Here is a 72,089-nt window from a genome sequence, read left to right on the forward strand (position 1 = left end):
CATTGTCTTCCTTCCCTGACCTTCGGCCTGTTTAAAAGACTAAGTTTTTGACTTCTTCATGCACAGACTTCTGCCTGAACATGAAGTTTTTATTGTCTGCTAGATATATTGAGGTTTCTGAACCTCATTTATTTGCAAATGGTTATTCAGCAATGGGCTGGTTACAAGCCAATCAAACTATTTATCATCATCTATCTATAATATATATATAAATATATATAATCAGTTTATTAACTGACATGTTCATTAGAGTTCTCGTATATATATAGCAGGGTATAAATTAAAATAGTTTTGTAGACTTCCCCATTCTTTTTAAGGCCATTCAGGATAGATTTATATGAGAGAGTAGTGTATTTTAGTGAGCTGAAGTATTGGATTTTTCAAAGACACAAGCTTTGTGTTATTAACCAAGAGAGCAAATGAGGAAGAAGAGTTAGAAACAAAGACATTGAAAGGGGCATATTTATGGAAAGGGAAAAGACAATATATTGCTTAATTTCATAAATTTGAGGTTCTTCCCCTATCAGCACTGTGCAATGTTGGCGCTCAAAAATACATGTTAATAATAATTATACTGCTTGGCAGGGCCAAAGTTTGCCATTAAACAGCCCTCACTCTCTTGCCAAGACTGACACATAGGATATAACCCTAATCCTCGTCATTGGGGCCCCATTTGACTAACTTGGGCTTTCACTTATCCCTCCTGCTTTAGGACCCACATTTTCAATGGGTCCTACTAAATCCAATAGAAAAACCTGGCTACTTTCCTCACAAAAAGAGCCCGGAATTGTAGCATACTGATCCAATCTAATAAAGGATTTTACTTTCTATGGGCACTATGCCATAACGCTGACTACCCACTAACCCTCTATACTCTGTACTAACTAAAGTGGCAATAATCCTCCTATAGATTTATTCATGTACAATATACTGTACACATAAATAACATTTTAAAGAATGAAATGATACACAAAGCTTCAGTAGCCTCAACTGCTTGTCTACTGGGAACAATGATGTCCTGTGAATAGAATAAGTCAATCCATTTGCTTTGCCTATCAATGAAAAACTTCTTTAGGATATCTTCCAACTCACTCTAAGGCATAATGGCTTAGCGAAAGTCCACTTTTGACATGTCCATGTTGAGTTCACCTTTGACACATGCCTCACCACCTCAGGGCCAACATTTCACCCTCTATGCATAAACAGACATATATATACAGTATATTGTCCTTTGCACAGAACACTGCTGAGTAGTTTGATGATATTATGGAAGTCTAAACTTAATCAGGAATCATAAAAATGTTTTATTGCACTGAAAAATAGTACTATCTTACTTTCAGTGAATAATTGTAAATGTAATCATGTCTGGATGGTAGTTGCACATTATATTTTGAGTATATGCTTTGACTTCTTAATTATTTTGCTCCCTTGTACTTGTATAGTTTAATCAGTTAACTGGGTAGTCAACAATCAAAATCCAATTATTCTGAAGGCCCTAAATTTTTTCTGTATAAAAGTATTAAATTATGCTAGGGTAGTAATGTATAGTAGTTTGTTGCAAATCTTTTCCATACATAATCATGGTCTGTAATTAAATCAGTTTAACAACAAATGAACACTGATTACATATTGTCTGTGTATTTTGAACTACAAAAGCCCAAATACATTTATGATACATTAAGGCTTGTGTTTTCTGTTTATTTTAATCCTTAAAAATATAAACTTGTGGATTTCACCTTGTCACATCTAGCATCCAAGAACCTTAAGAAAATGACAATGGTTTTCTGGTTATAACCATTTTCAGTGCCTTTGGCAGATGATCTTAGATTCTGAAATCCCATTAGGTGCCTTCAGTACAAGATTCCCTTGCAATGAAACTGACATCAAGGGAACTTGAGGTCTAGAATCAGCAAAAAGAATTAGAAAATACAGAAACTAGGCAAGGAGATGGACATATTAAATTATAACGTACTTAATACCATATTGAAACCTTGAAGTTATGGAAACAGAAAGTTTGGGCAGAACAAAATCCTTATGATTTATTTACTATTGTATTATTAAGCTAAAACTAAGCATTGCACCATTGCACCCCGTTGCAGGGCCCATGCACAGAGCACTTGTACCTGCGACAATAGTTTGTTCAGGCTGCACTCCTGACTACATGTGGCCCCTGGCACATCTAACCAGCACATCTGACAGACACACAAACTAGTGGATAAATCCACATGCTGCCCCCACTCACTTTGGGTGCAACCAGGGTGGCAATAGCCAAGTGACAAAAGCAGGGCAAATACCTGAAACCAGGCTCTAGGGAGATATAATAAAAAGGATAACTTTATGACTCTAGGCAAAGCCAGTCTGTTAATAAACTTTATGGGATTTTTTATAACATCAAAAAAAGTATGCTATCATCAAGGGCCCAGGTCCAGTTAAAGGCAGCCTATTTCCTAATTTCAGAATTGCACGTGCTTCCATCTTTATTTATAAAGACAAATGCATGTTCTGGAGCACTTAGAGGTGCATTATTTGCATCTAGGGCCTTGCTGCACCATACATCAGATTACTGAGCATATTGCTTGCAGGTAGCCCTGTCCTTATAGCTTGCAACAGGTAGGTGATAAGAAAGGGTTTCTGTCTACACTGCTGGCCCTCCCTACCTTATATGTCTCAATTGTGGGCAAGTTAAGGAACGGGAAGGGGCGAGGGGAGGAATACTTACAGTATGTACCTCCTCAAGCTCACCCCTCATGAATACAGCATGGGCTAACACAGACAGTAGTGTCTTCAAATGTAAAGCTCAGGTCCTTTCTCAACCTTTTTAAGCACAAAGGCCTGTGCCTGTGGATGCTAACAGTGGGATCTGATTTTGAAGGATTCCAGAATGTTTTTAAAGCTGCCTTTAATTCACATCTGGTAAGCTCACAGCAGTAATTTGCTTGAAAATTTATTTCTATAAATGTTTGTGCTGAAGAACATACCATATTGTGTAACCCTTGAAGCTTTAACAAATATACTGATGCTGGAGTTTTGTGTTGAATGTTAAAGGTGGCGTGCACCAATTTTTTGCACTGTGCACCCTGCCCCCTAATTCATATGACCCCTATGGTTAATCTGTGCTTACCTACTGTATATCTTAAGGAAAATGTTACCACCAAGATGAATACTTAAGTAACATATATGTTATATCATATTAAGTGGCATATTAAAGAATCTTACCCAACTGGAATATAGATTTCAGTAAATATTGCCTTTTTACATCTCTTACCTTGAGCCCCAATTCGTGATGGTCTGTGTTCTCCCTCAGAGATCACCTTACCAGAAATAATGTAGCTCTAACTGCAACACAAAGAAGTGTGGAAGCAAAATGCAAAACATTGTCCGTAAATTCGCTCATGTGACCTAACATTTGTTTGGTTTGTTTGTGTGCACCTTAAATTGTAGAATCCCAGGGGATGGCTCTTAGTTCTTGAAATGTAAATTTTCTTTTTGGGATTACCCAATGGCACACACTACTAAAAAAGTATATTGTTATGAAAATGGTTTAAATATTTTTACAAAAGCATACTGATGCACTCTGGGTTCAATATCAAAAACATGTTTGTCCTGAGGAAGACTTCCCTCTGTGACGTCAAAAAGTTGACCACAAAATATATATGTTTTTGATATTGAACCCAGAGTGCATCAGTATGCTTTTGTAAAATGTTTGAAATGGAATATTATGGGAAATGGCGTGTACATTACCTATCTGACATGCACCTGGTGAGTGAAGCCAATTTGGTTATTTTTGTATGAAAATGGTTTATTTACATGAAGCAGGGTTTTACATATGAACTGGTTTTTGCAATATATATTTATAGAGACCTACAGGTCAGTTTTGACTGGCATGCTTTTAAAATCAAAATTCTCTTAGATAATTTACAATAACTTATATGCAATTAAGTCTTGCAGGAATGGACTATGATGGTAACCAAGTAAATAACAGTATCTGGCTTTAGGTTTGACTTCTGGATCTAACTAACATCCAAATGGACAGATCTTTCTGATTTATGATTGATTTCAGACTTACAGTTTACAGTTTACTAGACTAAATTCATTCCTCATTCTGATCCAACAGCAAGAGGCTATTAATATTGCAAAAATACAGCATAAGTAAGGATTTATATCAAATGCACAGGCTCCCGCTGTCTTCTAATAAGTTTATACGTGTAACTTGCAATGGCTTATTTTCCTTTTATTTGGTTGTTGTGCGCTAAGTTTCCATCTCATTACAACATTGTTTTGTTCTTTAAAGCTGATTTATCATTATATTCCTTATAAACAGACATTACACTCGGAACACACTGAGCAGGAATCTTGAGAGCCTATGAGAAAATCAGTACTAATGTCGGCCTCCTGCTGTTTAAAATATCACTACGCAGCTTCCCTTGTTACGTTTCTGGTTAGTGAAATTGCTTTGCTATTATAATGCTATAAGATACACTTTAAAAATGTAAATCTCAGTGCCCAGGTACAAAGTCATTATTTTGGCTCTCCCAGTGTTATGCACTAGTGATTTCATTTGCCTTAGCCAAGAGCTTGCTTCTGCAATATTAAAATAATAAAACAAGGTATAAAACAAATGTAGCATTCTCTGCTGGCAACAAAATACGCTTCTGACTTTGCCATAAGTTTATGCAACAATGAACTTGAAGGTTGTATTTAATTTCTACATAAAGTGTGCATATAGATGGATTTTCAACATTGTTATATGTTATTATTATTATTGATAACATAACCTAGTGTAAATACTGCCAACCAGATATAGTTCTCAATGATTTTATATAGCTGTTGTTTAAAATATTGGGGATGCTAAAACAACTCTTTTATGAGGAATCGTGCTCTGTTGCAAAGGGAAAAAATAGAATAATGCAACATTGCATGGGAACTATAATGAAAATGAAATATAATCAGTCACTTTCTATACCATTTATGCAATGCTTAAGTAAATCTTGGGGACAGTAACCCCCTCCCTTTTCAACATTAATTCAATCAATAGAGCTTGTGCTGAATATATTTTTTGCCCATTGTTTTAATTCAGAGCAAAATCTGAAATTTAAACTAAAGTCACATTCTACATCCTGTCCTGTTGAAGTAGGGTAAAAAATTAGCAGTAAGCAATCCTCTCCCTTCCCCAACTATAGCCTGTTAGATAAGAAGTAGCCCATCATACAGAGGCTTCATACCGGACTTCAGATTTTTTATTGACCTTGCTTGCCAGGACAGGAAGTAGCATGTTACTTTAATTTAATTTCCAGATTCTGCCTTGTTTAGTGCAAGAGACCACACAAACCAACCAGATTTCCTAATTTCCAAAATATGTTCAGTACCAGCACTATTGATTGCACTCAAAATTGAAGTCTTTACTGCCCCTTTTATTGTCCCTACTCAGCAAACTGTCCCTCTGCGTTTCAAGCTGTAATAACAAATGCAGACTTGGCTCCGTGTCTAGTAGCCCAGCCAATCAGATATTTGCAGATCAGTAAGCTACCTGCCAAATGATTTCTATGAATTATCAGGCAGAAGGGATTCTGGGAAGGAAATCCAGTATTGCTCATAAGCTTTAGCTTGTAGGGTATTCTGTGAAGATTAAAAATGTTAGGAACCATACTGTATTTCCGTATCAAAATTCCTTTTTGCTTTGTATAAAATTAGTCTCCACCCTACCCTCTTATGAATTACTAGAGAAGGAACAAACTTTGCCATAATATAAGCCCCGTTCCCTTACTATATTCTGTATATTGCCTATATTCTGTATATTGCAGTTTATATAACACTTGTCAGAAACATTAAGGAAATTTCTAAGTTATATGGGTAAGGCTGGGCAAGCCCAATATTGGTACAACAGTGTCTCGCCTGTGGGTATGGATGTATTTATTGGATAGGCTTTTCTAGGATTAGTCCAGTACCCATGAATACAGGAGTTTACGGGTTGTATTATAGACCTGAGAGTGTGTTTATCTGTCATTTTATGTTTTAATCATTTGAAAATATCTCTGACTTTCAGCTAATCATTAATCAAACATACAGTAACTTTAATTAATAATGTAAAACCTTTATATTTAAAAAAAAAAGTAGTCCCTTTACACTAATCTGATAAAGTATAGCTTGTTTACACATCAAGGCATTTACAGTAGCATCTAAATGCAAATCATTTTAATTATTCATATAGTTATGTGTACAAAATTAATCATTTAATTACTTGTTAACCTGAGGGAGCAATCTAAACCATTAGGCACACATGTAATTCAAAATGCTTTGCCATAAACAAAGGAAACATACTGTATGATTAGTAAATATTGAGGTAAGAATACAAACAAAGGAAATTGATAACAAGATTTTCATTCCACTAGAAATCTTCTGCCCTGTCTTCAAATTTTTACTGAAGTCTGGGGGCTGGGAATTCAACTCTAAACTTCTCATTAGACATTATTTCAGATAGCAACATGAGATTTATAAAATGTATAAAAACAGACTTTATAGATGGTCAGCATTGGAATCTGCTATTCTATATTAAAAAACATTTTAACTTGACTTATACTGTAAAAACATAATACCAAGCTTCTCCAACCCTTTATTACAATAACTTGTTCTACTGGACTACATGACTTCCTTTGGGTGAAAAAGGCCACAAATTGTTTAGTAACAAAGTTACTAGAATAAACAGTATATGAACAGTAACATCCATAAAGTGTAGGGTCAATGTAAAACACTACATCCAACATTTAACAATACCTTCCCCTAACTTCTGACCCCTGCTACACCCTACACATCATACCCCTACCACCGGCTCCCCCCCCCCCGGGGACCCCCTCCCACTGCAACTTTACTATACCATTCCTTAATTCACTATCCCATGCTTAAAGAAGGGTGGGCAGGAGCAGAAATGAGACTGTCCCTTTACTTCTTTTCTCATTTAATCCTTCATGTCTCCACCCTTCCTTAAAGGCTGCACAAACTACACCCCCATAATTCCTATTTTAAACTAATCCAGCTCCCTACTTCCTAATTCTGTATCTTTTTTTTTGGAAAAGATGGGAGTTATGTTCTATCTACTGTATACTGGGGCTTGATGTCTAGCAGAGTTTATAATGTCAACTGAAAATGATTAAGTAGTATATGGTTAAGCTCTTATGTGCCAGGCAATATACAGTAGAACAGGAATTTATGGAGGTGACGTTAAAGCACCAAAATACGAATGGCTTAGATTTCTGGTTTTGGATTGACCTGAGCTGAACCACGTGTTGTCTTGTAAGACACGACACAGAGACTAGCCTGACACAGAAAAGATTACATGATTAATATATGCAATTTAAAGAAAATGTTTATGTTGCAAAACAAGAACATTGCTCATATTTCTGTGTCCATGCAGGAGGAATACTTAACAAGAGCCACTTAATAGTTGACATTGCCGTTAATGATTTAAGACTTTTGTTTTGGCATCAGCATGTAACAAAGGGGCAAATTTACTTAGTTGCGCCAGCGTTGACTTCGCCGCACTTCGTCAGGGAGCCGCTAATTCACTAAAATCCGAAATTGCGCTTAGGGAGGCGAAAGGTAGCGAAGTTGCGCTACCGTTAATTCGCCAAGCAAAGTGAAGTTACGCTAGCGATGCCTAATTTGCATACGGCGCCAAGTTAAAGTACAATGGACTTATATGTAGCAGCAAATACATTACACTACACAAGCCTGGGAAAGCTTCATAAAATAAAAGTTGTTATTTTGCCCTATACATGTGCCCACTGTATAGTTTAGGTGCCATATGTTAGGAAATGTAGGGGGGAAGGGGGTTACCCCCAAAAAAAATTACGATCTTTTTCAGCCTATTACCCTTAAAAAAGTAAAAGAAGCCAGCGTTTTTTGTCACTTTCAACTTTTTTTGAAGCAAGCCCTATCTACTGCATTGCACTTCGCCTGGTCTGAGGTGGCAAAGGCAAGTCTGGTTCAAGAGGTAACGTCCAGTAAAATCCACAAGTTAGTGAATTAGCGTGGTTACGTCCCTTCACCATAGCGCCACTTCGCCTGGCGTAAGGGTGCGAAGTAGCACTAGAGTAGGTCCACTTCACTAGCGAATTTACGTCAGCACCCATTAGTAAATCGGCAAAGTAACGAAATGACGTCACGCTGGCGAATTTTCGCTAGCATTAGCCACTTCGCCCTTTAGTAAATTTGCGCCAAAGAGCTAAATGTTTGTTGCAAACAAACATTTCACACACCAGTCTTATGACATCAGTGGCCTAATTCCCCTATGAGTTACAACATGTAGAAATGGCTACAATATATATATATATATATATTTTTTTTTTTTTCATCGATAAATGTAGTCTACAAAATGTAGGAGAACATAAATAGGGATGTAGCGAACTGTCGTTTATGTGTTCGCGAACTCCGTTCGCGAACACCGGCAAAAAATGCGAACAGTTCGCGAACAGTACGCGAACTTCGAACATCCGAAAATCGTTCGATTCGAACGATCGAAGGATTTTAATCGTTCGATCGAAGGATTTTCGTTCGAATCGAACGATCGAAGCCATTCGATCGAATGATTTCATTCAATCCAATGGCTTCGATCGTTCGATTCGAACGAAAATCCTTCGATTTTAGCGGTCGAAGGAATCGAATGGTCGAATGGTCGAACGATTTTTGACGCGAACGCCTATTGGCGAACGTCGCGCGACGTTCGCGAACATTCGGCGGACGCGAACAGTCGAAGTTCGCGCGAACTAGTTCGCCGGCGAACAGTTCGCTACATCCCTAAACATAAACTATAAAATGCCTTGTTATGTTAGAAGTCACTAGCACGCTGTCCTTAGTCTAGCATTTAAAATACTAGTGCCAATGTTTGAGTAAAATGTAATTTAATTAAGTGGAGGCTTCACCTAAAGCTTTAATGCCTCTATGATTTCTATAGCCCATAGCAAGATGCATAAACCACAAAACATGCAATGGGTTTAAAGTAGCAACTTCTTACAGCTCACAGTGCAAGTATATTTTTGCTGTTTAGTTTCTAACAATTCTTTCAGTTTCACTCCGAAGCAAATTTCCTTGATGGATAGGAGAAAAGACACAGTGGGTTTCTCGTGTTATGGCTGCTCCCGCTGAGGATTCCTGTAGACTTCACAATCTTGGTGTTTCACCTATTCCTTAAATAAATTGTCTTGTCCCCCAAATGGAATCTTCTGTACCTTTTTTTCTCTGCATACCCAGCAATTTCTTTAAAAGGAAAGTTTCTGCACATGTTCTTGTTCTGTAACAATGCTAAGTTAAAACTTTATTACAGTCAAGATGTATTATTATACATTTTATACTTGTAAGTTTAAAAAGTATTAAGAAGTCCCTGACAAATATATTTTATAACTGAGATTTTAAAAGTATACAAAAAATAACAAATCGTAAATCTAAAAAAATATGTGTCCATTGTTTGCATATCTTTTAGAAAGGCCTTAAAGGTGAAGTAGGTACAGAAAATGTAAAGTGTTCTTCTGAGCACTTTTGCAATTTACATTTAATTTTAAGCCTCTTTAGTTTTAATATAATCCACAGTTTTACACTGCTTCTAAAAAATTTCTAAAAGCAGATCTACATATACTATGAAAACTAAATAGAATGCAATCAATGTAAATGATAGAAGTGCACAGAAGACTATTCCTTGCAATTTTCATTTTTTGAATTACTTTGTTGCTTTTCTTTCCCTCCCTTCATAACTATTTATATCTATTTATGAAGGTATGACAATTGGTTTATGAAGAAAGAGGTATATTATGATGCTATAATATCCCATTAAGTTCAGACTAAAAAGTTGATGTAAGGCAACATGTTCAACATAATATCATAACAACAAAGAAATAAATATTGCAGTAAGTTTAGTAATACAGGTAGTCTGGTTACAAACAGTAGTTCTACCAATGAGAACAGTCTGAATAATGTAACTGTTTATATAAAAGGAAAAATAAACTCCAGAACAATGTAGGTCTCTATTTAAAATATATTGCATCGTATATCCTATGTAAAAACCTGCTTAATGGAAATAAACTATTTGTATAAAAATGTTTCACTTTTTAATAGTATATGCGATTGGGAAATTCTAAATAGAAAATTGCCATTTTAAGTACTAAAAGCCGCCCCCTGAGATCATATGATTCACAGTACATGCAAACAAACCAAGGGCCATATACATGTTGGGTCACATGAGCCAGTTAATGGACAAAATTCTGTCTTTTACTTCCACATTTCTTCCTGTTAAGGTTAGAAATGCAGTATTTCTGGTCAGGAGATCTCTGTGGGAGCACACAGACCATCATAAAATGGTGGTACAAGGTACAATACAATAGTAATAGGTCTTTGACCATGGCCCTCAGCTCACGGGTCTGCTGGCCTTTTACCATGGCCCTCAGCTCATAGGTCTGATGGCCTTTTACCAAGGTCCTCGGCTCATGGGTCTGTTGACCTTTTACCATGGCCCTCGGCTCATGGGTCTGATCAGGGCCGGAACTAGGGGTAGGCAGAAGAGGCACTTGCCTAGGGCGCAAAGGCACAGGGGCGCCAGGCACGTACCTCTTCTGACGCCTTTCCCTAGCTCTGACCGCTATGTTCAGAAGCTGTGGCTGAAGTTCTACGTAGAGTATGGTTTTCTGCGCACGCTCGCATTTTCTGTGTAGGTGCACTCGCGTGGATTCTGCACATGCGCACTCGCGCTTCCTTGCCACTCGCACACTTCTGCGCATGCGCGAGCGGCGGGAGCGAAGTACTTGGCCGGGTTGCCTAGGGCGCCCGACCGAGTAGGCCCGGCACTGGGTCTGATGGCCTTTTACCATGGCCCTTGGCTCATGGGTCTGCCGGCCTTTTACCATGGCCCTCGGCCAAAACTAAAAGTTATTTAGTTCACCAAAGATATTAAGTTTACGAACGTCTGTGTGTGTATTATTAATGTTTCCTAGTCGGGCTACCCATAGGTGCATTCCCAGATCCAACTAGGAGGAGTCACTGCGCTAATAACTGCCAGGTACCCAGTCTCTACCACTCTTACCACTGTGGAGTGGCTCAAGTTTGTCCTATGCAATCAAGTAAGAACCACAGATGGAGGAAAATTCACTAAAGGGCAAAGTTTGAAAATTCGCCAGCGTCACGTCATTTCGGAATGGGCGCAGGCATAACTTCAATAGCGCTACTTCACAAATTCGCTAAGATGCACCTTTTACTGAACATTACCTGTTCCGCCAGACTTGCCTTCGCCAACTCAGACCAGGTGAAGTGCAATGGAATGTATAGGGCTTCTTCAATTTTTAATTGAAAATTGAAAAGTCCCAAAAAGCGCTGGCGTCTTTTACTTTGTCAGGGTGATAGGCTGCAAAAGTCAATAAAATTGTTTTTGGGTACCCAGGCTCGCCCATACATTTCCAAACATATGGCACATAAACTATACACTGGGCACATGTGTAGGGCAATATAACAACTCTATTTTATTTTATTAAGGTTTCTTGGGCTTGTGTAGTGAAATGTATTTGCTGCAACATATACGTCCATTGAAATTTAACTTCCCGCTGTATGCAAATTAGCCAATTCTAGCGCAACTTTGCTTCGCTTGGCGCAGCAACGCTATCACAACTTCGCCATCGACGCCCTGGACGCAACTTTGGATTTTAGTGAATTAGTGTTGTCCTGGTGGATCTATGCCTGGTGAAGTGTTGCGATATGAGCGAAGCCGGTGATGGCGAATTTTCGGAGGTTATTGAATTTGCCCCATGGAGTGTAACATCGACAGAAGAAGTGTCCATAGGATTACAAAAGGTTTTATTGATAATTTATATTTAAAAATGTAAATATCTATATTGTTCTTCCTTGGGCACAGATTCCTGCTTTATATTACTTTTAAGCGTTCATTACATTTAGTATGTTAAGCTTGCCAACAAAGAATAGTACATGATTTACATTGTGTACTGGTAGATAGTACAGCAGCTCTGTCTGCTTATCTTCTGTTTAGTTGGATGAAATGACAAATCTCAATGGATTCTTTTTAATGTGCTGTTTGGTTTAGGGCACTGATATAGTAAGTAATCCAGGATCACCTTGAGGATAAACCAGACCCCTTGATTGAATTCTATTTATATACAGTAGCTGAAAGTAGTAAGTTGCCAGTACTGCAAAACACAATCCATGTTTGCAGTGATAGTTTATTGAACATTGTAACCTTGGGTATGCCATGCATGGAATACTCTGGATAATCTGCAGAATAGTAGAAGTGCCAGATAAAAATTTAAGAAATACTTCTACCAGAGAACCTGGATATATCATAGTCAAGCCGTAAGGTAATTTAAAGAAACAGGATACAAGGTCCAATATGGTCCCAATGCATTTATACAATGACGTGCATTCGTCGGTGCAAGAAGTCATGTGGTGTATAATAAAGTTGTTGGATGGATGTTTTTCAGAAACTGCCCCAAGGACCCTGAACAGTATCACATACAAAAATATTGCTCTTGAAAAGTTGATCCTAACAACAATATATTTAAATAACAAAATTGCTCAGAATTAGCATAATGAAAATCAACTCCTGCTTTATCTTCTTGAAATGGATATTAAAAATTACCTGATGTACACCATCACTTCAGTGACTTTTTTGCCTTTTGTCCTTTTCTGTGATACCAGCAAAATTAATGAATAGCCTTAAATTACCCCAGCACCACAAATGACTGTACACAAAACATCTGAGGGGGTCAAGCTATATCAATTCTAAGATCACACTAATTATGTTCAAGCTCACACAAGATCTGAACAGATTTTCAATAACCTAAGCTTGATTAAAGCCGGTACAAAGTTTATTTTGCCATTTTTCTTACTTGCAGTTTAATGTGATATGAATTTGAAAGGACGCACTGTACCTTAGCATTAATCTCAAGATATATTGAATAACTAATGCTTTTTGCATGTCAATTAGATACAAGGAAAATTTGCTGCTATAGTGAGTTAAGGCTTTATTTTTGTATCTTTTATAAGATGTAAATAAAAAACTTTATATACTGGAATTTACAAGCAGTTCAAGAAGTGACTGAAATATTGATTTTCACTTAAGGTACTGGCATTAAAATACATTATCACCTAGACAATATGTCCAATGTTTTTGTTCATGCCCTCGTTATACTCCTGCAAAAACGTGGTTTTTACATGTGGCTTTAGTATTAGCTTGGGCTGAAACTTGCAGGTAATATTTTATAAGGAGTTTGTGGGATTTAGGAGGATTTAGTTGAATTTAAGCCATATTTATAGGTTGGTATTACTATTAATAAACGTAGGTTTTACTTCTGTTTCTAAGGTGTTTGAAATTCTGATTATATATTTAAACTCATATCCAATTAGAATCAGTGACGAGCAAATCTGTGCCATTTCGCTTTGCTAAAAAGTTGGACTTTTTCCGTGGGGATTTTTTATGGTAACTTTTTCCATAAAGAATACATTGGAATATATGTTTTTTTTTAATTGCAGCAGCGTTTTTTCATTAAAATTAACATTGGTGTCTTGTCAGCATAAGTTTTAGTGGAGAAATCTTGCGCCGCTTTTGCAAAATTTGTTTCAATGTATACCTGCCAAAAAATTTCACTAATTGCTATTAAAACTCTAGTTTTGTCATGATACAGACCTGTAATAATTAATAAAACAGGCCAAGTTATCATGAAAAAACATTTCTTCACCTTTCATCAAAAATATAACAGGCCACTCTTCACTAAGGTCTGGAATCAGCCAAGTGGAAAGGGGTCAGAGCAGTGATGACCTTCTCCAAGCCCTGGCTGATAAGAGCCATTCCATGTGGAGGGGGGAAAATCAAAGGACGGAGAGCTTAAAGGGATATTGTCATGGGAAAACATGTTTTTTTCAAAATGAATCAGTTAATAGTGCTGCTCCAGCAGAATTCTGCACTGAAATCCATTTTTCCAAAGCGCAAACAGATTTCTTTATATTCAGTGTTGAAATCTGACATGGGGCTAGACATATTGTCAGTTTCTCAGCTGCCCCCAGTCATGTGACTTGTGCTCTGATAAACTTCAGTCACTCTTTACTGCTGTACTGCAAGTTGAAGTGATATCACCCCCTTCCTTTTCCCCCCAGCAGCCTAACAAAAGAACAATGGGAAGGTAACCAGATAATACCTCTCTGGTGGATCTAAGAACAACACTCAATAGTAAAAGCCAAGTCCCACTGAGACTGATTTAGTTACATTAAGGGGCAGATTTGTCAAAGGTCGAGTTGAATTTTCGAAAGAAAAAAAATTCGAGCAGTATTTTTTGTGTACTTTGACTAGGGAATACTCCAAATTCAATTCTAATTTAAAAAAAAATTAGAAAATTCGAATATCGAAATTTAGCATGTACTGTCTCTTTTAAAATTCGACTTCGACCATTCGGCATCTAAAACCTGCCAAATTGCTGTTTTAGCCTATGGGGGATCTCCTAGAACCTATGTGGAGTCAATTGGTGGACTTTGAAAAATCAAAGTTTTTTTTGGGAAAAACGTAGAATCGAATTTGATCAAATGCGCTATTAATTTGATTCGTATTATTTGAATTTGGCCGAATATGGACCTATTTGATCGAAAACTGACCTATTCGGCCAAAAAAAAACTTCAACTTAATTTCAGTTTGTCTTGAATTCGAATTTTTAAGTTTTTCAAATTTGAAATTTGACCCTTGATAAATATGTCCCTTAGTAGGTGAGATAACAGCCTGCTAGAAAGTAGCAACATCCAAGTGCAGGCACAAGTCACATGAGTAGGGGCAGCTGGGAAAGTAACAATATGTCTAGCCCCATGTCAGATTTCAAAATTGAATATAAAAAAATCTGTTTGCTCTTTTGAGAATTGGATTTCAGTGCAGAATTCTGCTGGTATAGCACTGTTTACTGATGCGTTCCCATGACAGTATCCCTTTAAAGTTCACAGCAAGGTCCCCTCACAGGTGAAGTGAAGGTCACACATAAAATATACTTTAACATATTTATCCTCACAGAACCCATACCTGTTGTCAGGCCCGGATTTGTGGCAAGGCCACATAGGAACGGGCCTAGGGCGCCATCAATTAAGGGGCAGCATGCCGCCCTGCCGCATAAGCAATTTTCTTGCCGGGGCACTAGCGCCAAATGGACGGAATGCGCAATCTTCTGAGAGGGCTGAGAGGGAGGGGGCGAAGGAGGATGCCGGCCTCCGGGCGCCCTTAGGGCAAATCCGGCCCTGCCTATTGTACCAACAGTATAAAAAACTGGTGAAGGGTTCAAGTTAATATCAGCTTTCAAAAGAGCCCAAACATTACTAGGTGTGGTACTCTGTATATCAGATGTGAATATCTGGGCAGGTGCAGGTCACAAAGTATTGAAGTTTAGTATCTATGGAATCAATGAAAAAATTAATAACCAATGAATATAATATCATCTCTCTCCTACGTTCCTATAAGGAGTTATGGTCATTATATTGTTGTCACAATTCCTACACATAAGAGGTAATAAAAAACTCAATATGTGTCCTGCTAGGCCAGTGTCCAGTTATTTGATGATCCTGAAATCACTGATAAATTGTCAGCTCTTCTGACTAAGAATGGGATTACTTAGGAGGATCAATTTCCATGGGGAGTTATCCCATTTGTTTCCCCTTGCCTCCAGGACCAGGCATTCTATATCTTTGAAGCTAAATATAGGTTTTCCATGTTTTCCCTTTTATTTTATAAACAGTTTGTATTATTGAATGTATGTCTCTTTTTGTCATTTGTGATTCATACATGGCTTACTTAAACCTACCTGAATGCACATGGGGGGGCCGATGCAGCTCTAGCAGTCATTAAGGAAACCCTGCGTGAGTTTACTAATCATGCAGGGTTTTGTGGCAAAAAAAAACAAATCAAACTTCATTATTTTACTTTTTGAAACAAAAAAGCTTCTAGGAAAGTAAGTAGAGTTTATTGATACAAGTAGTCAATCCTTTTAAAAAACACTGCCTTTCATGTATAAAAATGCCATCGGTGGGAACGCCCGACACGCCACTCCAATCCCGCGCCGGTTCCTTAGGGCGCGTTGGCGCAAAACGCTTAGGGTATTTAAAGCCTCAGTGCACAATTCACACTGCCCGTTATAGGAGTTTGTTCCTGGTGCTTCTGAGAGTTGAGCTACTAAGTATTCTTGATTCTTGACTCCTGTTGTGACCCCTGTCTGGCTTTTCGACTATTCTGACTTCTGGATCCTGAACCCTGCCTGAAATCCGACTACCTCTTCTGCTAACCCCTCTGATTGACTTCCTGGTTTGACCCTTGCCTGCCTGACTTCGTTTATACTCTGCCTGCCCCGACCCAGCCTGATCTGACGATTCAGTCTAACGCCTTGTACAGCGACCTTCTGCCCAAAGACTTTGCATTCAGCTGTGCCCCTTTGCCTGTCCAGAACCCTTCGCCTTGCACCTCTCATATAAGACCTGGCGGCATCTGAGTAGCTGCCCTCCCGAGGCCAAAGGCAGCTGCTACAGGCAGAAGCACGAGCCGAGACCAGGGTGCTTGGCATTGGTTCTGGATTTAGGGTGCCAATCATGACAAAAGATAGTTGTTTTTTGCCTTTCCTTCTCCTTTAAGTCTAATAATAGACCTTTTTTATCTTTACCATGCTTCTATTTCTCTTCCAGTATACACGTGACTTGTTGATTATATAGAAAAACACTGTGTATATCCCTTGAGAGATTTAACGTTTAAAAGGGAAGAAATATAAAACATTATGCTAGTTCTCCTAATTTAAAATTAAGATCTACCCAATACACCAAAGGCAACAAAGCCACAGTGCAATAAATACTGTCCATGACCTTTCGTTAATTTATTTATTTTCTGAAGTGCTTAATTTTCTACACAAGTGAAATGTAATCAATGTTTGATTTACTATACTGTATTTGTAATTTAAATCAGTACAATATGCCAGCCATTTAAAATATTAACATTTGCTTTATAACTAAAGCTATGAACTAAGAAGTTTTTCATACAATCTGCTACATACATCTTAAAAGTCATCTAAGTTAGTGTGCAATACTTCAAAATCTATGATGGTTCTGGATAAGATGCATTCAGTTACTTAAATGAATGTCATCCTTTTGAAATATGAATGTCAAAAGTTCCTACTTCCTGAGGAGAGAGAAAAAATGGATGCCTTAATTTAATGCATAGATAAGACAGTTCCGAAAGATATACGGGTATTGTAAATAAACATAGGCTATTATATATTATTTTGAGGGAATTGTATTGTTGTTGTTTGCGTGTCCTTGAAAAGTTCAGAAAAGAGTTACTTTGAAGTATTTAAATCAGGTAACAATAATGTTGTTTGCATGGCTAAGGCAATAGAAAAATACATGCATTTTTACATTTCTTCTTATTTACAAAGCAAAAGATGATCCAGTACATGAAAGCATAATGGGTTGAGAATACTGAATGTCTTCAGACCAAGGACTTATCTCAAGAAAAGAATTTGACTTTTTTCTTTATTTTCTCCAAAGTTTACTGACTCCATATTTGCATAACATATAGGAGGTAGGCAGGGTAAATGCTATTGGCTTCACGGCCTAATGCCTGGTAGGTTTGGGTCAGGACCAAAGGGGAAGCTGGCATGCAGACTGAAAGGAAAAGTCCAATGTGTAGTATACAAAGGGTTAAGCAGATCAGGGTCCAGGCAAGAAAGTTAGGCAGTGACATTCAGAATCAGGAGATTCAGAATCAGGCAGAACCAAGAACCAGTCAGAATAATTATAGTGCACTCACAGACGTAAGACCCATACTCGGACATTGCGTCAGTGTGCAACGGGATGAAGTCACAGGGCATTGTGTCACCACGCAGTATGCAGATGTGATATTGTGGCCAAGGGTGCCGCCATTTTTGTTGTGGAACGCTCCATAATGGATTGCTCCTGGCAATTAGTATTCCTTCACTGTCAGATAAGGGCACATTGGTTACTCTTTGTGAGAGACTAATGTGTCTGTAAACAAGGGAGTTTCTCTTTCACTCCTCCAAGAAAAGTTCTGCAAGTCATTACTGCTGGCTGTAGGTTGGTGTTAAATAGCACAATAAGTGTGTACGTCTAAGAGATGCTTTCTCTTAAGAGTACATTTTCTAAGAGTGTCTTGAATGTTTTTTTTTTCACAAAAATCATGAATGTGAATAATGGATTATAAAACATGATTTTTTAAATATTCTATATTAAGCTAAAAACTCAGCTGTAAAACTTCAGCATCTAAAACCTTGCAAGGTCACGTAGAAGTCAATGAGAGCTGTCCTAGGCAAAATGTAAACTTTTTATTCAATTGGAGTTTTTTTTTTGCATTTTTAGCTTGTAAACTCACTTGAAATGAGTAAAACACAAATTCAAGGTATTCAAGTTTTTTTTCCACAATTTTATTCATTTTTATATTCAGATGTTTTAATAAATATGGTGGCATTCATGTTTATTTGATGAACAACATACCTTTATAATTACACAAATCAGAATTTATAAATAGGCCTCTTGGGGTACTTTCTCTAACTACAAGTTTACTCAAACCTCTTCTTTGATCATATGGAGGGTTTATAGTGTAACAATCAGTTCTCCCTACCATCTAGATAGATATACTGTAGCTATAGAAATATTTAGAAAGTAGACTATTACTAAATATTATTTCACTTAAAAAAGCAGCTGTCACTGACAACTCATCCTACTTCTACTTGGGGGATCTTATGTAATTACATGTTAATCTTGGTTAAGTAATTAAGGGTTATATGTAATAAATGGTGTTAATGGAATAAACATTTGTAAAAATTAGAATAAATACATACAATTTTACGATGTAATTATGCTCATTAGACTTTATTACTTTACTTTATTAGATTTATTTATTGTAAAGATGATGGAAGGTGGTCTTTTATGCAAAAATAACTGTATAATTGTATAATTATTGTATAACTGTATAATTAATAAAACAGGTTTTATTAAAATGTCTTATATTCTTTGAAATAGCAAATGGTTTGTTGCATCTTTCAAGATGGATGTAATAAACAGCTGCTTTGTTTTTTGGATTTTTTTGTATTATAATGACAGTTCCATATTAAATTCACAGTCTATAAATATAGTTATTGACCTTTGCATCCACTCTCCAAATGTAATACTTTATCATACTGTTGAATGAACTGTGATATTGCATTCAGCAAATTACCTTTGAGGACTGTTATTTACAGGGTCTGCTTAAACAGGGATGCTGTTATTGTAAGGATACCTGGTGGTCTAGCAGTGCGCCCGCCACTTTCTCCTTCTTCATGTGCCGATGCACAAATTATGTACTTCTGGGTTTTGATGCAAGTGCCGCATTCTATATCATTGGCTCAGAGAAAATTTCAAACATTTAAAGGGGTCTCGTTGAAATATTCTTTGTCCAACATAGGTCTATTTTCATGGTTCCTGGGTGTGATTTCTAGTTGCCTGTCCCTAACCATTCCTAGTTTTTTGTTTATCCTGACCTTTGTCCATTTATTGACTGCTCTCTTGGATTACAATTTTGTACTGCGCTACTGTTGTGTTTGACCTGGCCTGTGACCTTGACTACTCTCCTAATTTGGTGCTGCTCTGTCCGATTGGCATTGACCAGACTCCTTGTTCCCCATTCCTTCTGCTAATGTTTGGTTCCCCTTGACTGCCCTGAACTCTCTCCCTGGTCCTCTCACTTTAAGACCTGCTGGCATCTGAGTAGCGGAGGTCTTCTCCCAAATCAAAAGGCGGTTGTTATAGGCGTAAGCGTAAGCTGACAAGGGGACCTTGGGGTTTGTTCTGGGTTTGGGACACCATTGGTAACAGTTATACTACTAGTTGTTAGGAGAGCCAAGGAGCAAGGGACTGTTATACTAAGTTTATCAGTGTATGCACCTGTTCATAACTCTGACCTTACTTACTCTTTAATTGGTTATTTGGTTACATGCAATTCTGTTGCCTATATTCATTCTGTTGGAGTATTTTAGGTTATTTCCTCATCTTAAATCGTTTTATATTGTTGGAGGAGTAATGTGGAAGTGCAGAATTGTTTACCATGTTTACCAGTCTATCATGTTACCCCATAGAGGGTTACCCCCTTGATTATCATCACATAAGTGCCATTGAACTGCAACCCATGTAGAAAGTGCAAGCATTACAGGTTAATAACTTACTAAATCTGAATTAGACAGTTTATGAACTATTTATAAAGCAAATGCCAAATTTGTAACCCTCTGCAATAAAAAAGAAAGAGGGCATATCTTACAGTATCTAGCAAGAGGGAAACAATAAAAGCATTATTATGGGATTGGATCAATGGATAAAATGAAAAACTAACGTATGTAAATCAGAAGCAAGGAAGGAGGGAAAGACATAAGAACTGAGAGCACTTACTCAAAACAGTAAGGTGTCCAAGCTGTTAGAGCTCTGGTTAAGAGCAAACAGACATACTATTGCTGCTACATGAGTTATTGCAAACAAAAAGGGGAAAATGGGGACCAGGGTTTGGGTAGGGGCAGAATTTGGTGTAATGAGTTTTTCCATTTCTCTGGTTTTACACATTTTACCATTTTGAGAATGTAGTTTGACACATCTCGTATTACGCTGAAATTGAGAGCCTTGTGGTGTGCAAACCAACTGGCTCAAAACATCTTATCAGGCAATGCACATACTTCTCTGCTGTTTTATAAAGTGAGCTGCTGGGCTAGACATAGAAATAGATCTGGAAAATGTGATAATATTGACATGTACTTACTAAAAATGCTAAATGATGCCAAAAAGATTTTTAGAACGGTAGACAGTGAATGAATCTCTGCTTCTGATAACCTTTTCTGAATAAACATGGAGCACGGTATAAGGGTACTGCAAATTAAATCTAAAGAAAAGAAACCATATCCACAGGTTTTGTAAGGAGTTTTTTTTTCTGCCATCCAACAACAGTTCTTTTAATTGTTAGTGATTAATCTGAAACCCATTACTTTAAACAGAAAAGCGAACACATTATGAGTGGTATACTTTTACAATTTTTTTAGTTCACCTTGAAATTCAATAAACAATATTTTACATTTTGCATAAATGGTCTTGTAAGCTGTGTGTAACCCTTTCTTTGCACCAGATCCCAAGGCTGCACTGAGGACTAACACAAAGGGGGAAATTTACTTATCTCCGAAAATCTGCCAGCGTTGGCTTTGGACTGCCACTGCTATGGGTCCTTAGAGCCCAACTGGAGCACTCGGCTTTGGATCCAAGATGGTGGCACCCATGGCCACATTGTGATGTCAATGCTTTGTGTCAATGCACATGTCATTCATTCGTGTTTTGGTGTGAAAATTCAATATAAAAGAACACCAGAGACCCGAGTTCAGTGCCGAATATGGGTCTTTCTTTGTACCGCTCCTGTGTAAGATGTGTACAACTTTGAGTTATCATCAATTATGAGATACTGTCCAATTATTATAGTAAAAAAACCAAAATCCTTAAAAAAAATTAAGAATTGCTTTTTTAAATAGGAGTCTATGAGAAATGAGAATGCTGCAGTTAGGAGCTTTCTGTATAATGCCACAACATTGTAGATCCGATACCTAAATGCAATACAACAGGAGACATGCACTTTGTAAAGACACGAGCCAAATAATTTCAAACTCCTAAATGGACATAACCTTCTGATGTATTTCTGAGGATATTGTGAACTGAATTATAACTAGCCACTCATTGTTTTCTCAGATATCGAAGCCTGTAATCTTGCTATGGTTGTGTGTCACAAGGGCTTAGTCTATTCATCACAGGGGCAATGACAGTGCCTTGGATTGTTTTTGAAGATTGTTATCAAGTAATTACAGTAAATGACTTTTGGGAGATGTTAAAAGGATCGTTCTGATCAAACGATAACAGCAATTTGTCATTTTGCATGATATCATAATGTATGATTCTGTATATTTTTTTGCAGGCTGCTAGATAGTATCTGGCATTATACAATAATGGCATTCATTTGCTTTTGTTTACTATATTAAGGGACATTTTTAAAAAAAAAAAAAAAACTATCACCAATCTCTGCATATACTGAACCATTGTTTTCCATCTGCAGAAGCTTATTTCGTTTTTGTTCCTTCTCTTCAAATCTCATGGTGAATAGTTAGAAGTCTGTTCAAGAAGTGAAGTGGCTGCTGTGATTGTCAGGTGCAGGCACAGGTGTGTAGCTGGCAGGTAGGTGCCTATGTGTTTGGTAACCCAGTGAACACATTACTTGCAAGATAAAGATGAAAAACCATATTCAGAAGATATTAAATTCTTTAATGCACAATAAATCAAATCACATTTGTTTAGGAACAAGTCTAGAACTAGAAATGACTCAACAATCCAGCAATAAGGGGTTAAGAAGAGGCTGACTTAAACAGGTCCATAATAAAAATAGGATTACAGATACTTGTTCTTAACAATGCTGGGGGTTCAGACTGTGAAGACAGCAGAGATAGCAAATGCTTATGAGGACTGGGAGCTCCAAAAACCTCCAGTGGTATAGCAGGTCCCTTATGGGGACCTTCCCCATAGGCTAACATTGACTTCGGTAGCTTTTAGGTGGCGAACTAGGGGGTCAAAGTTTTTTCTTAAGGAGACAGTACTTCGACTATCGAATGGTCGAATAGTCGACCGATTTTTAGTTCGAATCGTTCGATTCGAAGTCGAAGGTCGAAGTAGCCCATTCGATGGTCGAAGTAGCCAAAAAAACACTTCGAGCTAAGTAAATGGGCCCCTTAATATGCAGACTGAGGAGGAAGCAGTACTGGAGAACAGACTAGAGAGCGCAACAATGATAATTGCAAAACAGGCTCCTCTCTTTATTAGGGCACAATCATGACAGGCAAGACAGATACAAGGTAAATATTGAAATAAGGCAAAGTAGGCAAAACAGGCAAGACAGACAAGATTGATGGCAAGCAGAGGTAAAATAGATACTGCAGACATTAGAATCCAAAAACACAAAAGGTTGTCCTGGACAGTCTAAAGGGTCTAGGCAGACAATGATCAGAAATAAGTAAAGAATCCAGAAAAATGAATCCAGCCACACTTTCTAGGACAGGTAACAGGAACCTAAGACTAGATAAGACATTGGTAATGGTGGGTATGTTTAAATAGGAAGAGTATGTGCCAAGATGTCACATTGACATTATACCTGTGCACTCAGGGCTGTGGACTTTCCCCATCTAGGGGGCAATGACAGTCCATGGAGACAATAGAATAGACACAGCCTCCCAGATGCTTTTCTCAGTATGCATCACACCAAGGCAGACAAGCTCACAGTGGTAATGGACAGATCTGTCCTGTTTTGCTTTGCCATAAATTTGTGAAACAGCGTAAAATTGCAACACACATTAAAGCCAATGGTCTTTACTCTACTGTGTAGCTCCACTGGGCCAAGGACTGACGTGAATGATCTATACTCTCTGTAATGTACTGCATAATGCTTTTTAGTGCTATATAAATAACATATTATAAATAAAGACCACTTAGTGATGTTGGGGAACAACCAAACCTGGACATGTCAGGAATTACGGAGTCTTCTGACCTTGCACCCAGCGCACAACACTGGTGCTGTATTTGATGCATGCAAAGGTAGTGACAGAATGTTCAGTGAGAATGCTAGCCACAATTTATACCTGATTCAACATGGTGTTCTTTTGTAAGCACTGCACAAAATTGCATCTGGAGAAATTATATGCATAGTCACAATGATTTTGGAACTCATGACAAAATTGCTTCTGAAAACTTTACTTTTCACACTGTATGTCCATCACAGGTGCATGAGATGCATCAAAGCTGGTGCTATTGCATATAGACATTTTCTGTAAAGTACTCGTAACTGGTGCTAGCATCTTCATAGTGGTGATTGTGTCACATCCAGAGTATACATAAATAATGGCATTATTATACAAGTCCCTCGGATAAAGTCAGTAGCACATATGGTTGCCACCTGTCTGATTTACCTGGTTTTTAGACTGCCCCCTAATTGACACAAAATGTGGCCAATCCCAGGCATTTCCATTATTGCCACCCCCAAAACATCATTGACAAGCCCCCTGATGGCATTGCCACCACCCCTTGATGTCACTTCCTCTACCCCTGTGGGGATCCCTCCAAAGAAAAAGGTGGCAACTGTAGTAGTGCCTACTGATAAAACGTGCTTTTTATTTGTTAATGGATAAACATTAGCAATGTACATTATTCAGATGCATAAACCTTTAAAGCTGCACAGACATCTGAATTTGAAGACCTCAATTTTTATTTATCTATTAAAAGGTACATCGTTTCAGTACTTTCTGTAACCTACCTGGCTAGACTTTTGGCTGGGCTTTTAAATTTAATGGAAACCAATAAATTGCAAACAGCTAAGAAACATTTCTTTATTTCACTTAGAGTATATTAATTTTTAATTGTCAATAATTCGTTCTGACTGCAAAATGTTCTGCTAAGAAAATCAGAAACACTCCACAACAATAAACATTGAAAAAAAGTTTGTTTTAATATATATGGATTTACATAGAGATACTTACTGCCGTATGCCATAAACTGAAATTTAAAACAGCTTTTCACCATTTGATGTATGTATTTTATTTAGCTATATCTTGTTCAATACAAATACCAGAGTCACTATTTTCATATTTTAGCAAACACAATGCCAAGCGTAATCCTTTGGGTACACTAATATTACTCACAGAACAAAGCTTTCATCAGCAGTCATTTTAGTGCTTAAGGAAATGTATTATCAATGTGTCAGATTTTGACAGAAAAGTCAGAACCTTAAGGCTATAATCAGAACTGTCCAGATTTGTCAAAAAGCAGCCAAAGAGAGTATTACATCATTTTCAGATAATTATTTGTGCTCCCATTTTTATTTGTTTCAAGGAAATGTCTTCAATTCTGAACGAGGAAAAAGGAAAAGGTGCAATTTAATATTTTATTTATTTTAACTGTAAAATATTTGAAGTTAAAATAACTCTGGTAATGAAGGTATTCATTTCATCAAAACTGTTTGTATCAAGAGTGCCCCTCAGTTGTCAGTCAGCCATGATTACTGCTGCATTGTTTCTCTGCTCCTCTGTTCTTCTTTTACTGCACATTTACAATTACCTTCTGCATTTCTGATTTCCAAACCATAATAACTAGTGATGGGTGAATAAATACGCCAGGCGCGAATTTGCTGCGAATTTCTTGTACAAAGACATAACTTTTTGCATTGTGAATATTTTTTTTCCCTTGCCGAATTTAAAGACATTCCCCCAATAATCTTTTGCTTATTGTACAGAGCTTAACATAATAATTTTTATTAAACAGGTTGTTCTTTTAGTATGGTATAGAGAGTGATATTCTGAGACAATTTACAATTGGTTTTCATTTTGTATTATTTGAAGTTTTTGAGTTATTTAGCTTTTTATTCAGCAGCTCTTCAGTTTGCAATTTCAGCAATCTGGTTGCTAGTGTCCAAATTAAATGAAATACTGGAATATGAATAGGAGAGGCCTGAATAGAAAGATGAGTAATAAAAGAATCAATAACAATACATTTGTAGCCTTACAGAGCATTTGTTTTTTAGACGGGGTCAATGATTCCCATTTGACTTCTTCTGAGAGTCAGAAGAAGTCAAATTACTCGAAAACTATAAAAAATAAATAATCATCATCATCATCATCATCATTTATTTAAATAATGAAGACCAAATGAAAAGTTGCTTAGAATGGGTCATTCTATAACATATTAAAAATGTACTTATAGGTGTACTACCCTCTACTACTTGTGTGTAATTGTGTGATTGTGTGTAATTGTGTGAAAAATGAAGACAAAATATTTTTGTACTGAAAGAATATATAATGTGGAAGGTAGATATTCTGAATCCTCAATATGTTGAGGAGGTATTCTATACAAAAGAACAGCAGACACCCACAAACAGGTGTTAAAAAGAAATGCATACTTCATACTACAAAAACATAAGGTACAACAGATGTATTGGTTAATGTCAAAAGATTTGCTTTCATCAATAAAAAGAAAAGTTTTAGTAACTTGTAGATTAGCACCATATCGACACATCCCTTTATCAGCTAACCAGCTAAGATTATTAAGTTTATTACTCTCAATTAAACTGGTAGATACAACATTCCCTAATGTTTCCATACATCTAATCACAAATCTATTCCCAAAGCCTTCTTTAAATATTGGGTCTTTTTTAAACATGGCTAGATTTATTTTTGTAGTTTTTGTGGATAACGTGACCCATTAATGATTGCCCAAGTCTTCTTGCTCATAAAGGAAACTGTATGCAAGTGTACTATGCATGTGAGATTTCGTTTTCTTACGAATGTTGCTAAGCTTTTTTTTGTGTGAAACCCTGCATGATTAGTAAACTCACAAGGGGTTCATAAACCCTCTATTCGAATCAACTGTTTTTCTTTTAACTGACACAACAAAGTCGTCAGAATCTGGACAAATACGGTCCATGATTTGAGCTGAACTCATGGTATTTGCTGAACATTCTTTCCTGTACAGTGATGTGTAAACTTCCTTATTTTTGTTTTCAGAGTGATATCTAAAAAATGAAGAATAGATGGATGAAAAATGTCTAACTCTTGGTTGATTATTCTTCATGTTAATCAAATTAGGGGCTAGGGTGTTACTTTAATATATGGGCTATAGCAGGTCTGGACTGAAATTTAAATAGGTCCTGGAATTTCAGGTACACAGAGGCCCAAACAGCACCCCAGAAGAATCACTGTCTATGACAAATTACAACAGCCGCTCTGGCATTTGCCAGAACCCACCCAGTCCAGGCCTGGACAATAGACTTGCAACCCCTAGCTAGAATTGTGTATCCATATGCTGAAGTTGGGACTAAACCTCCAGTCTTATGTCCCTGAGCATTGTAATACTATAGATAATCCAGACAAAGTTGCTAAAAAGGCATTATTTATTCACAACCATGCCAGAAAGATATTGATAAGATCAAATTAAAAACAAAAGGTGCTGCATGTGGGGGGAGGGATCCCTCTCTTTAGAATGCTTAACCCCACCACCGGATTTGTACCAATCAGATGGGAGGAAAATGCATGTTACATAGAAGTTACATAAGCCAGCTGCTATTTTGTATATATAATACTGTGCAATAAAGGGCAGATCTGCCTAGATAATATATGTAATGTCCACATTAATCATGTACAATAATGTGCACAACAACATATATCGTGTTTGTTTCATTATTTGTTAGCAAAGGTACTAGTCCCCAGAATGCAGAAAGGCTGTGCAGTATATTAAGTCAAAAAGTGACGTGATGGTCAAGAGACTTGCAATGAGGCTGTTATATCAATACTTTTATGTATCTAAATTGTTTCATTAGTAAGGTTGATCGTGCCCATGGATGTGATAAAGTTCCAAAGGGTCCCAGTTAAAGTCTGACTGGCGACCCACTGTGGTGATGGAATAGTCGAGATCTGTGTGTATAAATTGGTATCTGGTTGCATTAGGAATCAGTGCCAAGATCTTTAATCCAGCGACAGCTGCGTTTGGCAGCGGAACGGCTGTTGAGGTGCGGTGTCTGCATTTGGGAGACGGGGCCCCTCTCCAAGGACTTGTGACAAGAGAATATTGAAGGTGATTTGGATGTGGTGCCCATTCAATACAACTTGGCTTGACGGTGATACTTCAAGAAATATGGTCTGTACATTTACTTTTTTATTATCGGCTTGATAATGATAATAATATCGGCTTTGCTAATAATTGGAATCCATGAAGAACTACATTCATATTATTGTTGCAGATTTTTTTGTGATTGCTGAAACGTATTTGTTAGTGGACACTCCATTTCTATATTCTTTGCTTTATTTAATTTTTGGGCAATTTTCCCTTGCCAGAATTGTGTCCATCTCAGAACCAGTTTGAGGAATGGAAAAAAAATCTTTATAATTCTCCAGGGCGTGCATGAAAGAACATGTATGAGCACCTGAAAAACAGACATTGAGCCCAAAGTCCCTCCATGAGAGACATTAGAGTGGGGAACAAATCTGGATATCATCACAGACACTGCAATTCCTAAAAAGAATTGTCTTTGGTGTATTCAGAGCTCTATTAACAGCATCACTCGTGTTATAAAAAAATGTCTAACGGGACAGGAGGCAATCACAAGATTGGGTTACAAAATCAAAATCAGTCAGAACAAGTATGTCTTAGTTTCAAAAACTGGCCTTCTGGGATATTACAAACTGCGTGGGTGGATGTGAAGAATAAGGCTACAGAACAACATTACGCAGAGCATTCTTTTCTATAAAGTGAAGTAGAAACTTTTGGTGTGCTGAACCGCAACATTAATCATGATAACAGACAAACTTTGAAATCTTTTGTAGATTTCAAACAAAATTAATACCAAATAAGGATGCAATTTCTCAAATTCTGCTAAGTGTCACACTAGATAAATACTAAATCATCATTATAGCCACCATTGTAGAAAAATGAATGTATGGATTGTCATTGTTCAAATATGGTACTTTGTAAATATTGGCATATGAACAACCATTTTTGAGCGACGCAAATTTTTTTAAAAAGAAAAAAAATATGAATATGAATGAGAAGAAATTATATCTAATTAAGTATTTCAAAAATCACAATATAATAAAGTTACCAGGCCACTAAAAAATTCAATGCCACTTTTAATAAATTCATGTTGCCGGGCTGCAAATGTGAATTAAATTGCAATCAGTGCAGCCCTTTTGCTGGATTTTGTAGACAAGTATCTGAATTTTCAAATGATCTGGTAAACTTGATCTGGTGACCTATATTTATTAAGATGAAATATACAACTATGTAGCTTGACCTGCACTCCTTTCAATTAATGAGCCAGGTGCAAGTCAGACCAGGGATCTCTGCCAAATTCCCCCACACTTATATCAAAAACACAGCAATATACTGACTGTATCTGAACTCATTGTATCAAAAAAAAGTCTTACATTACAATAAAGTAAGACTTTTGTAATTTTATGATATAATAAGTCCAGAGTCCATCAGTATATTGCTGTGTTTTGGATGAAATATGCAATTAAAGTGCTGTGCCCTCAACTGCAGACCAACTCCCAAACAACAGAGTAAAGGTTAAAGAAAATTGTGTAGAAACACTGATTATGCTGCCCTTAAAGATTTTATTCCAAGAACTATTCGACGTCCCAGTAGTGGTCTAATGGCCTTACGTATTTTGGGTAGATAATGGAATTTGGCTGTAACTGAACGCTCCAATGTCGAATCAACTGTTTGAGAATCAAGAATCAATCAAAGTCATAAAGATTGTCTCTAAACTGGACAAATCATTCCAGCATGTAAAATAAATTGTTAAAACCAACAGTATTGGTAATTACTAATACTTAATAAATTGTCCCCTAAATATTGCTTTAAGTGCACATCTGCTGTCAATGGGTGTGTGAAGGTGTGATGCTATCCTATTGTAATTAGTATTTGGCTTTGCTATAATGGCTATAAAAAGAGAAAATTGTCCAGAGCTTCTTTTATTTCTTAAAAAAAACTTAGGCCTGGGATGTAGACACCGATAGTTTTTGTTCTGTAAGAAAATGTGTGTCAGTGAGATAATGATTTTAAGTACTATATTGTGCAGTATTTTTCAATCCCATGACTTTATAAATGACTGAGAAATTTACTTTGAGTAAAGTGTTCATAGGATTGATAAATTATAGGCTGAACAAACTTATAGTTTATGGTCTATGTCCCCTGAAATGTAAAGCATTATATTATAAATATTGGAATAAAACATCCTGGAATGTCTAGAAGGACTAGAAGGTTTGAAAATATACAACCCAAAGGAGAAAGATAAATCAAAGATTGGAATACATTTGTATACATTTAGTGATTTATAAAATTACAGGTGAAAGCATATATCACTGAAAATAAATTCTGAAATAAATGGTTTTCTCTAAAACAGAATGGTGAACAACTCAGGAATGTGAGGAAGAACTTAAAGTAGGATCTATGTATGAAAAGTAGATAATAGACAATGTTAATGATAAACTTAATCATAGCACAATATATACAGACAGGGGCGCTCCACCAATGAGGCGAGTTGAGGCACTCGCCTCAGGCGGCAGCGCCCCCCTGGTTGCTCCTGGTAAGAGCTGAATTTCTGTTTTTTAACAGAAATTCAGCAAATTTAGCAATGCGGCCCCCCCTGTCCCTGGTGCTCTAGTGGCCGGCGGGGACACACACCACATGGTTATTTTCCCCCCTCTGATGCCGGTTCCTCTATGGTGCACGCGGCGCACACTTCCTGGCTTTACATGCCGGCGTGATGACGTCATTGCGCTTTGGTGTGAAATTCAATGGTATTTAAAGGGGCTTTGAATGTAAACTCATTGCCTGTTGTAAGGTCTGAACTCTGCAATCCTGACCCTTGCCTACCTGACTATTTTAATCTCTGCCAATTCTGATCCTTGCCTGTCTGACTATCCTGCCTGTACCGACCAGGCCTGTCCGTTTGATCCCTCTGGGTTGTGTTGCCTTCCGTCCTGTATCCTTGGTAAACAATCGTACCCCTTTGCCTGTCCAGAACTCTTGCTTGACTGCTCTCTTATTAAGACCTCATCAGCATCTGAGTAGCTGAGGGCTCCTCTTGAGGCCAAAGGCTACAAGCGGAAGCAGAGCCGTGACCATGGAGCACTTGCTTTGGATTTAGGGAGCCGATCGTGTCATCATTGCAGCACCAAATGAAATGAATTAAGCTAATTTTAAAGAAAAAGGGAAAGAAAAAAAAATTCTTACATATTCTTTAATACAAGTATATTGGAGATATCTTTAAAGAACCTAAAAATAATCTTTGCCTTTAGAATGCTTTAAAAAAAAAAACATGAAAAACTGTAAATTTAGGTTTTGATAATGGGCCTCTACTCCTTGATACTCACTTATCTTGATGTTTACCCTATCACAAATATATAAAGAGGAGCACCTGGAAGTAAAAGTGGAATGTCCCGATTTAAAACAATGGCTTTCTATACACATAATCAAAATTGAGGTTAATTTCTTTGAAGAAAATGCACTTGGAAGAAAACATGATTACTCTTTACAGTACATTAGAAGACATTATAGACAGATAGAGTGGCACCTGCTTCACATAAAAAGAAGAGTCCCCCCTCCTTTTGATTTCAGAAACTGAACTTTTACTTGAAGCAATGCAATGATGGTGAGTGCAGTGAAATCAATGCAGATTTACTTAATGCTTTTAAGAGGGGCTTGGATTACTTCTTGAAAAGCAAAGCAACCAAGGCCACAGTGATCTTAAGATTTGTAGCTAGTCTGATATCTGTATGTGTTCTCCATGTATATATTGTATATACGCTGGGGATAATTGTGAGGGGTTGAATTAACTTGATGGACTATTGTCTCTTTTTCGACCCAAATTAGTTGATATATACATCTAATGGATCATATAGAGGAATTTAACTTGATGGACGGTTGTATTTTTTTTCAACCCGAATTGTCATGTAACTACAGTATATAACTTTTCCCATATAATATTTTCATAATTTACTCGCTAACATTACTATGTTTGCAAACATATATCAGAACTGCGAAAACTGTTAAGAGATTTGTTCATGAACTACCGGTCACCAGGAACCAAAAAAACAAATAAGAGTAGAGCAGTGGCCTAAAGTGAGCAGGAGTAATGAGAAAATACCTGTGTCTTTGCTTATTTCAATACAAAGCATAAATATTGGTGCAGGGAACACTGGTAAATGATCAGACCAAAGGTAGTAGATAAAAACATTGAAAGCTTTATTTATGTAGTCATCTCTCACCTGACGCGTTTCGTGTCACTGGGACAATAAATCATAGGCTTGGTTAGCCTATGATTAAGTGTTCCAGTGACACGAAATGCGTCAGGTGAGAGATGACTACATAAATAAAGCTTTCAATTTTTGTTATCTACTACCATTGGTCTGATCAATACGTGAGTTTACCAGTGTGCCCTGCACCAACATTTATGCTTTGTATACGGATTGTCAGCTCCCCTGAGCTGACAGCCTGGGGCAGGAGCACCTGGGCCATGTCTCTATTTTGGTGAGTGATTCCACAGGTTTATGCTTGCTTTATGTTCTTGGTCCAGACTTTGCTCATTTCAAGTCATGGCTGAGCAATGGCAATTACCCCAGGTGTCTTGAAAGGTTCAGTGCTAAAACAATGCAGAAAATGGCTTTTCAAAACATTTGGTAGAGACTACTTGCAAATGGTTCCTTATCTCTAGATTCTGTTGCACATTTTTAGAAAGATAATAAAAATGCAAACTTCAAGTTCAAATAGGGTATATTTTTGTTATTTAATAACAGAATGTAATATCTATATCTATATCTATATCTATATATATATATATATATACGCTTAATGGCGGCTGCTGTGAGTGCTTTCATGGACTGCTACAGACTTGTGACTTTGTGATTGGTGAGTGTCGATAAATTCTACATATATATATATATATATATATATATATATATATATATATATATATATATATATATATATATCTATATATATATTACTGAGATCATGTTTATATGTTACTGCAAATTCTTATCTATATTCATTTAGCTATATTGGATTATTCTTAATTATAACCCATCAAAAATTAATCCAACAAATCTGGATATAATGTATCAGTTTTTTAATATATCTTTATTCTGCTATTTATAGTAGTTAATAAACACTGATGAAAACTGTCTAACAGGTGTTTGGGGAAATATACACTTAACGACTATCAATTTCCCCTCGTTAGAAAACCTTTCTCCATTAACTACAGATATAGGTCAGTTATTTAAACTGTCATTTAACGCAGACATTAATTACTGAATTTGTACTGAATATGTTTTTAACTGTAATGTTAATGTCAAATCTCTGACTATATATAAATATATTTACTGTATATAGAGAAATTACAAAATGAGTAGGTGCACTTTAAAAATAGTTTTTTTTTTAAAAAAAAAATCATCATATTTATTAGAACAATTGAAAGCAGGCCAACATTTCAGTCTCCTCCTTAGATCTTTATCTTTTATTTTAGATAAATGTCTAAGATGGAGATATGCCAGACCAATAATGAAAGCCATGATCTAATGAAAGCAATGATCATTTTAGTAAAGTGAAGCTATACCCTGAATATCAACAGAATGTTCACTCTATTAAGGAATAAAATATACAGTGCAATCATGTACTCTCAGTCTACTTGCACAAAACAATTGGATTCTATTGCCCGTCTAGTCTTCACTTTTTGACCATGTCTTCTTGATATAAAAATAGCCAAGGCAGAAAAACACAGATATCATATATTCATTTATTTTTCTCTTTATGAGTTGAATATATATAGTAGCAATTAATGGAAAACATAAAAAGAGAAGGGTCCAAAGTAGCCTTTCCTACACTTAAATATAGGAGAAATGTAATAATAGGAGAAAAGTCTTTAGTCTCCTGTAGAAAACAATCAGTATGAAGAATTGACTGGATACCAATTTAAAAGAAAAATATCTTATTGGCTGCTATGGGCAATTGCACCTGGGCACACTTAGAACATTTTATTACATTTGGGGCAAGGTGTCTTATGCCCACTAGTGATTGCCTGGCACTGTATCTCACCATGAGCCATAAAGCAACCATGAGGTTTGTACACCATATTAAAGCTACTACTGAAACAAAATCTCTATAAATCATAACAAGGATTTCCAGCTGGAAGTCCTGGGGCAGGTTGTGGACCTCCAAAAGAGGCCTTTTCAATGGCATATTTGTTAATCCATCCATTATATAGAAAAAGTTAGAAAGCTATGTGGTTCAGTAATGGTATTGTTAGAATATGCTGCATTGTTTTGGTAATGACTGTGAGCATTATTTTCATGTAACCTTGCCTTGGAGCAGACTGCGGTATCTCATTAGATATGAATCATAACTGCTGACTTTATAGCTAGTTTAATAGATAGCATTCAAACCCTCCTGATTTCACTAATTTTGAGCAGTGCAGTCGCTTACTATTTTCCCGTGGACAAGAGAGGGGCTCCACGCCAACATTCCTTACAGGTCCATGTTGTATACAGTTCCTCTTCGAATGGTCTGAAGATCACAAGAGTGATCATGCATAAACCTAACTTGACTACAACCTTCAGTATATTCTTATTTAGAAATAATTATAGGATCAACCAAAGCAGCTTAATAACATATTTGCAAGGACAACTGGATTTCAACATATTGTTAATGAATATTTCATTTATTCATGTTCATGTTTTAAATTTCAAGAACACAAACAATTCCAGATATACTGTAGCATTCCAACTTAGTCATTTGAAACCCATCACTAACAATCAAACTAATTTGTCTAATACTTTTTTCCAGACCTCTTCTCTGGTTTCTGTAAATTACAACCACCACACGAAACATGCAGTAAAAATCTATACGCTGGTAAACATCAGAAGTGATTCTCCAATACCTTCCAGTGATACGATCAAAGAAACTGAACAGCCTATCTGCATGCTGAGTTGATAGCTCTATTAGTACTGTTATCAGCTATTGTGGATACATGGTCAGGTATAATGTAGCTAAATGTATATTTAGGGTGTGATATACACAACTTCTTCCAAAGTTTCGGTACAGAAATCCCTCCTATAGCAGAAAAATTCACTTTGAAGGTCTTTTTAACACTCTTTATACTTAAAGTATAGTAAAATTAACTGATCTGAACTGCTCAAGGCAGTTGATCCAGTTCTGATGAATTGACATGTCCATCTGTTTGCATAAATTTGTCATTTTATTAAATACGTTGCTGTCGGGATAATGTTGAAAGACAGAAAAATGTTAATTTCTGAAAGAAAATTAGTAGAGCTGGTTCTTGATTCAGTTCAAAGTTCAGTAAATGTACATTTAAGCTAAAACTTGTGATAAGGTTGCAGTGCAAATAACAGCAAGGATGCAAACAATGTTAAAAGGAATTTGCATAACCTTAGATTATAGGCATGGGACCTGTTATCCTGAATGCTCGGGACTTGGGGTTTTCCAGATAATGGATCTTTCTGTAGCTTTCTGGATAATGGTTTCCAAATAACGGATCCCATACCTGTATAAAATTAATGTCTGATATATACATGTATCTCCTTATTTACAATATGTTCTAATGTTACAGAAGCAGGGGCTGGTGGATGACACTACCTACCCGGCCTGGATTTGCCAGCCAGGCACCCCAAGACCAAGCCTCTTTGAATGGTCCATCCACCCCCACACTCCTGCTCAGCTTGTTTGCTTCTGTTCTCTTTTGTGCATGCACACTCCTCTGGTTTTGGGACTGAAATATCCTGTGCTCCCAATTCTACATTATTTGTAAAAAAATGCAAAAGCAGTTGGGCATCATGCTGCCCCTTAATGTATACGCCCTAGGTCTGAGCCTTTGTAGCCTTTCCACAAATCCAGAGAGGGATACCAGGATACAGTGCCAGTGGCACATGTGACATTTCTCTACTAGCACATTTTAGCCAGCTTAGAAACATTCAATTACCCTCTGCATAAACAGTATCTGCAGTATCAGTATCAGGCAAATAACGTTGGCATGAAAAATTAAAATTTTCATTGCATTTTTTTGTTTGATGCCATCTTCAACTGTCAGCATTTGAATTCATCCAAATTTTAGTTACTCTATACTCAGTATCAAGACATTATGAATTATATTATAGGAGGCATGCATGATACGGGTAATAGGGAATAATTTATGCACGAAAAACCAAAGTGAAATTGTCTAATGTAGTCTTTTATAAATATTTATGATGCTAATTAAAGAATTTCTTCATGCTTTGGCAGAAAACAAGCCAACCAGAGCTCATTTGAAAAACAGTAAGTGCACCAGGCAGAATGTTATTACTGCTTGGCTATAAAGTATAATTGTAGCTGTGTGCATCAGCTTAGTCTAAATATTCCATTTATTTATTTTTTTTGTTTCTGTGTTTTAAACAAACTGCAAAATGCAATTTGTAGAAGTGTGACAATCTGTCTAATTAAAATTATAAAGATATTGTAAAAATCTGTTTAGTTACATAAACCAGTATAGGTATCCATTTTCCACAAAGTAGCATCTCTAATTGGAGAAATATATTCACTCTAGCTGATTAAAATTCCAGGATCGCATCAGGAGGCTGAAAATTGACAGACACATTAATTGATTTAAATAGCAAACTCAGACATTTTTATTTTATAACATTGTTATTGCAAATGTTATATTATATTCATAGTATATGATTCCTAAAAGAAATTAAGCAGAATAAGTAATCTCATCAAAACAGATAGTACTTATGGGATGATGTACAGATGCATTCAATCTTCTGTTCCAATCACAAACAGCAAATAAACTAAATGTATTCACAAATCAGTAAAATCTGTTATAGGCAGATACTGTACATGCAGTTCAGAATGGTGGCATTCTATTGACATGCTACTCTTTCTAACAAACACATTGCATGCTGAGCATTTTTTTTATTATTTACTTCTTGTATGTAATACATCTCTTGCCTTTTGTTTCTTTTATTTTTTCTTTGCTAAAGTTCAGGGTAAATGCACTGAGACTAATAAGACAGAAAGGCTCATTTATAATTGCAAGTACAATTTGCAAAGTACAATTTCAGAAGCAATCCATTTCAATCCGTTTTTAATCAAGAATGCAGCATTTTTTCTACAGGGATTTGCACAATTGCACGCTTTTGTGTTAAAATACAACAAATTGCTACTGAGTGTTTTAAAGATTGGGACAATTGAGTGGGGATTGCATCATTCCAGCACTCGCCATTGAAATTACTCCTGTGTATGATATTTTAGGGGCAATTCTGCGTGACTATTAGGGGCAAATTTATTTAAGGTCGAATATCGAGAGTTAATTAACTCGATTAAATCCTTCGACTTCGAATATCGAGGTCGAAGGATTAAGCACTATTATCGATCGATAGGAAAAATCATTCGGAGGAACTATTAAATCCTTCAAATTGAACGATTCTAAGGATTTTAATCCATCGATGGAACGATTTTTGTTCGACCAAAAAAAGCTATCAAAGCCTATGGGGACCATCCCCACAGGCTAACATTGACTTTGGTAGCTTTTAGGTGGCGAACTAGGGGGTTGAAGTTTTTTTTAAAGAGACAGTACTTCGACTATTGAATGGTCGAGTAATAGAACAATTTTTAGCTCGAATCGTTTGATTCGAAGTCGAAGGTTGAAGTAGCCCATTCGATGGTCGAGGTAGCCAAAAAAAGCATTCGAAATTCGAAGTTTTTTTCCTCTATTCCTTCACTCGAGCTAAGTAAATGGGCCCCTCAATGTCGTCTGCAGTGGGAAACCTGGAATACCACCACCAAAAGCAATACTTGTGTGTGATTTATCAGAACAGGCTGGGCGGGCACAATGGCACGTGGTATAACTATGTGCAGTTACACAAAAGGCCTTTAGATGCCACAGCTGTGCATGTGCTTTTAAATGAGCTCTATAATAGACATATATCTTGTTGGAAACTTGTTAGAAAATAAATTATATATCAGTCAGATGTGCCAAACATTATTTTTCTCATTCACCTAGTTGTGAAGCTTGCAGTTCAAGGCACCCTGGTAACACATTTGGCCATCTGTATATAGACTACCTGGTAGACTAACTGGTAGATTTTTGGCATGATTTCCACTGCTTTAATCCTAGATAATCACCACGCACTAATACAGAAATCATTGAAATAATAAAATATCACACTTCAATGAAAAGGCATTTATTATAATAGATAGAGACATCTCCTGGCCTGTCTAGGGCAAATTGATCATATGCCTAAATAGGCAGATGTGGCAATATTTCATGTAACAATTAAAACAATTGAATGGAAAATGCAAGTGGTCTCAAATTGTCATTGTTACGTGTATATAGGATGGTGAATGGAGAGGCCAGCGGCTGTATCTTAAGTACCCTGCAAACTATTATTGTGCTTGCAAGGTATTATTCCAGGCACATATAAACAATAATTGTGGAACTTGGTCTGTAATTCCTTTGTTTTGCAATTGAACATGCATTGATGTTTTCTGTCAATATATTTAGGTCCCATTAGGATTGAGGGAACCCCCGTCCCCCAATATGGATTATCATAATTGTAATGGATGATGAGTTGGTATCATGCCTATACTTTTCATGCCCAATGATTAGTGGTGTCTGGCACTGTGTGGAGCTATATGAAGTATACTCTTTTATAGCCTAGTAGTGAAAGTTTTGCTTCCAGTTTTCAATTTTCAAAACTGTCCAAATCATGGACCAGATGTAGCAGAAATCAATGAACATGAGCCTGTAACTCCATACTTATTCATGATTTCACTCTTATTATTTTAATAACTGACTTAAAATTGTATCACTTGGATGCCAAGTGTTCAGTGTTTGTAATAGCCAGCTGACTTTAAAAACACCCACCCCACTCAGTATGGACTAACATTGAGCCCTGAACAGTTCAATGGCCTATGGCATGGCATTGTTTCATGTTCTCAGTTATTCAGCTAATTAATGAGTTAATGGTAGCAATGGCTATTTACATGGATAGTTTTACAGGTGAAGATACAGAGGACAATAGAGTGTGTTCATTTAAGGTATAATCAATTTATTTAATGTCTTGACCTTTGTGGTTGTTCTAAAGGTTAATGTAAAGTGATCACACAAGTGCACTATGATGTCACCATACAACCAATGAGGGACAGCTTAGATTTAACAGAGCTCTGGTCACTAATGCTATGTCTATATGACAGATACCCTTAGAATACTAAAAGCAAAAATTAGATCATCACTTTTTAAATATTGCTCCTTCACTTTTTAAATTAGAATCCTTCTAGAACACAGACATTTAGAGCTTCATATTTACATGCAGTTGCAGTACCTCCAATGATGTCAATTGTATTATTAAAAAAAAAGTAGGTTTAGTGAAGAACAAAAGTATGAGATATTTAAATATCACATGATTGTAAAGATAAAACAATAAACTTGCAGTAAAAGGCCCTAAGGCCAACCCAAGCATTTTTGTCTTCCGGTTTTGGTACAGACCAAAACTGTATGGCATATTCTAGATGGAGCCTTGCCAGTGCACTGTCCAGTGGGAGAATAGCCCTCTACTTCTGCAAATCTATGCCCCTTTTTATAAGGTCTTGAGCTGTATTAAAGGGGACATAGATACAGCAGGGGGATATTCTTCCACTGTACAGAGCACTCGTAAGGCCCCATCTAGAATATGCCGTACAGTTTTGGTCTCCAACACTCAAACAGGACATTATTGTATTAGAGAGGGTACAGAGAAGGGCAATTAAGATGGTAAAAGGTATTTAAAATCTTTAGATTTTAGATATCTTTAGATCTTAGATATTTAAATATTTTTTTGCAAATAGAAACACATTTTTTTTATTGTTTGTGTAATTTTGCTTGTAATTTCATTTTGTAATTTTAGGAATGATTGAAGTGCAAAACTTAAGATTCTAACATAGTAACATATTAAGTTAGGCTGAAAAAGAAACGTCCATCAAGTCCAAACTTTTAAGTCTATATAAGTCTAGCCTAACTGCTAGTTGACCCAGACTACGGCAAAAAAAACAAATTTGAAGCCTCTCCAATTTGCCTCAGAGGGGGAAAATCTCCTTCTTGATTTTAAGATGGCAATCAGACCATTCCCTGGATCAACTTGTTCTATCATAACCCTGTATTCCCTCCCTTGCTAAAAAGTCATCCACCCCCTTCTTAAAACTATCTAATGCAGGGCTGTCCAACTGGTGACCCGCAGGCCGCATGGGGCCCACCACCCCCCATTGTGTGACACCCCCACATGAAATTCTGTCTGCCGTGTCTGCTTACCATGTGAAAGCTTTAAAAGGTATGACTACAGAGACTACAGGTATGACTACAACTGGCCCCTGCATTGTTTAAACCTCAAATTCAGACTATAATCCCTGTAGTTACACATGTAATCCCTCCTGCATTGTTCACACTTGTAACACCTCTGCCTGCCCTATGCTCCCTGTCTGTGCCATACACAGGGCAAGAGGATGGATATGGATTTAAGGGTATGTCTTAATATAACTTAAACCTTTTCACTTATATGATGATATCCCTGCAGTGAGCACCAACCATGTGGTTTTTTGGTCTGCTATTTATGTAGACATGGTCTTGTGCTAACATGGGTGTGGTTTAAAAACAGGGAGTGGCTAACACTGGCTTCCATTATCCGCCCTCCACCATGTAAGCCAGAAAAATGTCGGCCCTCGGTACCACAGAAGTTGGACAGCACTGGTCTAGGTCCATCAATGCACTATACACACAAGGAAGATACAAGCATGACACATTTTCCAGCTGCTTTTCATAACTAAATCCCTTTGAGTACTTATATGTAGATGGTTGAGCAGGGAAAACCAAAAACAGCCAGACTACCTGACTATATAGCTTTTTGGATGGCAAACTTAATATTTATAGTGTCCCATTTAACACTATTAAACCTTCTAAATAGTTTATACTAATTACTTTATTACAATGATTTTTCACTTCATGTAGTATTATAAATAATCCCAATTCTATTAATTATTCAGTCATTGCAAACTAGATTTTAATTGTGCATGCACTTTTTAGTCTATTAAAATGAAGCATAAAACATAATGTAGCATTTAAGAACTTCTTAAATTGCGTTTGAACATTTAAAAGCCTAAAACAATAAAGTTAATCAAGACAGTGTTGGACTGGGGTCCACCGGGGTTGCCACCTCAGGGGCCCCCATCCCATTTGTGAACTCTTCCACTGCAGCCAGCCTACCACTCCTCCCACCCGCATTGCTATTGGGGAACTTTTGCCTCCTTGCAGACACGATCAGGGTGGGGATGGAGTACCCAAAGTTACTGCCGGGAGCAGGCCTTGGTCAATCTACCACCGGTCTAGCCTGACACTGGGATCAGATATACTAACCTTTGACCATCAGAGTTCCTGACTTGGTTTTTCAGATTTGGTGAAATTTATCTTTTTTCCCCCTAATTTTTCCCTTCCTGTATCCTCTACTCTTACACGTATATACTGTATATTTAAAAATTGTCTTTCTATGCTATGCTGCACCAGAATACCTACGGGCTGTAGTATAAATGGCAAGAAATGCCTACTTGACTTGGCTTGGATTGCTGCCAATTGACATTTAAAAAACACATGTTTTATTTGTTAGGTTTTTGACAACAATAAAATCCCTGCTATGTTTTATGTGTCAAGTTATTCTGCTTTCACGTTAATTATATAGCATATATAAATTATTTGACCTTATTTGCTATACAGAAGGACAAAAAACGTGCATAAAATTACAATATTTATATTTGGCTTCTTAACAGCCATAAATATATATCTATATCAACTGGTTCATTAAATCCATTATGTAAGTGGGATGGCAAATGGAGCCAAGAATGTATTTCAGCAGTAACTCACCTCATTATTTTTCTATATTATATGTGAAGTGCAACATCTGCATGCATAAAGAAATATTGTCAGAACCACAACAAATGTTTTGTTTTATAAGGAGCAATGAGTCATCAGATTCAAGGGTTCATTTAATTTGTATGAACAGAAATTATTCTCACAAAATGAGATTGTTCTATTGCTCTGTGTAACTGTATAAAACATGATAAGTATCTGATATAAAGCAACAAGAGGCAACAAATGTATTAAATACCCACCCTTTATTTTATCATAGCAACATTTGGGTCAGAAATCTTTTTTAAGATTGCAGAAAGACATATCTATTATATCATACCAAATCAAAAAATAAACATGTTCACCATATAGTAAGAACTATAAAGGGTCATTTAATTCGAGGGCCTATTTATCAATAGGGATGTCGCGGACTGTTCGCCCGCGAACTAATTCGCGCGAACATCGACTATTCGCGTTCGGCGAATGTTCGCGAACGTCGCGCGACGTTCGCCAATTTGGGTTCGCCTTAGCTGGCGCTTATTTTTGCCCTCTCACCCCAGACCAGCAGATACATGGCAGCCAATCAGGAAGCTCTCCCTCCTGGACCACCCCCACACCCCCTGGACCACTCCCCTTCCATATATAAACTGAAGCCCTGCAGCGTTTTTTCATTCTGCCTGTGTGTGCTTGGAAGAGCTAGTGTAGGGAGAGAGCTGTTAGTGATTTGAGGGACAGTTGATAGTAACTTTGCTGGCTAGTAATCTACTTGATACTGCTCTGTATTGTAGGGACAGAACTCTGCAGGGATTTGAGGGACATTTTAGGTTAGGTAGCTTTGCTGGCTAGTAATCTACCTTCTACTGCAGTGCTCTGTATGTAGCTGCTGTGGGCAGCTGTCTGTCCTGCTGCTGATCTCTCATCTGCATCTGTTCTTCAAACAACTGCCACCTAGCTGTCTAAATATCAATAATAATACCGTCTCCAGAAACACCACCCGAGTGACGTTTTTCAAGCAGCAATAATATATTCCGTATCCAACGGCTGTAGTGTATACGTTGCCCTTGCAGGCATTATTTGCCCAGTCTTTAACCAAGTGCCACCTAGCTGTGTGAGCTTTTTCACATTCCGTGTCCAGAAACATCACCTGAGTGACGTAGTGTGATTTCTGCCCTTTACAGCACAAAACGCAGCGCTGTGTCAACAATGGATTTTTCAGATACATTTTTGCCCTTGATCCCCCTCTGGCATGCCACTGTCCAGGTCGTTGCACCCTTTAAACAACTTTAAAATCATTTTTCTGGCCAGAAATGTCTTTTCTAGCTTTTAAAATTCGCCTTCCCATTGAAGTCTATGGGGTTCGCGACGTTCGCGAACTATTCGCATGTTTTGTCGCAAGTTCGCGAATATGTTCGCGAACATTTTTTCCGCCGTTCGCTACATCCCTATTTATCAAAGGTCGGATTTTAAATGTTTTTGAAACTACAACTAAACTCACAAACTCTAAAACTACAAATGTCATGAGATTTATTAAAAGATCCAAATGAAAAAAGTATGAATAGAAAATGATGCTGCCCGATGCAGAAAGTGCAGATGTGGTCCCAAGAACTGAATTTTGGGTTTAAACCAACATGTTTTTGCAGTTTCCTGAGTATTGTGTTTTTGGCATCAAAATCATGTTAGCTTGCAAATAAATGCTCAAGACATAAGCATAAAAAAGAGAGTGTCTGTATTTAGCATTGTACATTGCTGTTTGTATGGGCACTGACAGAGTTATCAGGATCTGTTGTTTGGCTGCAGGTTGTTGGAGCTATTATTTTGGGATATTAATCTTGCAACCTTAGCACTAATGTTTAAACACCCAGTTATCTGATTAATTAGAAAGACTAGTGCTTATCTCAGTGGTAATTATTACATTATTGAAAATTAGTTTCCCACTCATTAACAATATGAAAAAAACGCAATACATAGTTTTTCATTCTTCAAAGGAAACAGAAAACAGAGACTGTGACCGTGCCAATTAATTTTACTGACAGCTATTTTACCATACATTTTTAATTTTTTAAACAATACAAATTCTAATGGAGAAAACGGATGCCTGGGTCAGTATGTTGGCTACTGGGCATGTTTCTAATTTAGCATTAAAAATGGATCAAAGCTTTCATTTTTCGTAAGATATAGTGTTTTGAACTAAATGGGCATAAAAACACTTAGCACAGTGTAAAAAAAGAGAAATTGACTGCTGCATGAAATTAGAAACTTTTAAAATCTTGAAGCAAAACTTAATATAACTTTTGGCACATAAGCAATAAATAGGGCATCTTTTAAATAATAAAAAAAAAACTCTTTTAGGAGAACTGGACCCTAAACATGTTATTCTGATTTGACAATGAGATAATTTGTCTTTGAACCTATAACATTACTTTGTCCATATTAGTTTTTCGATTTTTCAGTTTTTATGATTGCTTAAGAGAATATTGTGAATGACTAAAGGGCAATGCAAAAGTGGTCTGTTTTCCTGTTTGTGTAATGCTGTTGTTGGGGCCTAGAACCAGTAGAACCAAAACCTTTTTGGAAGGAACAGTTGGGACATGCTCCCTTATTCATTGGTCACACATTGAAGAGGACTTTTAATAGGGGTAATGTAAGTTAAGTTTTCTACTTGTCTAATACTATCCAAAGGGCCTTAGGCACTGAGCTTAGTTGATACTGTTTAAAAGGCTGAACATGTTCCAGTAGGATTATAAAAGATAAGCCTCTCCTAAAGGTCTTCAATAATTTTAAGTCTTTAGATGTGAAATTTACTAGAAATAGATATTATAAGTCATGGATTATTCAAGCTTTTAATCTAGCACAAAGAGATATGTTACAGGTATATATGGCTGTTTTGGCTTTGTTATAACTTTTTTACAAATAGTCCTACTTATTCCTGTCATTTTACCTGATATATATTGTTTTACCTTGAGGTTCAATTGTATTAAATGAAAAGTACCAGAAATACTAGAAATGAAAGGGTTTTGTATAAATTTTAATAAAATATACTATTACCCTGAATTACTAAAAAAATGTATTGGCTTTAGATGCTCTGCTACAGCTATAATAAAAGAAAATTCAAGTTTTTTCCACAAAACATTATAGTTTTTGCCCCAAAAAGCTTGATCTGTAAACATTTGAGGTTTAGTAAATAACCCTCTAAATGTAAAGATAAAATTGATCTAATCAGTTTCTAAAGCAATGCTCAATTTTTTACATCATACTAAACATTTCTTGTTACAACCAGGTTCTCATTCCCCCATTTCTGTCCCAATACCCAACAAAGTCATTACAGATTTCAGCAGGGATTCATGATTTTAGTGGTGTTAGGGTTCAGGGCTGTATAAGCTATCCTGTTAATGGTGCAAAATCATGCACCATTTTTGTAGGTTGGTTCCATTCCTATCCAAAGCACTGGTTAGATATAATTATTGTGAACATTCAGGGGGTTAATTTTTTGTGGTCTGGGTTATTTGGAGATTTAATATATACCAAAGTTGCAGAAAGTCCAAATACGAAAATCTGCCATCTCAAACCTGCCAATGGGAGATGTCCCTTTAACAATTTGTCCAATAATCTGAAAAATTCTGGGTTTTTGGGGCGATAACCCGAAAAAATTGAGCGATTCTGACATCAAATCCAAAATTTGGACTATTCAGGTTTTCTCTCGAGTTTATTGAGTTTTTTCAAGACCTGACTTTTTTTGAGTTATTTTATTAATAAACTAGATAAAATCGTGGATGGGAGTTTGGTCAAACTTGGTTTAATAAAAATATGAGATAAATTCGAGTTTTAGTAAATAACCCCTTAGTCTTTATTTTCAACAAGATCAAGAGTCAAAATAGTGAAGATTCACTAGTATATGAGGATTGTGGCACACGGAGCATATTCTTTACTGTCGTTGTTCAGCCATTGGTGAAAGTCCTAGGACTGCTGTTGATGTTTGTCATTTTCTTTGAAGGAAAACTAAAGTCACAATCACTGGGGATGCCAAATGTTAGGCACCCACACTGATTGTAAAAGCTTAATCCAGGCTGGTGCTGCTGTTAGTGGAAAGCTGCACCAGCCTGGTTTATCTCTGCAGAAATTCTTCAGTGTGATCTTTATTCCCCTTCCTTCTTCTTCTCTCTGGGCCCAGGTATGCATACTACAGTGAAAAAGTCAGCTTTTCTTTTCTAAGTGCTGCGTTCATTCTATTGCACATGCATCTGCCCAAACTGGAATAAAAAAAAAACCCCAAAAGAATCCAAAGAAGATGGCAACAAGAATCTTCAGTTTGCAGTTTTTAGCAAACAGGGTCACTGGTCCAGGGTATCTGCTAAGAGATTTCAATCACTGGGGGGTCCTTTAGTTTAAGTTCTCCTTAAGTCCATAAGTTTAGTTCTCCTTTAACCGACATGCACGTTTGAGCATGATCATGCCAAAAACAATTATAAAAAACAATGATGGAGATTATCCCGGTGTGCCATCAGTCTTACAATGAAAGACCTGTCTAACTGCACACCGAGAAGATTTTTTTACACACATTTTATCCTTAGAATTTTTTATTTTAAAGAATAGAACCTGAATACACTTCACACATAAGCCTGTATTTATTACTGTTTTTATTCTCTAAGTTATAATTCTAAAGAAAATATACTGTTACTCTTGAGATTCTTCTGTCAATCAAAAAATCAAAATAAACTGCGAAAAACAGCATTAGCCGCAGTTATAAATTCAATATACATCAAAGAAAACCCATAAGTTACTTGATGGCTGTTCAGTGTAAGACAAGTACATATTACATTGGTTATTTGAAGAGTGATGCCTGCATGCTTCAGGAGAACTACTACAATATGTGCTTATTCATTGTTCTGAGAATGCTGCATTTCTATTTTCAGAGATAGAGACTTGTTTTTTAAGTCAAGGGCAAGTAGTCCAAGAAGTGAACAAGTAGATAAAATGTATTGAATTTTCCAGTTGCACTAGCCAACTGATTTTGTAAATTTTGTAAATTGAAATATAATTTGCTACTACTGCTGATTTTACCATTTCTAAAAATACATTTGGGGGAATGTAATAAAACGTCTTACTTAAAAAATTGTTATGATTGCTCCAAAAGAATACAACTCCTTTAAGCACTTCTTAAAAGTGTGCAATTAAGAATCTAAGTCTAATGAAGAATATTACATTATGAAATGCAAATTTTTATTCTTATTTGTGAGAATTGCTTTTCTCTTTGCAACTTTTACTACATTTCCCCCCAGGGTGCATATACTGTATTGTGTATATATTATAGTGTAATTTATAGATCCAACAACCTTTCCCATATGGCAGTCATTGCCAGCACCAAATGATACACTGCTCTAAAAATAGCGTAAATAAAACATTTTGATTAACATCAAAAAAAAATACCCCCTCAAATATAGAGGCACTCTATTATACTATTTTAATAGTGCACTGTTCATTTTTTGTACTAACTAAAGGAACATTTTAGTTCCAGCTACAGGAAATTCATTATATCACATCATTGGCTAAATAACATAGTAAGTTGAAAAAGGACACACGGCTATCAAGTTCAAACTTTTATGTCTATCTTAAACCTGTCTAACTTCTGGAGCCTCTCTAATTTGCCTTAGAGGGGAGGAAATGTATTCCTGACTCCAAGATGGCTGGTACTGGGTGAAAATGATTTTATTGTATAGTCAACTTATCAGTCACTGTAATAGTATAGCTTTATGTACCTTTATTGTTTTCATTTGCATTGTTTAGTAAACTGGGCTATATATCAGCCATAGATATGGGGACCTCCTGTGGGTTCTTCGTACATTAGTCTTGAGTGTTTCATTACATTTTAGTTTAGAGCAGAATTTAGAGGTGTGACTGTAATGCAGACATTTAAATGCACTGTGCTCTTTAAATAAATCTGGAAGTAAAGGAGGAAATCATGCGTTCTGTAATTCAAATATCAGTTCATATTTAAATATACTATACAATCTGAATATACTCACATTTGAAATAGTATGTTTATGCACCATTCCCATGCAGCTTGCTTACTTTTGATATCACATTAATTCAACAAAAGCAGACTTGTGTTCCATGACGCTGACCTACATGAATGATTAAATAACATTTTCATTAATTACTGGCTCTGCCCCAAGGTGAATACATCTTTCATAGCTGAGTGAATATCAAACCATTTTAAAGTATACTATGCCACTATACCTATTCACTCCTAGGAGGTAACAGTTACATATTTGCTGTATAAGGTTGAGTAATATATTTCTGCATTCGTACATTACAAATGTGAACTTGTTTTTTTAAGTTTTTATTTTTATTAGCCAAAAAGCCAAAGTCAATTTGGATTCTGTTAAACCTTTTTTGCCTATTTCTTAAGTGACTCTAAACAGCCCACAAAATAACATATCTTTTCCCCATGTTCAATTTTATCTAATAACTATTGCATCCAGCTCAACTGCAGTTTTTTTAGTTACTTCCTTGTCTAGTATGAAGCTCCACCCCCTTTTCCTTTTTTCTTCTCTCCCAGTCTATTTGAAGAGGTGCCTACTTCCCATGCCTGATTGATTTCCATTGGAGCATTGGCAGTGAGCATACCCAGTAGGCACCTGGGTAAAAAAATCTTTTTTATTCACCTTTTTTCATAAACTCAGCTGAATGAGTCTATGTAAAAAAATTGGGTATTGTGTCCTGCTGCTAATAGCCGTGAAGCACTGTGCGTTTCTAGTGCTAATACAGGTATGTGACCCATTATTCAGAAACCCATTATCTAGAAAGTTTTGAATTACGGGAAGGCCGTCTCTCAAAGACTACATTTTAATCAAATAATTCAGATTTTTAAATTGATTACCTTTTTCTCTGTAACAAAGAAGCAGTACCTTGTACTTGATCCAAACTAAGATACAATGAATGCTTATTAAAGGCAAAACAATTCTATCTTCTTTATTTAATGTTTAATTAATTTTAAGTAGACAACATATGGAGATAGAAATTAAGGAAAGATCCCTTATCTCGAAAAACCCAGGTCGCAAGCATACTTGTAGCACTGATCCAGATATAAATGACCATGTATGACCGATTTTCTCAAGTGTTTCTCAAGAAATAATTTGACTCGACACATGAGATTATATTGATACTAACCGCCTTAGCACCCACTAATGGCTTGTCTAACACCAGTGGAGTAAACCTAAATCCATTTGCTCTCTACCATGTTCTTATACTTATGACATTCCAGGACATAAATGCAAGTGTTTGTTTATATCTAAATATAATTTAAAGCTGTAGGTAGTCAACTGAAAATCGGATGAATTTGCAATATAATAGTTAAATGTATAGAGGTGCAATTAAAAAGAATGGATTCCTGAACTTTCTAAACTATAGCATTTTATTATTGATGTGAACTTTGTAAACTGTAGTATTTTATTATTGATGTGTATGGTTTTAATAAGCCTTTTAGCCCTTATAATGAGCATTTTCTTCTGTTTTACAAAAGCTTGTTTATCTGAAGCTTAATAAAAATAATTTTAAAGAGCTTGTTCAGCAAACCCAGTGCATTGCTGAAAAATTATGATTCATGTCCAAAGGACAAGAAAAATTTAGAAAAAGACAAGACATAGCCAAAGAACTGTGAACTAAATTCCTAAATTGAAAATTTGTGAAGCATTTCATGCTTAGCTGGGAAGTGATGCTGTTGAGCTGTTTAGAAAATAATGTAAATACCATTAAATGTGTCTCTGCCAACACTTACAGCTTAAGTTATGCAGAAAAATATTGACATACACAGAATAAATGTGAAATCACATAATCATAAATCATAATCAGATTTCACCTTCTACATAAACCAAAATATTATACTATGTTGTTTCCTGCATCAAAGGATTTAAAATCAATTTCCAAAAACAAGTGCAGCAATGAAACCTTGTACCTTTATATGACCACAGAACTTGTAGTACCCTTAACATTTACAGCAGTATCAGATTCTTATTCAGATTGTTATTAGAATTGTGCACATTGACTGTGAAAACAATGATACAGACGTTAGAATTTGTAAGAATAAGAACTTAAAGAGTAAGTTGAAAGTGCAAAGTAAATCATTTTCTATTATAAGAATGTGAGCAGTTTATAGGAAAGAAGTATAAATTTCACATTGTGTTTTTGAACTGAATTATATTCATATCAAAGATTGATTACATGGTTTGTATTTATTTCTTCTAGTTATTGTAGTATATTCGGTTTATCATATTATATGATTGTAGAGGATCAGACAAGTTTTTCGATGTCTTTGACATCATTTAGCCCAATAAGAGGCTGGAGAGCCATCCGATTGGCTGGGTGCCCCAGTGCATCCCTGGGAGAGGACCCATGGGAGTGCCTTACTGTGGAGCCAAATGCACAGTGTTACAGACAGAGCTGATAAAGAATCCCCTGCTACTGCAGCCAGCCAAAGCCAGATCTGTGCAGTATGACAGTGCAGCTTGTGAGAAAAGGAGCTACAGTAACATTGAGAGTTTGTGTGTGGTACTCAGCTGGCCAGTTTTAAGTTTCCAGTCTAGAGGGAAAGTTTACCCTGCATCCAGCTGTTGGATGCCTGTTGAAACCCTAGTGTATCCCCAGTGTGAGGACAGGTCTTGCTTATGTATCTGCCATGTAGGAGTGGCTACCAAATCCAAAAGGGAAAGGTGCCTTGGGTCAGGAAGCTCTGCCTGGGGACATAAGAGCTCTTGGGGAAGGGACATTTAACTGAACTTTGTGTTAGTCTGCATTTATTCACCCAGAGTGGAGTATGGGACTGGGGCATTGAAAGACTGTGCCAGGGGTTTGATGTCCATGCAGGATCCCCAGGGCAGAAATAATTGTGTGATTTATAGTTACAGTTACTTCATTCATTTTTATATAAAGTTATATTGTTATTGCAAACTGTGTGATTTATTTTTCCTAGTGGAATTCACTTGAGGTGTGCTCCTCAGTGCCCACTAGGTAAAGGCACTGCATTGTAAATCCCACTTCTCTCAGTATCTTTCTTCTGCAAAGAGAATTCAGGGCCCTGGATTGCAAAGGGTTAATCTCTATTTAAGAGAGTGTACCCAAAATAGGGCTATATGAAAATAATAATAACTGGTTTCTGAAGGAAGGACCTTCACCCCCTGAAAAACTGTTTTCCAGCAAGAGCCATACTTGTTTATATTACTGTAGATCCACCATGCAAAAGAGAACAGTGAAGAAAAGAATATGAGAACGCAATAGGAAATAATATGAACACAGAAATGGAAGGATGGAGAATAGGATGGTAGAAGAGAAAGATCAGATAGCAAAGGAAGGTTGTAAATAGAAGTTAATGGATGGTCCCATAAGAAGAAAAAAGTGGAAAAGGAAAGGAGACTAGTGGAAGTAAAAGATAAGACAGCCAGTGGCGTAACTTCGGATGCCAGGGCCCCCCTGCAAAAAACAATTTCAGGGCCCCCTCTGCACAAAATAGTGGGAGAATTTTATGTATAATATCCCCAGAACTAATAGAAGGATGGCACACTCACGATTTCAGATATAAATAGCCCAGAACTATAGAAGGGTGGCAAAGTGGCAATTACATGCACAATTACAACTTTGCACATTAAGGCAAGGAAAGAGTTAAACAACCACAAGGCAGTGCAATAAATGTGATTTGTATCCTTACCACCCTCATCCCTCATTCTTTCTATGCTGATAGTGTTAATTATGCGCATAAAAAGCTGCCTTTCTCACTTAAGTGTAATTCATGTAAAATATGTTAAAGGTTCTGTCGTCTTGTGCCCCTCAGTGATTTCTAATATCCTTATCATTTACAGTAGGGGGTACATTATCCCTTATAATACATGAGTGATACTCAGAGTTCCCTGTATAACTCAGCCTGCAGCCTTGTGCCTTTATATGGTCACAGAACAACCCCTCAGTGACTTCTAATATCCTTATCATTTACAGTAGGGGGTACATTATCCCTTATAATACACGAGTGATACTCAGAGTTCCCTGTATAACTCAGCCTGCAGCCTTGTGCCTTTATATGGTTACAGTAACGCAACATTAGCACTATAGTGTAATTTTTAATTAATGGGATTAAATGCAATGTCTCAAATGACCCCGCCTCACAAAACACAAAAATCATCATGCCAGTAGCTTGCTCACCTCGGCACCTGTAGTACCCACATAGCTTGTTCCCGTAGCGCTTATTGCTCACCCTCCATCCTGGCCGTTGCTGTTGCTTTAGGGAGTTACTTGGCTTGTGTCCGCGGTGAAGGGGGACAGTCCCCGGTAGAATCTGCCGGAACGGGGGCCTCGCTGTGCAGTTGGTAAAAGCCTGAGCTAAGCAGCATCTGTTACCCCTACCTCCAAGCGTCATGTGACGGGGTAGGCAGGAGGCAAAAGGCACAAGTCCCCAGCAGGAGTGGGGCCAGGCAGCACACATTGGGGTACATTATATATAATGAGGAGTGTAGCCCTGGTTTTCCCGCGCACTGTTTGTATCCTGGGCTGAGCTAGAAGATTATAGGTGTTTGCGAGTCACTAGCAGGGCACTGAGCAGTGGTGTAAAGAAGCCACCTGGTGACTCTGCAATGCGGAGGTGGACTCGGGCCATTCAGGACTTCCCCCCCTTCAGAACAGGACAGGACTCCCCCCTCTTCAGAACAGGACAGGACTACCCCACCCCCCTTCAGAACAGGACAGGACTACCCCACCCCCCTTCAGAACAGGACAGGACTTCCACCCCTTCAGAACAGGACAGGACCCCCCCCCCTTCAGGACAGGAATACCCCCCCCCTTCAGAACAAGACAGGACTACCCCACCCCCCTTCAGAACAGGACAGGACTTCCCCCCCTTCAGAACAGGACAGGACTACCCCACCCCCCTTCAGAACAGGACTCCCCCCCCCTTCAGAACAGAACAGGACAGGACAGGACTCCCCCCCCTTCAGAACAGGACAGGACTTCCCTCCCTTCAGAACAGGACAGGACTACCCCACCCCCCTTCAGAACAGGACTCCCCCCCCCTTCAGAACAGAACAGGACAGGACAGGACTCCCCCCCCTTCAGAACAGGACAGGACTTCCCTCCCTTCAGAACAGGACAGGACTACCCCACCCCCCTTCAGAACAGGACTCCCCCCCCCTTCAGAACAGGACAGGACTACCCCACCCCCCTTCAGAACAGGACAGGACTACCCCACCCCCCTTCAGAACAGGACAGGACTTCCACCCCTTCAGAACAGGACAGGACCCCCCCCCTTCAGGACAGGAATACCCCCCCCCTTCAGGACAAGACAGGACTACCCCACCCCCCTTCAGAACAGGACAGGACTACCCCACCCCCCTTCAGAACAGGACTCCCCCCCCTTCAGAACAGGACAGGACTACCCCACCCCCCTTCAGAACAGGACTCCCCCCCCCTTCAGAACAGGACAGGACCCCCCCCTTCAGAACAGGACAGGACTTCCCTCCCTTCAGAACAGGACAGGACTACCCCACCCCCCTTCAGAACAGGACTCCCCCCTTCAGAACAGGACAGGACTACCCCACCCCCCTTCAGAACAGGACTCCCCCCCCCCTTCAGAACAGAACAGGAAAGGACCAGGACTTCCCCCCACTGCTAGGGCCTTAATAACGCTACTGCATACATACTGAGCTGGGACACTCACACAGGAGACAGCAGCAGCACGAGAACAGAGGAGAGGAGTGGGAGGGGCAGAGCCACGATGGAAGACAGGACGGCGGAGCGGTCCTAGAGACCGCTGGATTCACCGAAACAGCTTCTGCTGGTCGTGCATACTACTGAGGAAGCAGGCCCCCACCGGGCCCCCTGTACCCCCGGGCCCCCACGCGACTGCGGGGTCTGCTTCCTCGGTAGTTACGCCACTGAAGACAGCTGTAGGACAAAAGAATAACACTTTATAAATAGAGAAAAGAGAGAGGAGACCAGAAGGGGATTGGGAGGGGGATATTGGTCGCTGGAGAACATAACAATAAAAATTAAAGGCAGTGAATATAACTAGATGAGGTAGAAGATGAGAAATAAAAGGAAGAAAGACATAAGGCAGTATATAGCATTTACTAGTGATGACCTGTTCAAAATTAAACATATTATTGGCTGTTTTCGGTTTCCTCACCTTTCATTTGGACTAAGCAAATATCAAAGCCTGTGTTCTGTAGTTACATTAAGATATTATTTTGAAAATTATTTTTACGTAATGTTTTATAGATAGTAGTGCTGTCACGTGCACAGTGCCCCCATGCCCCCTAGCCTCAAATTCTTCTGTTCTGCCACCGTCTGCTACCCCCCCATGCACGTTGTGTAGGGTTTTCAGGCACAACGGTTGTCAAGACAAAGACATGGCCCAAAAGAGTTGGGTTCCATCAGTTTTTTTTCCTGCCACTGCATTTGCAGTATCCCAAATCCAGAACAAACACCAAGGTTCCAGTCATGGTTCACACTTTTGCCTATGCCAGTCGCCTATCATGTTGGAAAGAGCCAACTAATCAGATGCTGCCAGGTCTTAAAGTGAAAGAACCAAGGCAAGGGTTCTGGGCAGGCGAGGGAACCAGAATGTGTGCCAGGAAGGTCAGGGAAAGAGTAGGTGTAGTCGTGGAACAGGCCAGGATCAATACCAAGCAGACAGTGTGGTACAGAGTCAGGATTCAAAAGCGTGGTCAAAAAACAGACAGAGGTCTGTTCAGGCAGCCATACAGCAATGGTCAAGGACTACTTATATAGAGTATAGGCAATGCAAACAGGAAGGATTTTACAAGAGTCGTGATGGGCAGGTGAATAAATTCGCGAAACACCCGCGAAAATTCGCCGAAAAAATTCGCCGGCGTCAAAAAAAATTTTCTCGAAAAAATTCGCCGGCGTCAAAAACGGGCGCGAATTTTTCGCTGTTTCGCGAATTTCGCAAATTTTTCGGCGAAACGGCGCAAATTCGCCCATCACTATACAAGAGCAACTGCAAAAGTAAAAATTGAATATAGTTTATATGGCAGTCCATCATGCATCTAAGCAACACTGTCACAAACCTATAGGTTTTTTTTTTTAGAAACTAGAAGTCAGGAGACAAAATAAAAAAATGGTCCCAATCAGCTGTTTTTGTGATTTGCATCCTGCCACCCAGTGATTCACTCAGTGAATGTGTACTACCACAAGGTGCAAAGCTCTTGATCTCCTACCCTGAGACCCCTTAGATCTTATGTTTCTCTCATTCCCTTACCACATGCTTCTCTGATGTGCCTAAATCTTAAGCTTTTTAAGTAGGTTCTAACAGTTTGCCTCAGTGTGTTCTATTGTTTTGTCATTTTATTCCCCATTATTGTAAAGCTCTTTAGAGAATGATTTCCTTATTTAATTCTAAAAATTATTATAATTGAATGCCACAGCAGTGACAAACATATTATTGTAAACCTCCATTACAATTTGCTTATAAGACATTTTATTACAGCTGTGTCATCTGCACTTAAAGGACACTGATGACTACAGGACCAAGTAATTAAACATTTATTGATTTGTTCTTTAAGCAATTTCTTAGTGATCTCTCATAAATGGTTCACACATTGCCCCTGCAGATCATCGAAATTTGAGATTACAAAACGTCTGCTCTACTCTATTTTTCATAGTTTATCGGACATTGCTAGGGATTGGGAATGATGAACCATATTCAACAGGTTCACAACATACAATTAAGATGATGACATTATGTATTGCTGTTTGGGGTTTTTTTTGCTCAAGCTAAACAGATTTTAGTTTTTACATTATACAAAATTGTTCTGTAAATTCAATCAATTTCATGGTACTATAAGTACCATTCAGAATATCAACAAAGGCTTCCTACAATATGGTAAAAATTCAATTAGGGAGGAATAAGAATAGCAATAAATAATTGTAAATACAGGTATAAAAAAATTATAAATGCCTGTATAAAGAGTTACAAAATTAAATTCCATGGTCCCTTGCCTAGTGCAGCTTACAGTCTAAGTGAGTGGGTAAAATACAGGCACAAATAGGAGTGGAATAAGTGTTACTATTCACAAAAGTTGGGGTATTGGCCCTTAAGTGCCAAAACTGGAGCAGATACTATTCTAGTGCAAAAAAAAAACATTCATTATGAGTTTTACCCATACTACATACTTTCTTGGCATAGTTGTGCATTGCTGAATAATTGGTCAGGCTTTTTGAAAGAAAAGGAAAAGAATGCAGGCTAAGTGCATTGAAAGCACAAAATGAACAGGGGCATTGAGAAACATTAATAGATATGAAAGGGAAGAAAAGTATTAAGGTGTCTTGGGGCTTAAATTACTTTTCAAGAAATAGGAGCAGATACTTGGCTGACTAAATTGTTGGCAGATTGCAAATAAAAACACAGTATTACCTAAAAAGTGTAATAAGGAAATTTCATTCGCACAACTAATAAAAAAAAATAGTTAAAGTGGTAAGTGCCAAGAGATAAAGGATAAATGCATCATGGGAAACAAAAAATTGCAAATTGCTGCAAAAGGGAAAATAACAAAAATACAGGAACTATGAAAGGCACATAGAAAATGAAAACTGTATGAGATGAATAAACCAGGTTAGTAAAAAGTGGGAAAAATAAAATGCTATATATGTACAGTAGATATGTGCTGTTTGTAGCACTGCAGTTAAACTTGTATCTTTTAATCTCAAGCCTTAATAGTACTGGAAGCTTTAATTGGTTTATCTTTTTTTTTTTCATTTTGCAACTTTCTAAATCAAGTGTCACAGTCATTTACACATAATCATTTAAGTGTATGAACTCAACAGCAAGTTGGTTGATGTCATACATAGAATTTGTCTTACGACTGAAGTGGCTGTTCCAGTGAGATGAGAGATTTATTTCCTATGAGCTAAGGCTGTTCAGGCTGAAAGATTGTCGATACATCATTCGTCAGTTAAAATATACACCCATTTTATTTTTTTTATTATTAGTATAGCCTAATACACCAAGGATTTTCAAAAAATACTAATGAGTGAACTGATGATGATAAAATAAGAATGCCCCAATGAATTTTGTAGATTAGGAGTGGATTTAAAGAATATTGTGATGGCAGCTATAGGTAATGTGTATGGAGAAGGGACAATATAAAAATAATACTAAAATGCTAACAGTAATAATAGATTTAAGTTTAAATATATAGTATACTAGATCAGGTACCATGCATTGCCCCAGAAATGATTATTTTTTTTAATAAAAAAGATGCCTTTTTTAATTGTAAAGCAGATTCATAAACAACATAGTTAGGTATACAAATTATTTTCAGCTCTAATTTCTGTTTTTGCAGTGACAGGCCTGTGTGCAAACACAAGGAGCATATTTTGCAGTGAAAACACAAAAATGTTAATTTTTGTGCCAAAATCTTCCCTGGTGCTCTTGAATAATGCATGAGATAGGATATGTGCCAGGTTGTTTCCAATGCTCTGTCCATGTGCTGCTACTTTAGTACTGATGCTATTATTGCGTGCCATTCTCCAAGTGCTGACTGGGGGTGGCAGATGTGGGCAAAAACATTGTGATTTGTCTTACCGCTGGGAGACTTGCTTTGGCGATGTCTCAGGACACAACAGATGGAAGCTTCAAACACATCCTATTTATCGCACAGTTGCTATGTTCCCTCCCCTTTGGCCAAGGCCATTTGAAAATTCAATTCTTCCTGTCTTCAGACTGCCTTTTCCACCTTCTATTGTCTTGATTCTGGAAGGGACTGCCTCAGGAATACATGCCCAACACCCTAAGATTAACTTAATGGTCACTGACCAATCAGAACCTGACACATGTACCTATGTTGTTATGTTAATAGTATAGGTGAAGTTAGTCAGAAAGTAGCTGGAGTTCCTGGAGTGAGGACCAACATGTCCATATTTGTAATTGTCTTTGTAAATATGCGTTATACATTATGTGTAGTTTAACTTGTTTTTTATGTGTATTGTACTGTAGGACTGTGTCAATAGCTTTTGTAAATAAATATATATTTTTATTGAACTCTGTCTATCATTAAAAAACCCTTATAACCAGGAATACTTATATATACTATACTTACATATTTACATAAATATATCCGTGGTCAACACTTTGGGGGTTATTTATCAAAGGTTGAATTTTAGAGTTATATGAGCATTTTTAGACCACGAATGCGGTTTCTAATTTAAGAAAAAACTCAAATGGGGAAAAACTTGAATCAGAGAGTTTTGAGTTAACAACCTGTATACTCGAATTGATCAAATTCTTGGTGAAAAAAAACTCGAATTTCTCTAATCAATCTCGTTCTCCAGTGAAACCCTCTGAAAAAAACCTCAAATATCATGAAGGCTATTATCATCTTCAAATGGTTCAATGGACCTCTGCCATTAACTTCTATATGACCTTGACAGGTTTTATATGGTATAAGATGGTATACTTAATCATGATAAATTTGAGTTTTAAAAAAAACAAACAAATTACAATTTTTTTTTTATTTAACATGCAAAATCAATTTTTGACTCTTCAAATTTCAAATTACCTTGAAAACTCAATTTTTTTGTGGAAAACACAACTTGAACCTTAAAGGATAAGTAAACCTTAAAATAAGTGAATGTAAAATTGATGAGAGTGCTATTCTAAGCACTTTTGCAATGTACATTCATAATTTATTTATTTTTAATTCCAAGATATTAAAGGATACATGTACTGTTAATGCGAATGAATTTTGTTACAACAGCGCCACCTGCTGGTCCAGTCTGACCACCAAGTAGTCAAGGAAGTTGTCAGGAGCAAAAAAGAGGCTGCTCTGATTTTTTTTCTGGTTAGGAAAAATGTGAGAAATGTTTCTAATGTTTTTCCTAAGTAGAAAAACATCAGAGCAGCCTCTTTCTTGCTCCTGACAACTTCCTTGACTACTTGGTGGTCAGACTGGTTGGAAAATGATCAGCAGGTGGTGCTGTTGTAACAAAATTCATTCATATTAACAGTACATGTATTCTTTAATATCTTGGAATTAAAAAAATAATAATAATGAATGTACATTGTAAAAGTGCTTGGATTAGCCCCCTCATCAATTTTACACTTAATTATTTTTAAGGTTTACTTATCCTTTGGCATAAGCATAATCTGAATTTATAGCTCATGTTTCTTTAACGACTTCCTTAAAAATTAGTGCCTAACATCATATTCATGCAAAATGTCTTTTAAAAAGTGTATTTTGATTTTTTCTTTGTTTGTGAATAAACCACCAGAACAATACTATAAATATCTCCAAAAACATAATATGGAAAAGTTGTTTTGATTTTTTGTTTTATGTGCTTCTGTCACCCTTGGATACAGCTTTTTACTTTGCCAAATTACAAATGTGAACAGAAATGTCTCCACAGCAGCATAATTCACCAGAGGGAAGCCATGTCTTCAAGCTCTCTATAGTGAGTTATTGCTCAGCATCGACTGCCTGTATATGAGCAACTAAAAGGACTGAGTGCTGTGTGCCATTAACTGAAACTTCAGTGACTGATAATAACTTCTCTCTAGGAAAGCTTCTTTCTCTGTTTGTTCAGTAGTCAAAAGCAAAGCAAAATTGCAGAACAAGAACCACCAAATGTATTTACAAAGGCTATTTTTGTCCTGAAAATAGTGCCTAATGGATATGTAGAAATTGCACTATTATTGGTAATTACTTAAATCCAATGCTGTAATTTAATTATTTACATATTAACAAAACTATGTCTACAATTCTGCAACCTAGTGAACAAGCCATAACCCAGGCATTACATCACTCACCTATAGAAACTACATTACTTAAAGGGGTGTTCTAACTTTTAGGATATTATAAAATTGCCAATTCTAAGCAACTTTTTCTAACTGGTCTTCATTTTTTTTTTTATAGTTTTTGAACTATTTGACTCTTTCCAGCTTTGAAATGGGGATGACTGGCCCTGACAGGCAAAAAACTATTAGTCTGTGAGGTTATAACCACATGGATAGATGTACCCTCAGGATCTCTGTACTGTGACTTGGATCCCACACATTGAATCAGAAAAATCACTAACCTTCAATCCCTATTAGGCTGTGATCCCTACACTGCAGGCCAGTCTTGCCTGAAGGAAGAACTACCCCCTTGTTATCCCTCCTAGTTGGAGCCAAGCCGCTCTTGCTTACTATTTCTATCTGCCTCACTTACCTAGAAAGTGCTTGTACAGAATCTACCCTGTCCTGACTATGCCTCATTAATGGGGTCTCTGGCTTCAAAGAGGGCCTCGCCACCCTTGGGGCATTCCTTTTACTGGGCTTAAAGCTCCAGGCTCCCAGTGCATCCACTCCCTCCTGGAGTGGCAGGGGAAAGAGGAAGCCCACCCTCTGCCCAGCACTATACTGAAGTGTGACAGGAACTTGTTATTTGCCTCTGGGCCAATGATACACTGTACACTTTTATTTATACTGTCACTTATTGCACTGCTGTTTTTTACATTTCTATATTTTTATACAATATTCACTCACTTATGTAAATAACATGGTTCATGCCACCTTACCCATAATCTCCCACCCCCCTTTCTTTTTCTCACTTGCACCTACTTGACCTATGTGACACACTACGTCACCACAATACAGTACTATACAATGCACATACTATGCACTTTAATACTGAGAACTTACTGCACTTTGTTTTTTTTTCTCATAGTACAGTCCATGTGATATGGTTATTTTGTGTACTGTACCGCACTGCTGTGCTGTTTTTTATATTTCTATTCAATCTTCACTCACTGTCACTTATGTAAAAAGCATGGTTCATCTTGCACTACATCTGCTCTGTTGCTATACTTAATTTAAATTTTTTCTTGGAATTCTTATTTTTTTGGTAATCCTTTTGTACTTAGTTGTAGTATTTAACTAGTATGTTTATTTTTGCACAGTGTAAAAAAAGTGGATCAGGATGCATTTCACTGCATGTTGTACCTGTATAACTATGCATGTGACAAATAAAGACCTTATCTATCTTATCTTATCTTACAAATTATGCTAATAAGCAAAAGTAGATACATGGGTTTTGCCCAGCAACTACAGAGCAAGGAAGTAAAGGCATTTAAAGCCATAGGGGAGCGTTAACCCTATAGGTCCCTACACTTATTTTTCTATTCAGGTCCTAGTCATATACCAGCCTCTCAAAACTGGTTGCTTAAGTTAATTTGAACCCTTTGCCACCAGATAAATGCTTGCACTTACTTGCATTTTGTTTCCTGTAAGACTATATTTTCCAGGAACACTTCGTGCTCTGATACCACAGAGGGAACCAATGTGCACAGCTGAGGTAGGAACTTTTTGTTTTTAAAGGTTTTATTTTATTATGAGGTAGGAACTTTTACCTGATGCACCAGTTCCCATGTGTGAGATTAAGTGAATGTTTCTGTTCTCTTTCAGGTAGTAATTCTTAGCCTAATGTTTTATAAACATATTATTAACTTTGGATAGGTAGTGCAGAACCCCTGCACTTACCACCCTCTTTCAACAGATCCATGTAGTGGAGCAGGCACTGAGTCTGTGTCTGTCGCTGTAACCTGTTGCATAGCAACAAGCTGCATAGTGATCTCAGGGCTGCAGGAAGTTGCACAGCAGGAGCATGAGCAGGAAACAGGAAAGCCTGGTAGATGAAAGTCTGACTGATAACAGCCTGGCAGAGAAAGTCACTAGGTGGAAAAAGATAGAGACCTAAGAGCTGCCAGTGGGCCCAGAGAGCTGGAATCAGAAGAAGAATCAGAAGCAGTTATTTGGAACAGGCTGGCACAAGGAAGCCAGATACTGTGACTGGAGGGACAGAGATCCTGAAAGGAGTCCTGACTGGAGGAACCTGCAGGGAATTCCCATATGAGAATCCAAAGGGGCTGGAGTCACACTGCGTGCCCTTAAGTGCTTGACTCACCTGAAGAGTGATTGTAAAGTATCCTGAGAGCCTGGGCTGTGAGCATTGTCATTATCTATAGCAAAGGAGTGCTCAATAATTTCAAAGACTGTTTCTGAGACTGAGTAAAGAACTTTATTTCTTTATTTAGAGAGATAGTTTGCGCTAGCACTAGTTAGTGAGGCCCCATTGTCACTTGTCAGGAGTGTTTATGTAGTAGTTTCCCCTTTACTTACTTTCATTTTAGATAAACAGTTATTTAGTTTACCAAATACTGTGTGTGCATTTTTATTGTTTCCTAGTAGGGCTACCCATAGGTGCATTCTCAGACCCTCAGGTGGAGGAACTGCGCTAATAACTACCAGGTACTCAGTTTCTCTTAATACCACTGTGGTATTCCTTGTGCCAGCTCAGATTTGTTTTGTGCCATTAGGTAAGTGCCACACGTGGAGTGTAACACCAATAAAAGGGGTATTAATAGGGTTACATAACTGTTTATAAGCCACTGCAAACTAGTTTTACACTATTCTTAGACTTAGACCCATTTGTAACTCCCCTTTCCACATACAAAGGTAACTATGAGCTCCCATGTAAGGGAACACGCCTAGGTTATGCTGCCTCTCCTCCAAGTCATGCTGCTATATATGGCTATTAAGTGCTGAGATACAAGATAAGCTAAGCCATTTTGGATGGGATTTCCACAAATAACTTTAAATTGGTTTGCCTGGGCTCAGCATTAGCACCATTGCTGTTTCACTCAATGTGATAACAGATGAGAAAGAATCTCACATAGACCTCCAACTAGAGGTACAGTGCCCAAGGATGGAACCAGGGCAGTGCTCAGTGTAGGAGCAGCAAAGTACTGGTAATTGCTGTAGCACAGAACCTGTAAAGGATGGATAAAGTCTAAACTGTAGAACTGAAAACACAAGATGGAGGAAGAGCAGAGGACAGGCAGCATCAAGATCAGGTAGTGCAGGTTCACAATCGCAAGGTCATGTCAAGACAAACAACTCAAAAGCCAGACAAGGCTCAAAAAGTTATATTTAGTCAGATAGTTAAACCCACTACCTTCTATAACCACTGAGCAGTACAAATAGCTAAAGGAGATGATCCTAGCCTCAGACTCAAGGAGAAATGATACATACAGTAGGAGAAGGCAACACATCAAAGTGAGGGGGTTTATTAAAGTGAATGGTCTTTATTGTCAGTGGATTTTTTTCTTATTGCACTTCTCCAGAATGGAAAGTAGAATTCTTTCAGAGGGGATGCTACAGTATGTCTCACAGAAATGGATTTCTTTTGCAAGGGCAACACATTTGAATTAGCAGAAAAGACTTTTTTATGTTATTTCACAAAAAAGTAGCTGTTTGGCTTGTAGTGTGTAAAAGTGGTTAAAACCCAACACTATCATCCCTGTCAAGAATTTCATTACTGATACTAAATCGATGAAACTGAAAAATTCTTTTGGTTCTCAGTTTCATTATAAAAGTCATGAAAAGAATATTTGAGCTACACTGGCACTATCATATTTCTTAAAAGACAAAGGCGTCAAGAGGCTAATGGGTATAGGTTTTATAAGATCATCCAATGATTTTTCCTTGAAAATAATTTGAAGCTATGAACTAGGGTATTTATAGAGAACCCCGCAGAGAAGTCCTTCTCTTTCCAGCTCATTTATATTATTCTTAAGGACTCAGGCACAAGATTGCACTGCAGTCTCACTCTGCACTCTGAGGCCTTAGCAGGATTCTATAAAGAGATGATTAAGCTTTTCATCCCTGGAGTTGATACTTTGATGTCAGAGAATATATTTAGTTTAAGGGGCCTAACTTCGAGTGAAGGATTCGAAGGTAAAAAACTTCGAATTTTGAAGTTTTTTTGGGCTACTTCGACCATGGAATGGGCTACTTCGACCTTCGACTACGACTACGACTTCGAATCGAAGGAATCAAACTAAAAATCGTTCGACTATTCGACCATTCGATAGTCGAAGTACTGTCTCTTTAAAAAAAACTTTGACCCCCTAGTTCGCCATCTAAAAGCTACCGAAGTCAATGTTAGCCTATGGGGAAGGTCCCCATAGTCTTGGCTAACTTTTTTTGATTGAAGGATATTCCTTCGATCGTTGGATTAAAATCCTTCGCATCGTTCGATTCGAAGGATTTTATCGTTCGATCGAAGGAATTATCGTTCGATCGAAGGAATTATCCTTCGATCGTTCGATCGAATTATCTGCACTAAATCCTTCGACTTCGATATTCGAAGTCGAAGGATTTTTATTCCTAGTCGAATATCGAGGGTTAATTAACCCTCGATATTCGACCTTTAGTGAATCGGCCCCCAAATGTTAGTAGAATCTGACTAAAACTGCCTAGAGTTTCAAACTCTGTTATCCACAAGAAAACTCAAATCCCTCTCAAGTGAAGCCCCCAACACAGTTCAATATAGTCTATAACTAGCATTAATATTAATTTTGCTGAGTGTATAACCTTGTATTTATCAGAATTTAATCAAATTTGCTATTTGTACCTGTTCTTCAGTAATTTTCTCTCTAATGTGGCAACATCTTCATGGAATATTTATATTTAGTATCATTCGATTGTTAATATCATGTTCATGGCCAAAACTCTTTCATTGAATGAGTAACTTCTGTGTATTACTGTAATTTCCCACGAAATTTGCGAAATGGTGAAAAATTCGGCTACAATTCTGACGCACATTAAAGTCATTGGGTGCCTATTAATTGTCGCCAGCATCAGAATTGTCGCCGGCATCAAAATTGTCTCAGGCGTATTTTGGCACAATTTAGCAAATTTATTTGCCAGTGGCGAAACACGGAAATTCACAGTGAATTTGCACCTGGCGAATAAATTCACCCATCACTAGAAATGAGACCTACTCTCTTTTGTAGAACTATATCATTTAAATGTATGTTGTATAGATATGCAACACTACTGTTCTGACCACTGAACTTGGAGAAAAAGAAATGTTTTTAATGTACACAATGAAAAAAAAAAATATGGAAGGACTATGACTGTATGGTAGTCTAGTTTCACTATTTTGAATATTAATATGTGTTATATTTAAGCAGGGAATGCTACAGATATCATCAAAGAAACTGTTTGGTTCAACCACAGTTGCAGTTATGCAAAAATGTCCACATTCATACAAATTAATGGCAGGTATGCAGGTACTTGTGTTTAATGCTGCTCCTTGCACTTGCCTGTTTTGGCACTAAGTGCCAATGCACCTGACATGAATGATTAGGGAACCCTGGACGCAGTGTACTTGTGCCTAAACAAATTGTTTTAGGCTGAGCACCAGAAATGATGATATCCTGATACCAAAGATATTCAACGCAATTGCACCCAATTTGTGTATTTTAATGCATTGGACTAAATTGCATCAAATGGTGGCCACAGTTATACTGGAATTATGGGGGAAAGTGCTGCATTGTGGGTAAGAAAACGTGTTTTCTTTCATAACTAGGCAGGACTAGATGGATTCTCTTGTGACAAGAGATGTTGTACAGGTATGGGACCTGTTATCCAGAATGCTCGAAACCTTGGGTTTTACAGATAATGCATCTTTCTGTAATTTGGATCTTCATACCTTACATCTACTAGAAAGTCATGTAAACATTAATAAGGCAAGGGTCAGGATAATCAGAGTTCAGGATAGTCAGGCAGACAAGGGGCAGGGATCAAAAACCAGGAATCAAAACACAAGAAATCCCACCCAAGAAACTAGCAAGTAAAACCTACAACAGGCAATGCTTTAGAGCAGAAAGCCCCTTTAAATATTCAAAATTCGCGGCAAACCGATGACGTCATGACGCTCGTGACGTGTCAAAACCCAGAAGTGCGCGTGCATGTGCCATAGAGCAACTGGCAGCGAAGGGGAAAGGATGAGCGCAGCAGGTGTCCCCGCCGCCCCGCTAGACCACCAGGGTGATTCCTCACAGTCATCTCCCATAGGCTCCATCATATCCAAATAATCCAAACTTTTAAAAATGATTTCCCTTTTCTCTGTAATAATAAAACAGTAATTTGTACTTTATCCCAACTAAGATATAATTCATCCTTATTATGTGTAGTTTTTTTCTAATACTATAGACGTGTGTAATTAGCTGTTATTGAATTACATTTTACATTATGATTGAACAAACTCTTTTATTAAAGGATACTCATAACTAGGAATATATATGTACATATGTATATTAGAATAAATATATAAAATTTACATAGATATAACAATTCTTCTGCTCCTAGTTCTATATTATATTGGCTATAATAGAGTAGTATATACTATATACAAAGACATACAAAGATCAAAGCTGTTTTTTGTTACAAATCAAAAACCACACATTATTAATGAAAATCTCTTTTATGCTTTTTATTGTTGCAGAGAATAAAAGAAGAGATAAAAACTAAACAATTAATTAACTCTCTCCATTTTTACTCAAATAAAACTTTAAAATGCACATAAAAAGTCAATTAGCAATAGACATTTACTATTTGGTGATAAAGTTTAGTGCTTTATAAATATTTGTCACACTCTATCACAAAGTATATCAGGCTGTGAAGAAGAAGAAAAGTAAACGAAGTTTATACAGCTTCATATTGACTACCAACCTATACTGTCCTGGGAATCAGTAAATAAATAATTCTATATACTAGACCACAAGTATCAGTCCTTCTATTTTGCTATCTATGCTACACACATTGCTCACACTGGTTTTATTATGCACACAGTCAAGTAATCATCAGCAGGATTGGGGAAGATCTGCCCCAGCCATTTATAAGTAAAGTCAATGTAAAGTGTAAGCATCTTAAAACAACAGCAGTTCAGCTAAAGTGAAGTAGTAAGCCACACAAAAACACAATTTAATGGCTGATTTAAACTCAAATCAAGATGCAAATTTAGTTTGATGCAAAAATTGCTTTTCTTTTGCAGATCTTTCTTTTCCTATGTGTTTTTGTTGCTTACTTTGATTAAACTATTCAAGAGCATCTAAAACCCAATTAATGGGCACATCATAGTTTGTTTGAACAAGAATCTGTTCACTTACTCAAAAGTTATCAATAGTTTCTGAGAATTCTGAATTTGCTTTACCCTTAAAGTTCGTGTAACCATAATTTTAACTCTAGCCCTGTAATTGGAGAAAACTGTCCCCAGTAATTTTTACATCGGAAAAAAGTAATTCAAGTGACAAATTAAGAATATCTAAGAAACATTTGCCCATAAAAATCAAAGTGAATTTTCATATTTCCATCCAGTTTCCCCTAAGGGCCCATTTACTAACAACTGAATTTCGATTTTTTTCACAAATCTCCAAAAAAGGGGTGGTTTTCCTATTTTTTTTAAAGCTCTAAAATTCGAGATTTATTAAGGGGGTTATTTACTAAGCTCCAAATACCCGAAATTCCCCGAAACCGAAAAATTTGTGATTTTGTTTTTATAAAATCAGACTTTTAAAAAAAATCCCAAAATTTCGGAATTTATTAAACCCCGAGGGCTAAAAAGCCCAAATATAAAAACACGGCACCTCAAACCTGTCGAGGTTGCATAAAGTCAATGGGAACAGTCCCATTGATTTTTAGTTGTGTCGGGGGTTTTCGGGCAATTTGACAATGTTTTCAGATCTTTCGGCTAAAAACTCTGAAAAATTCTGAGACTTCGGGGAAAATTCCTGAAAAAATTGTGAAAAAATGAGCTTTTCCCGCAAAGCAAATTTTCCGGAAAATGTATTAATAAATAAGCGGTAAAAACCAGAGCAGGTTATGTCGGAGTTTGTAGCAGCCGATATTGAGATAAATACGGACCTTGATAAATAACCCCCTAAGTGTAAAAACCAAGAAAACCATTGATACAAAAATTTGCCAGTTTGCTGATTTTTTTGCTATGAATTGTTATAAAAACTTGAATTTTTAGAGGTTTTAGAGGTATTCATATTTTTGAGTGCATCGTTCAGCATTTATTTTCTGTTAGTTCTTTTTATATTTGGATCTTTTAATAAAAGACATTCAATGTTTTAGAGAAAGTGAGTTTAGTCGTGGTTTCAATAAATGGTTAAAAACTACTAAAATCGGACCTTCGATAAATAGGCCTCCGGATTTGTAATATCATATTATTAAATAGGTTTGTGGTTCTTAATGATTCTTTATTTATACTCACTGATTTATCTATCAGTAATAAAAAATGGATATTTATAAAACCGAGTATTTATTTTCCATAAATGTGTAGCTAAGTGTAAAAATAGGTATTCACTTGGGAAAAGTCCATGAAAACCACTCCCTACTGCATAAATCTCATTGATGAGTTGTAACAGGTCTAGTGAGGGACAAAATATTGGGATCATTTTAGAATTTCATAAAAACACACATTTTAATAAATACAACTATGGGATACATTATGCAGGTCACTCATTTTCCACAGAGTTGCTTTTAATAAAATAATTCACATTTTTTAGAATGATTTCCTTTTCCTATTAATAATAAACCAGTACCTTGTACTTGATCCTAACTAGGCTGCACAAATACATATTGCAGGCAAATAATTTGATTGTATTTATTTAGAGGTAGATTTATCAAGGGTTGAATTTAGAAGTAAGAGTTTTTTTGAACTTTGACTTTAACTTTGAAATTCAAAAAAAAAAAAGACTAACCAACATGTATTATAGACCGTATTCATTCATATTCAAATTGTTCGAATCGAAGTAACATCGTATTCGATTTAATCCGATTCAAAGGTTTTTTTAAAAAAAGGTTCTAGGAGGTCCCCCATAGGCTAAAACAGCAATTCAACAGGTTTTAGATGGTCAATGGGCAAGTTTCTGTGGTCTGAGCTGGAATTATCTGAAAATCTGACAATTTCAGGCTTTTTGGGCAAAAATCCCAAAAATTGCGATTTTGGGAACAAAACCCTGGAAAAATTTGTACGATTCGGGTTTTTGCTAGATTTTATCATGTTTTTACAGGGATCTATACTAAGCTCTTTTAATAATGGGAGTTTGGTCATTGTTTTTTTAATGTAAATAATGAGATCAATTTGAAGTTTAGTAAATAACCCCTTAATGTATGGTGATCCAACTTATGGAAAGATGAATTATCCTGAAAACCTTAGGTCCCAAGCATATTGGATAATAGAACTGTACTCTGATAAGCTGTTTGTAGTGTTTGTGTTCCATGGCCAGGCAGCACTAAGTAAATTCACACATAAAAGCTACACCAAAACTTTATATATACACCATATATTTTACACCAACATTTAACTTTTTTGGCATCATACTGTATATACTTTATCCATGGTTTTTGTAAATGCTGAGGTTTTTTCTAACTGTTTTTTTTATTTATTAAAGGAAAACTATACCCCCCAAACAATGTAGGTCTCTATTAAAAGATACTGAGTAAAACAGCTCATGTGTAAAACCCTGCTTCATGTAAATGAACCATTATCATAATAATATACCTTTTTAGTAGTATGTGCCATTGGGTAATCATAAATAGAAAATTGCCATTTTAAAAAATAAGGGCCGCCCCCTGAGATCGTAAGATTCACTATGTACACATACAAACCACATGTAAGGTCACATGAGCCAATTAACAGACAGAGTTGTGTCTTTTGCTTCCTCACTTCTTCCTGTTACAGTTAGTGTTGTAGTATTTCTGGTCAGGTGATCTCTGAGGCAGCACAGATAGAGTCACAAAATGGTGGTTCAAGGCAAGAGATGTAAAAGGGCAATATTTATGTAAATATATATTCCAGTTTGGTAAGATTCTTTTGGTAAGATTCAATTTGATATAAACTATCTGTTGCTTAAGTATTCATTTTGGGGGTATAGTTTTCCTTTAATTGTAAAGAATTGTAAAGAAGGCATTTGAAAGGAAATATGATGGCATTGTAATGTTATTTTTTAGAATACCGTGTCATAGCCTAAGCAGCCCTTGTGCCTTTAGTGACAACATGAAACATAGGGCAATGTCTAGAACACCAAATGCATGGAAGCAGGTCATAGAAAGTTTATTCCAATTCTGCTAGTGCAGACATGTAACTGAAAGGCAGGCAGCTATGTATATGCATGTGCAACCAGTGGCTAGGACAGTTTAGGTAAATGTAGAATGCTAGAGCACTGGAAAAATAATTCTTGATTTTGTAAATAAAATGCATTACAAAGTAGGCACATGGAATCATTTTGCACTAGGGAAATTAAAACAGTCTAAATCCAAGAGAAACAGAGAGAGAAACCCCCAAACAACACACTATGGCTCATTTACAAAGGCAAAGCAGGGTGAAAAGTGCAAAAAAACACACAAACCACAATATCTTTTTCACTTTTGCACCGCCCTGTACTTTGCACCTTGTGTTCTTGTGTCCAGGGCATAAGTAAACAACTCATTATGAGTTTTGTCTTCACAAACTAGGGGCCCTCTAGATTCAGTGCTTTTACATAAATTGAAATTTTAAAATGCACACATTTCAGTAGATGGTTGAATATAGGAAGACAGGAATAGGGATGTAGCGAACTGCCGTTTATGTGTTCGCGAACGCCGTTCGCGAACACCGGCAAAAAATGCGAACAGTTCGCGAACAGTTCGCGAACTTCGAACATCCGAAAATCGTTCGATTCGAACGATCGAAGGATTTTAATTGTTCGATCGAAGGATTTTCGTTCGAATCGAACGATCGAAGCCATTCGATCGAATGATTTCATTCAATCCAATGGCTTCGATCGTTCGATTCGAACGAAAATCCTTCGATTTTAGCGGTCGAAGGAATCGAATGGTCGAATGGTCGAACGATTTTTGACGCGAACGCCTATTGGCGAACGTCGCGCGACGTTCGCGAACATTCGGCGGACGCGAACAGTCGAAGTTCGCGCGAACTAGTTCGCCGGCGAACAGTTCGCTACATCCCTAGACAGGAATAAGCTCAATCCACAGACAAATATGTGTTCAAGGATTTTCTCTAACTGACACTACATCAATTCCTTATATTTATACATGTACATGACTGACAAAAATATGGATAGCTGCACCAATGCACAGGTGACACGCAGAGGTTTAAGTAAATATATATCTAGCATATAAAGCAAGGCCAGAAAATACTCTGGTTTTTATACTCTTGCTCACACTTGCCTTGAGAAGTTAACCCTAGTTTGACATCATTGTTGCTGATTGTCCTGGATTTGAAAAGTGCTATTTTCTCATGTCATATACCTTTATCTTTACATTTTGTTCTATCATTTCCTCAGAGAAGCTAGGATATCCTTCAGATCTGCCACATCTGAAAAGTTTTATGTTATTACTGAGTTTTTCTCTTGACAAATATGGTTATAATAAATTCACAAAATGGTGGGAAAATGTGCGAAACAACAAGAATTTGCAAAATGGATTGAAGTCAATGGACTTTTTTTTGCTGCAACTTTTCTGCACAAAATACATTGGAGTCTATGGGCATTTTTTTTCTAGTTTGGGAGGAATACTGTGGCAAAAGTAATTAGCTGGGTGTCTAGGGTGGTCTTCACAAATACAAATCTGCATTTCAAGTCTAGTTTGGTTGACATACTGTACCTTAAAGGAGAACGAATACCATTTTACCTTTGGGAGTGCCAAAAGTTAGGCCCCCTTAAGTGACTACTTACCATACACCCAGGGCCGGTGCTCATCAGCAAACTGCCCAGCCTGAGGTTCCTCTAGTGAGCACCCCAGAGAGATCCTCTTCCTTCCTCTCACGGCTGCGCATGCGCAGTAGAGTGAAAAGCCATACTTTAACGCTCTACATGCATACGTCTCCCCTACGAATTTTTGAAGCAGGAAGAGGATCGCTCTGTGGTGCTCTCTAGAAGAAACTATATAACATCTTATTTCCTACAATTTAAAAATATACAAAATACAATAAAAAAATAAAAGGTGCAACTGCGTATGCACACTAGTCAAATTCTTTGGTAAATATAGAAATATAGACCGACAGTACATGAGGCAAATACATACAAATAAATACAATACGATGGGGCAGACTTATCAATGGTCGAGGTGAATTTTCAAATTTAAAAAATTCAAATTTCGAGCTATTTTTGTGTATTTCGACTAGGGAATTGTCCAAATTTGATTTGAATTTGCAAAAACAGTCAAAAATGCGAATATCGAAATTTATCATGTACTGTCTTTTTAAAATCCGAATTCGACCATTCAGCAAACTTGCCAAATTGCTGTTTTAGCCTAGGCGGGACCTCCTAGAACACATTTGGAGTCAATTGGTGGACTTTGAAAAATCAAAGGTTTTTTTGAGAAAAACTTTGAATCAAATTAGATCAAATGCAATATTGCTTCAATTCGAACAATTCGAATTCGGCCGAATATGGACCTATTCGATCGACAACGGACCTATTTAACCCATAAAAACCGTAACTACGGTTGGTCTTTTTGAATTAGAATTTCAAAGTTTTTTCGATTCGAAATTCGACCCTTGATAAATATGCCCCATATTGTATCAGAACTGTGCTTGCTGTGTAAATTCATCACGTGATTGAAATAACCCTTACTTTCTTTTTTCCATACTCATTATGCACCGTAGACTTACCCACAATGCTTTTATGTCATAAGCAAACAGAGGGTTCATAAGAAAAGTGATTCTTCCTAAAATGTTCTTCTTCCTCATTG

The 72,089-nt window shown here is 37.1% G+C and overlaps 1 long non-coding RNA gene across 2 annotated transcripts; it reads right to left on the reverse strand.

Moving 5' to 3' along the window:
• Nucleotides 1-24,623: 24,623 nt before the first annotated feature.
• Nucleotides 24,624-52,176, reverse strand: LOC121395269. Of its 2 annotated transcripts, none has more exons than XR_005962375.1 (3): nt 51,698-52,176; nt 47,533-47,631; nt 24,624-24,948 (listed from the first exon to the last, which is right to left on the reverse strand). It is a non-coding gene; the product is annotated as an uncharacterized LOC121395269 (long non-coding RNA). The 2 variants fall into 2 exon arrangements; XR_005962377.1 differs by lacking the exon at nt 24,624-24,948 and adding an exon at nt 45,779-45,857.
• Between the last annotated feature and the right edge of the window lie 19,913 nt (nt 52,177-72,089).

Source organism: Xenopus laevis, chromosome 1L, assembly GCF_017654675.1.
Source record: "Xenopus laevis strain J_2021 chromosome 1L, Xenopus_laevis_v10.1, whole genome shotgun sequence".
Classification (NCBI taxonomy): Eukaryota; Metazoa; Chordata; class Amphibia; order Anura; family Pipidae; genus Xenopus; species Xenopus laevis.